At 35.0% G+C, this 72,089-nt stretch overlaps 2 protein-coding genes and 1 long non-coding RNA gene across 3 annotated transcripts; 1 reads left to right on the top strand and 2 right to left on the bottom strand.

Annotated features, from left to right (window-relative positions):
* Positions 1 to 8,798: 8,798 nt before the first annotated feature.
* LOC145800473 (uncharacterized) lies at positions 8,799 to 9,484 on the top strand. The gene is made up of 3 exons (XM_082890154.1): positions 8,799 to 8,896; positions 8,995 to 9,389; positions 9,438 to 9,484. Exons 1-3 carry the CDS (start codon positions 8,799 to 8,801, stop codon positions 9,482 to 9,484), a joined length of 540 nt encoding a protein of 179 aa, XP_082746280.1.
* A 22,105-nt stretch (positions 9,485 to 31,589) lies between these two features.
* LOC114284223 (uncharacterized) lies at positions 31,590 to 33,422 on the bottom strand. The gene is made up of 2 exons (XR_003636820.2): positions 33,153 to 33,422; positions 31,590 to 32,125 (listed from the first exon to the last, which is right to left on the bottom strand). It is a non-coding gene; the product is annotated as an uncharacterized LOC114284223 (long non-coding RNA).
* A 14,184-nt stretch (positions 33,423 to 47,606) lies between these two features.
* LOC145800472 (uncharacterized) lies at positions 47,607 to 51,454 on the bottom strand. The gene is made up of 5 exons (XM_082890153.1): positions 51,307 to 51,454; positions 50,907 to 51,198; positions 50,557 to 50,731; positions 49,615 to 49,801; positions 47,607 to 48,238 (listed from the first exon to the last, which is right to left on the bottom strand). Exons 1-5 carry the CDS (start codon positions 51,452 to 51,454, stop codon positions 47,607 to 47,609), a joined length of 1,434 nt encoding a protein of 477 aa, XP_082746279.1.
* Positions 51,455 to 72,089: the final 20,635 nt, after the last annotated feature.

Raw genomic sequence — 72,089 nt, 5'->3', positions numbered from 1 at the left:
AAAAAAAATAAATTCAAAAATTATCATGTGCCACGTCAATTAAAAACATAAAAAGACCAGTTTAAAACAACAAAAAGCCAAAAGAGACATCACAAAATATCATGTGCCACGGCAATACATTATGATTTTTCACATCATTTTAAATAAATTACATGAAAAAAAACTTTTTCCCAAAAACAACAAACAAAGTAAAAAATAAAAAAAATAAAAATTTAAACATAAATTAGCAGTTGCCACATAATTTAAAAATAAAGAAAACACATGAAAAACCATTTTTGAAAACTAAAAACAAATTAATGTATACAAATAAAAAAAAATGACAAAAACGTAAATTAAAAAAAAAGAACCACAAAAATGCACCTCATCCAAAAAAATAAAAAATAAAACCAGAAATTAGCATTTCCCACATAATTTAAAAATAAATAAAACACATGAAAACCCAATTTTGAAAAATAAAAACAAATTAATGTATACAAATAAAAAAAAATGACAAAAATGTAAATTAAAAAAAAGAACCACAAAAATAGGCCTCATCCAAAAAAATAAAAAATAAAAACAGAAATTAGCATTTGCCACGTAATTTTAAAATAAATAAAACACATGAAAACCCATTTTTGAAAAATAAAAACAAATTAATGTATACAAATAAAAAAAATGACAAAAACATAAATTTAAAAAAAAAAAAAAGAACCACAAAAATACGCCTCATCCAAAAAAATAAAAAAAAATAAAAACAGAAATTAGCATTTGCCATGTAATTTAAAAATAAATAAAACACATGAAAACCCATTTTTGAAAAATAAAAACAAATTAATGTATACCAATAAAAATAAAAATGACAAAAACGTAAAAAAAAAAAAACAAAAACAAAAACCAGTACAATGACGCTGACGTGGAGGAAGGACGGCTAGGAGTTGAAATGTGAAAATTACTTCAAGGGCAGTTCGGTCATTTAACATGAAGACACCTCACCAAAAAGCCAAAAAAACCCTTCCCAAACTAGGCATTTTAGCCCCAGGCTAAAATAGCCAAAAAAGTCAAAAAGCCAACCCACTTCCAAAACTACAGGCTTCGTTTAGGAAGATAGGTTGTGGGCTTTTTTGACTATTTTAGCCATAAAAGACAAAATATGCTATTTTAGCAACAACAAACAAAACATCACATCCAAGCCATAATCATTACACTCTTCTCTCACAAAAAAAGTCAAAAAAGCCAAAAAGTCCTTCCCAAACCAAGCTTTTTAGCCCATGCTAAAATAGTCAAAAAAACCAAAAAACCAATCCACTTCCCAAACCAACCCTAAGTCAGAGTTTTAATTTTATCAATTTAAACCCTAATATTCTAAATTAACCACAATTTCAACCATTTGTCACATTCCGTTTACTTGATTAATAGAAATTTTTTATACACACATGTCATGTTTACATTTGGCTTCTAAACTTGATGGCAAATCTATTTGTTAGCTCAACCATACCAAATCACAATTACAAATTATGAACAAACTTGACCAACCATTTCAATTGTAAAATGTACTCTATTATCTTAGTTCAAACCTTCCTCGTTTTCCTTCATCTTACTAGTGACCCCATCATCTTCTCTTCTCACCGACAGTACCTCACCCCTTTCCTATTTTCTTTAGTGATGCCACCACCATTTCCCTCAGCTCTCTTTTCCTTCCTAACTCTCATTTCACTTTTTCCACTCATTCAATGAGCTCTATATTCCAGAGCATTCAAATGTGGAGCTTAATGCCCCTTCCATACACGACACAATCACAAAATAGAGACTTCTAATGTCACAAACAAACTCCAACGAAGAACATGGACTTCACAGAAGACTCTCCTCTATCTCTATTAAAATCTAGCTGTTTCTAGTAATAAATGCTTAAAAACGTGTAATTATTCTAATAGTTTTAGATGTTATTGCACTTTTATTATATTAATCCCTTTAATTTATGGTTGATTGTGTGTTTAATAAAATGATTCTACTTTGTAAGGAAAACATGACAATTGCAGTGATAATGGGCAAAAAGATAAATAAATGAAAAGATGAGGATGAGCAAATTTTACTCAATATGTGGGCCAACTTAGAATGTTGGAAACAACTACATGAATGAGTTGGAATTGTTAATCAATAACTGAGTGCTTGGCCTAACTGGATTTGGGGTAGTTGTTGTGCGGGGTGAACTATTGTGCAGTCAAATAGACTCATTTCATCGCTCATTTCGATAATCTGAACCGTTCACATTTTAGAATACATCAAGTAGAACATATCTGTAAAAAGTCAAGTTAATCAGATATCGTTTACCCATTCATCCACTCAGATTTGTATCTACAAAAATAAATAACAATTGTGATTTAAAGTATTAAAATGAATACAAATGTAAGTGGATGAAAGGGTAAACGATATCCGATTAACTTGATCTTTTGTAGGTATATTCTATTTGATATATTTTAAAATGTGAACGGTTTAGATTATCGAAATGGATCCCAAAATGGACCAAATTAGTTGCACAACAGTGACTAATGTGCACCCCGCATACCAGCCACCCCAAATCCGGCCAAACCGGCCTTCGTAGAATATTCTTATTATTTTTTAGGGTTTTTTTTTATTATAAGTATATGAACTCTACTGTGAGAGCTATCATTCATTCAGTCATTTTTTTTAATACAGTTTTTTTTTTTTTTTATTGAGTTCTAGTTTTCTTTGTTAAGATTAGGGGTGAAATCACAATAAATTATTTTTAAGTATTTTATGATTCAATCATAGTTTTTATTGTTAAGATTATATTGATTTATTAGTTTAAATATTTTTGGGGAAAGTTTTTGTTGTATAAAATTATTTGTTCTATCGTAGACTCCGAACACAGTAGAAGCTTAGAATTCCCTGTGAATCAAATAATTAAATTTTTACTATGTAATCAATCAATCAAAATAATGAATCCTTTTGAGATATTTTTTATTCAAAATAACTATTTTATTTTCTGATTGAAAACACCTTTTGTGTGATCTTCAGTTGAGTTATACAAATTGAATTAGAAATATTTTACAAATAAAACACTGATAATGAATCCTTAATGTCTTAGTAATTTCATATTATTGTTACTTCGAATTATTTTTAATCAATTATTTTCTCTAATCATCCAAAAAAAATTTCATTCCACTTTATTTTATTTTACTTTTGATCACTTGATTCTTTATTTGAATATTCCAATCCCTATGGATTTAACCTCGGATTCACCAAGACTTTAAAGCCACAAAACAATCCACTAAGAAGACAAATAATTACGGTACAAAACAATTCACTAAGAAAACAAAAAAAAAGGAAATTACACAAGAGTACTCTTAATTACCTAGCAAATTTCCCGAATTGAACCAAACCCAATGTACCTCTTCCACCATCGTCTTCATCTTGGAATTGCTTTGCCCAATAACACCAAAGTCGAATCCACGACGATGAACCACTTTGAAATCCACCAAAGCTTCAAGCCCAAGTTTTCCAGAATCCACAGATAAACACCTCTCTTTTTGTGAATAAACAAACAAAATCAACCCTTTATGTTTATCAATATGTAGTTTATCGATCAATTGATCACCTTCTATACATCAAGGAAACTCATATAAATCAACCTCCAATATAGAATTCTTTGTATTTTACTCCTCTTTGAGAATCTGGACAGGTTCAACCTTAAAAATAATAAATGGTGCACTTTATAGTAAACAGAGTCATGATGACCACTCGAGCAGTGTGAGTAAAGGTGGTGCAAAACATATAGGCCAATAGCTTGAGTGCAACATTTACCATTTGAGCGATAAAACATATTTCCCAAAAGTTTAATTTGCAAGCATAGATACTAGATGATCCACTTCACCGCTTGAGCGTACAAATAATCGCTCAAGCGATCAAACAACTTTTCCTTCAGGGGCGCTGCCCCCTTAACCCTGCCTGGACGCTCTACCTTAGACCTGCCAAGGGCAAACAAAGAATGCTCAAGATACAGAATGTCAGTACAAACTCCTCTACACAACCACAATTCGGGTTAGATTCACATCTAAACCTAAACACTCATATCCTCATTGAAATAAAATAGCGAATAAAATTACAACTAAAAAGAGTTTTGTCAAACGGGATTGCCAATTACAAAAACCTAACAACAATAAATCGAACTGAGGTGCGGTAATCTTGCTCTCTTTAAGGAGATTCAAGTCCTTCTCGTTTGGTAAAAACTACCACTCTCTGATACAGCAAAATATCACATATTAGCCTATCTCTCCCAGCATACAGCAGCTCGACTTTTAGTCGTGTTGACTCTATCTACGCTCCACCACAAAAACACCTTTACAGATTGCCTAATTATTTCTATGTAAAATATATATAGATATAGTCACAATTCTCTATATAAAATATAGATGCACATGCTCTAATTTATATACATCCACAAACAAATGAAGAGTCATCATATTTCATACAATAATGACTCAAGTAACTCATAACCTTTCACATGAACTATAATTGTAACTCACCACAATGCATGCGTAATTAGTTGAGAATAATAAACTCACGCTCAAACACTTTAATTCACCATATTGCATTATTATGTAATTATTAATTGCACTTTATGAAATAATGTATGTATACACATGAATGCATATATATAATTTTAATATTAAAATAACATGAATGCATCTATGCACCAACAATCCCCCGCTAATTTTACTATTAAAAAGTCACAAAAATTATCAGGCAAAGAGGGATATTGTACATCATGAAGATGTGCTCTGCATTGAACCCCCACTAGTAAAATAGTGATCTCTACTCCAGAGTCAGTAATGGTTTCAAAATTGAACTATGACTGCTTAATTGAAATAAAATATCACTGCCCACATATAATAATCTAGGTGTTGACATAAGCTTTGATGGCTAGCATGTTACGACCTTGTGATGATCCTAGCAGCCCCACTTTCACACTTACATAGGTAAAATCTGTCAAATGTGCTCTTGTAATTCTGACAACCCACTCATAAAAGAGCTACAATTGTTATTAAGAGTTAAAAAACTCAACCCTCCAAACATTACAGGATAAATGAACTCACACCATAACGATAGACAAAAATAAATAAATAAATAAATTTATTTAGTGCATTTCTTACAACTACCATATGATTCGTTCTTCCTATTAAACCTGGTCATAGGATCTCTACGTCCTAGGTTGGGTTGGTTATTCTATTTGTGCAGGCTTAGTCTTATCCCCCTCGATGTAATATATCCAGATAGTCTTTTAAAATAGATTTAGAAGACAATCACACACTTTAATACCATCCAAAATAATACTTAAGAGCTCAATCACATAAGTCCAAATTTATCATTATAAAAACAATCACCTCTGCCAAAAATATTTGTGGTGTTCTCACAATTATTCACAAATGTGAAATGGTTTCTCAAAAAATTAATTGCATCAAAAAATTTCTTAACCATTCACCTTCTCAATTGCTACAATTAGCAATAATTAAATATAACATCATTTCATAAAATATAATTAGTGGTAGATAAAAATCACTTGACAAAATATATCAGTACAGTTTCACAATTTTAAAATATATATAGTTCTACAAAAGAAAAACAAACAGTCATTTTTTATTGTTAGATCCAAATAAAAAATTCAAATATGTATTCATTTACATTAACTCGAGGTTGTTGGATCCTTTTTTCTTTTTAGGTTCTCCTTTTTTGTCCTTTATTCTCTGGTCTTAGTGCATAGGGGGTCTGTTTTATGGCAACCCCTTTAATACGTGAAGGTGGTCAGACCGATAGTAGCGGGACGGAGGTTGGGAGTGAGCAATGATGGATCTAAAGGGGGCTAAAGGGGGCGGCTGCACCCCTAGAAATTTGAAAAATATCATATATTATATTAAAAATTTTAAAATAACTTAAAATTATAGGAGTTTGCACCTCCAAATTTTTTGTAGATAATTTCAAAATTATATAGAGTAGCCCCGCCAATTTTTTAAGCTATAGAGTAGCCCCCCAAAGACATAATCCTGGATCCGTCCCTGAGTGAGTATTCTAACAAACGAAAGGGACTCCATCCTAGTCAAGTTTTTGTTCCACCAAAAAGGCATCACATTCATAGTGGTCTCAGTATGGACATGGAGCATGCAACTTGGGATCTTGAACAACATGAACTTGAGCAGTGCTTGATTGGTTATGTTCCAAACGTGCGTCATTTCGTATTGTATGTAATGCAACTACATAAAAATGACATTTGGAGGTTGGAAGGATCTGTTTATGTTTATGGTCGCAGTAAGAATTTCCTTATGTTTTTGTTTGAACATGAGCATGACATGAATCGTATTGCAACGAATGGCCCTTATGCTATAAAATGAGCGTTGTTAGTTGTTGATTACCGGGAATCGGGTATGGTGATTGATCAGTTAATCATGGATTAGATGTCTATTTGGATCAGGTTGTATGGATTGCCATTGGAGTGTTTTACGGAGGAAGCAGGTTTTTGGTTGGGTAAAGCTATTGAGGATGTGATTAAGATATATACAGATCTGCTTATGCCTTGTAATATTCGGTTCCTACATATTCAAGTATGGGTTCCCACTGATCAACCTTTGATTAGTGGGTTCTACTTGAAATTTATGGATGGTGACGCAATGAAAGTGACGGAGCAGCCACGTGACGACAATCATAGTAGAGCTATGGAAGATGGTGTTGAAGTAATGGGTCAAAGAAGCTTAGAAAAGAAGAAAAAATGACCGTTGACAACGCTCTGCAACTCTATGCCCTAAATAATGACATGGATGCTCATCGGAGGAAAAGGATCATCTGATCCGAAGCACCAAAAAGATCAAAAGCTCTACAGATCAAGAAGATACAGACATGGGCTAATCTGTGCCTCTAGACGCCGATAAAGAAGAACTTATTGCCAAACCTCAAAGCCTTCAAGACATAGCGGAGGACAAGGACCTTAATCATGGAGACCCTGCGATTAAGGTGCACTAGGGGACTACTGAGGTTCTTGAAGCCCCGAAATCGTTCAAACAAGCCATCATGCGTTCACGGTTCAATGAGAATGCATATGAGAAAAACTTTGACTACGATGTAGGGTGTTGTCCTCCGATGAAGATAAAGCAAGTTGTACGATCCAAACTGAGAAAGAGGATGAGAAAATGGAGGAGGAGAGAGATGGCATCCCCCAGGTAAAAATCCCACCTAGCTTGTTGAAGAAAGTTAGGGAACCATAGAGAAAATGTTTGATAATAAGATTATTGGGGAAAACTATAGGTTATAAGTTGTTTATGGCCAAAGTCACCAAAATCTGGGGACTACAATGTGACTTCGAAGCCCTAGATATGGGCCATGGCTTCTTTATCGTGAAATTTGACATGATGAAAGATTATACTAAGGTGTTCACAAGTGGACCCTGGGTAGCCATGGATCATTATGTCACTATTCGAAAATGGCAGCAAGATTTCAAATCGGATGGACTGAAGAGGATACCACAGCCATGTGGGTGCGATTCCCTAATCTACCCATCAAATACTATAACAAGAAAGTCTTATTCCACATTGCGAAGGTATTGGGGACGCCTCTAAAGATTGACATCAACACAGCTATGGCAGCAAGAGGACGATATGCTCGGGTCTGCGTTGAAACGGACCTCCGAAAGCCACTAATCTCCCAAGTTACGCTAGGTAAATACATATATAATGTTGAATATGAACATTTGCACTTATTCTGCTTTTCTTGTGGCAGGGTTGGTCATCGGGGAGAAAGATGCAGTGACAGACTCTTGCCGGAGACAATTCCTCAATGACCAGAAACCGCTGGGAACGAAGAACAAAATGAGGCATCTCACAATATTAACCCCAGCCCAACCAAGTTTGGGTTGTGGATGACAGCAAATAAGTCTAATAGGAAAAGAAGAGGCCCAAGCCCAAGAAGAGACAACCCTCAACAGAAGAATAGATTTGAGACATTTCAAGAAGGAGGAGAAGACCATAATAATATCAAAGCCCAAGTAAGAAATGCAACGGGCCAAAGAGGGAAAGCCCAACTGGAGGGAGGTTTTAAATATAGAGCCAGACCATATGAGAGAAAGGAGTATAACAACTCTAAGATTGATAAAGTGAAGAAACTAGAAGAGATTAGACTGGGCAAAAAAAAGGATACTGACATGGAGATTCCAGATCAAGGGCCAGAGTTGGGGGCAAGTGAGACATCAATTCCTCAAAAACTTTCAGAGCAAGAGCCTATTTCCCTGCCAACAGTTGAGGGCAACCAGGCTCCCAGCCAGAGCAACGGCCTGATTCAGCCACTCTATCCCACCCAAGTTGTAGAGAGACCCACTAGACCCAAGGTAAAAGAACCTCCAAACAAACATGGAAGAGGAATGAGCGAACTACCCTACGGAGATGCACACCATGAATGAGAACAGAGTTCTAGTGTGTTTAACACCAGGCAAAGAAGTGTTTCACCTCATCACCTCCGAATGGTGGAACGAAGAAACAAAGTTGAGAATCCAATCGTGGTGATCAGTGGATGCAACCGAGATGTGCCACTACATCTCAATGAATCCTCAAAATTCGATGGAAGTGAACCTTCAATCATACGAGGTTACCTGAAGCTAAATGATCAGGAACCGTTACCCTCTCATACTATACCTTCCATGGATTTGCTAGTTTGGAACTGTAAGGGGGTAGGCAACACGAGATTCAAGAGAAACTTGCGTGAGTTAGTTGAAATCCATAAACTTGAGATTATTGTTCTTCTCCAAAGTCGAACTTACAGCTATGGGCATGTTCTTCAACTGTATGGGGTTCACTACTTCAACTCATGTTGATCCTGTTGGCCGGAGTGGGGTATTTGAATACTTTGGAAACCATCTTTGGTAAACGTTCGCGTTGTTGAGGCCAATTCCCAACAAATCACAGCTACCATCTCTCGTCAAGACTATCAAGATTGGTTACTTACGGCTATTTATGCAAGCCCTATTGCGAGGCAGAGAAATGAGCTCTGGGATCATCTTGAGACACTTGCACAAAATATAAAGGAGCCTTGGCTAGTAGCTGGTGACTTCAATGATTTCACATCTACTAGTGACAAACGAAGTCTCTACAAATCCAACAGTCAGAGCCGAAGTCAGGATCAAAGAAGAAATCAAAAATTTAACGAGAGACTCAATAACTGTAAGCTCATGGATTTGGGTTGCACTGGACCAAGACTGACTTGGAGTAATAATCACAAAGGCTGGGCTAACACTATGGTGAGATTGGATAGAGCAATGTGTAATACTGAGTGGAGACTCACATTTCTCGAAGGATCTGTCCGAAATCTTCCTCGCACGTACTCGGATCATTCTCCCATAATGGTGTTCACTCAAGGTAAGTCTCTTTTCAACCCCTCTTGTAAACCATTTAAATTTTTGGCAGCTTGGATCACTCATAAGGATTTTTCTTCTGTGGTGACCAATAGCTAGGGTAAACAAGCACCCTCTTTGAGTAAGAAACTTGAAACTCTAGCCCGTGATGCTAGTGTTTGGAATAAAGAGGTTTTTGGTAACATCTTCAGAAGGAAGAGATGGTTGTTGGGAAAAATTGAAAGGATTCAAAATTCCCATAATCTCCACAATTTAGAAATTGACTTGGTTGATCAATATAATAAAGTTCTTTATCAAGAAAAGCTTCTTTGGTTCCAAAAATCCAAAGCCAGATGGATTACTCAAGGTGAGAGAAACACTCGATTTTTCACCTTATAACTCTGGCCAAAAGAAAAAGAATGAAGATTGAGATGCTTAAGAATGATAATGGGGTTTGGATTGATAATTCTGATCAACTTAAAGACTTGATTCACAACCATTTTACTAATCTTTTTACCCAGACCCTTACCTGCTATCTGGATCACTGGAACAATTTGGTGGATTGTAAACTGAACATTGAGGATAATACTGAGATTACTAAAGCCATCACTGATGATGAGGTGTGGAGGGCTGTGAAGCACATCAGTGCCTTCAAAGCCCCTGACTGCGATGGTTTCCAGGCTGTGTTTTATCATAAATTCTGGTCAGTTATTGGTAAGTCTGTCTATGACTATGTTAAACACTGTTTTCAAACTAATCACATCCCTAGTGCTATTAATAAAAAGTTAGATGCTTTGATTCCAAAAATTGAAAATCCTGAGCATGTGAAACAGTTCAAACCCATTAGCTTATGTAATGTGTCCTATAAAATCATCTACAAAATTATTGTTAGTAGGATCAGACCCCTCCTAGATAAGGTTGTGCGACCTAATCAAAGTAGCTTCATTCCTGGTCGTAATACCAGTGATAACATTATTCTGTCTCAAGAGTTTTATATACCTTGAACCTTAAAAAGGGTAAGAAAGGGGGTATGATTTTAAAAATAGACTTGGAAAAAGCTTATGATAATATTTCCTGGGATTTTCTTAAGCAAACCTTGGAGGAATTTTACTTGGATAGAAACTTTATTGAGCTTATTATGTGTTGTGTCACCTCTGTGAGCACTACTATCATTTGGGAAGGCGAACCTCTGCAAGAGTTTAAACCTCAAAGAGGTTTGAGGCAAGGAGACCCCATCTCCCCCTATCTGTTTGTTCTTTGTCTTGAAAGACTGTCATATATGGTTAGTTTTAAAGCTGAGAAAAAAAGCTAGAAAGGTATGGACATTTCTAGAGGTGGGCCTAGTCTGACTCATCTTCTTTTTGCTGATGATCTTATGCTTGTTGGGTAGGCTACTACAGCCACATGTGAGACCATTAGAGATGTCATGGATGAATTTTGTAGTATTTCTGGATTGAGAATTAACCCACATAAGTCTAAGCTCTTTATCTTTCCTAATGTTAATGGCAGGAGAGCTAGAGAGCTGAGTACTATATGTGGGATCCCACTCTCTCTAGATCTAGGGAAATATTTGGGAGTGCCTCTGTTGCATGGTAGAATGAACAAAGGGTTATTCACTGATATTCTGACTAAAATGCAAAAAAGACTATCTGGGTGGAAAGCTACTACCTTATCCATGGCTGGTAGAGCTACCCTCATCAAATCTGTTACTTCTACTATCCCTAATTACACTATGCAAACTATGCTCTTACCTATATCTGTATGCAATGACATTGATAAGCTAAACAGATATTTTCTCTAGGGTCATACCTTGGAGAAGACCAAAATCCATCTTTGGAAATGAGATGTGGTGTGCATTATGAAAAAGAAATGGGGTTTAGGGATCAAAAAAGCTAGAGACCAGAATCTAGCCTTGATCTCTAAACTGGGATGGCATCTTGTCAGCAACAGAGGTGGTCTATGGTGTGAGTTTCTGCAAAAGAAATATTTAAAGCAAACTTCATTCCATGACTGGAAAAATGGGGAAAATGCTTCTCATGTTTGGAAAAGCATTTTGAGTACCAGGCCTCTTTTATGGAATACTGTGAAACGGGAAGTGGGTGATAGGCAATCTATCAATGTTTGGAAGGATTGGTGGTGTGGAACTAGTTCCTTTTAGGCTTCTATCTTAGTGACTAATCCTCTTTCCCAGAACACTTTCTCAGATTATGTTAATGTGAGAGAGTTGTTGGGAGAGGATGGTAACTGGGATGAGCCTCTTGTGAATTCCATGTTTACACCTCACTTGTCTACTATTATCTTGCATACTGCTCCTCCAAGAAACCTAAACAGGGATCTCCCTCTGTGGAAGGGGACTCCAGATAGGACTTTTTCTATCTCTACTGCTTATGAGGCTGTTTTGAATACTAATAACAATGAAGAGGACTGGAACTGGTTATGGAAACTCAGAGTATCTCACAAACTTAAAGGTTTCTTGTGGATTGTGAAGCATGGAAAACTTCTTACTAACCACATAAGACTGAAAAGAAATTTTACTCAGGATGCTAAATGCCCCAGCTGTACTAAGACTGAGGACATTCAGCATCTGTTTAGAGACTGTTTTAAGGCCAAAGAAGTTTGGCTTGCTTTGTTCAATAGACAGTGGTAGTTTGATATGAGAAGGAAAAGTTGGATGGAATGGCTAATGAGTAATGTGAAAAATAAAACTCATTTTAATGCAGACCTTTCTTGGTATCTAGTGTTTGTTGTAACTTTGTGGAAGATCTGGAAAAACAGGAATTTGTTTGTGTCTGAAGGAAAAACCACTGGTTACCAAGAGAGTGTCAATTTCATATTAGCTTACTCTAGAGAAATACATCTAGCTTTTCTCAATTTTGTTCCTATTTCTAGACCAGCTTACCAACTTGTCACTTGGAATTACCCACCTGCAGGAAAACTGAAGCTCAACATTGATGGAAGTAGGACAATAGGAGGAGGTAGAGGCTTTGGAGGTCTGATTAGGGATGAAAGAGGAGCATGGGTCTGTGGCTATTACGGCAGACTTCAACCAGGGACCAGCCTAGAAGCAGAGCTCTGGACAGTGTACAAGGGACTAACAGTAATCCTGCATCAAGGGTTAAATGATGTGATTGTTGAGACAAATGCAACCCAAGTTGTCCACCTGATGAAGGAAGACATAGCTGAAAACTGCCCTTTCAAGAGCCTAGTGGAGGATGCCAAAATTTTGCTAAGAGGTTGCAACTGCATGGTATAACATGTTTGGAAAGAAGGTAACCTGTGTGCTGACGCTCTTGCCAAATTTGGAGCAGCCCAACCAGAGGATATGCTGGTGGTGCAAGAACTCCTAACCGAGATCAGAAGTTTACTTGTTACGGATATGTTAGGTTGTTCTATGGAACGGGCTTAGTCCCTTGTCTTATTTTATTTCCAATGTAACCAAAAAAAAAAAAAAAAAAAAAAACAGCTTTAATACAGTTGATGAAGTAGTTAGGGCTCCTAAGAGGGATGAGTGGGGCCAGCGTATGAACATTCCTCTAGTTGAGTGTCGCATTAATAATATTCAAGCCTTTCAAATTGGTAGCCCATTGGACACAATGGACTCTACCCCAACGCAGTTAGATGATACACGTAATCGACCCATTATTCAACCTTCTGTCAAAGGAAAAGAGATTGTAGGTCAACCCAGTCTGTGTGTCTCTTCCTCCTATGTGGTGTTTGAGCCTCCAAGGAAGAAAAGAATATGTGAAGTGAGTTCTGGGCTTGTGCTAGGCTAGTGTATGATATGAAAGTGATGGAAGGTGTACCTGGTGTAATAATCTTTAGTTTCATCCCAATGGTTCCAAGAATTCAAACAAGCTTCACTATTTACTCTTCCTATTCAAAGGTTGGATCACAACCCTATGTTGCTAGATACATGTTGTTGGGCTAACAAAGGTCCGAAATGGAGGTGGTTTGAGTCTGTTCGGTTATTGGATGACACAACGAAGGATATTGTTAAAAAGGTTTGGCAATTGCCAATTCAAGGTTCTAGCCAATTCCTAATGAGTCAACGACATTTGATTGCAATGAAACATTTACGCTGTGTTTGGTTGGGAGATTTGGCGAAAGATTTAGAAAGAGAAATGGAAAAGGTATGTAAAACTATGTGAAATGTATGTATATTTTATGGAAAAGTCTACAATGTGCACGTTCTAAAAGGGCATATGATATGCACTCATTGTGTGGTCTATATTGTTCCACCTCATAAAAAGTAACTTGCTAAACAGGTCATTTAACAGGTTACATTAAAAAATCATAATTTTTTTTAAATATCATAACAATTACTACAATGAATCATAGCAATGCCATAATATACACAACGGTGTCATAACAAAGACACTATCAATCATAACAATATGATAATGACTCATAACAAATATAGTTATTTTCAACAAATTATCATAACATTTGAATCGTAACATTTTTTATTATGATTTATCATAACAAATCATAACTTTTGATAGTACAAATCATAACGTTTACTAATGAATCATAACCATAACACATTGATTGTAACTTTTTTTCCTACAATCATAACGAAATTAACAAAATATCATAACTTTTATCAATGAATCATAACATAACACATTGATTGTAATTTTGTTCCGAAAATCGTAACAATGTTGACAAAACATCATAACTTTTAAAATTTCAAACACAATTGATTGTGTAATCAATTGGTATAGCATATAAGAGTGAATGAAAAACCATAATTGATTGCAAAATCGATTGGATTCAAAGACCACAATTGATTATACAATCGATTAGTAGCCAAGGTTTTGAACAATCACAATTGATTGTGCAATAGATTGTAGGCATCTTTGATATAATAAACATAATTGATTCAATAATCAATTAGTTTTCATAAGCCACACTAAACCAATTAATTCCTAACTTATACATAGTTCCAATCAATTAGTAAAAGCCTAATCATTACCATCAATTTAGTCAGGATTTGAATAGTAATTGATCGGTTGATCGGTTGTCATTTTTATGTAATTATGTTGTTGTGTTGTCATTACCTCGAACATTATCACTAACATAAACGCATGACACTCCAATTACATTTCTCACTCTACGATTCTCTCTCTCTCATTATCTTCAATGTTAAATGTTATTCCTATGACTATCTCATCGACTCTCACTTTTTCTTTCCTTGTCATTATTAGTGAATTAGATAACAATGTTATTGTTACCAACTTCAATTAATCGCACCCTTTGATCCACTGAAACACAACCATCATCATCGACTCAGACCACTATAATAGCATTGTTACCGCTACTAGTGTCATGTTATCGTTATATCCAAATGATGACGTTGGCTATAAATCACTTTGACACATTTATAACTCTAGCACATACCAGTATTAGTCATTGCCTATTATTTCGTAGTCGGTCACTATCTTTTTACTGTTACTCTTTTTTTAAAATAATAAATTCTATTTTCATTCATTGTTTGTCATTGTACCCACCTTAGTCCCTATATTATTTGTCTTTTCTTACTTTTGGTCCAATTTGCTAACTTCTGAGGGTAACTTTAGAATTTTAAAAATTAATTTTCCTACTTTGATCACTTAGAAAACTTTGTTTTCCCACTTCAAAATAGATAGGTCATGGCAAGCGGTAAATGGAAGTGTTCTACGATGGAAGATTGCATGTTGAGGTGGTCTATAGCGGAGGTTTTTGTACAAATGAAGGTGAACTTGACCCATGCCACATTTTCCATCACAAAAGTATAACATTTGTTATAATTTGGACCAAAGTGAAAAGAATATAATAGTTTCGAGACCAAAGTGAGAAAGTATTCATTAGCAAGCGGGGTGAAGGTGTAATTTACTATTTTACAAAATGTAAACCATGCCCTAATCTGTGAAGAAATTGTTGATGTAATTAATATCATATAATAATTAATATTTATTATTAGAAAATATGCTAACATAATTTAATATGAAGATTTAATAATTTTAATAAAGGTAAAAGAGGAAATATTATTTTGCCTTTCATACTATCACTGAAAAATTAATAATATTAATTTTATTAATATTATTAATTTTAATAATATTAAAATATTATTAAAATAATATTAATATTAATATTTTTAGAAAATATGCTAACCTTTGTTATTTTAATAATATTAATTTTACACTTAGTTTATTTGATTTTGGATTAATTTTACCCCCGCTATTAGCTTCTGTTCATAATCCAACGAAAATTGCTAACATGGCAATGAAATTTAAAATTTCATTTTACCCTCCAAACTATCTATAAAATATCAATTAGACCTCCAAACTTCATTTTATTCAAAGAACTAATTGATATTTTGGATGCCACATGAGCAATTTCTATTTGATCATAGACCATAATGGATGGTGGAGCAAAATTGATGCAAAATCAAATAGTGGTTGGATTGTTTTTTGAGTTATAGTTTGAGGGAAAAATGATATTTTCTCAAAGTGAAATTTCAATATTTTTTTTTTTAAAAATATATAGTTTGAAGAAAATAAAAAATAAAAGGATATTCATAAATTTGCGTAATTATTTGACCTCACCAAATTTAAAAAGGTGGATTACCTCGAGCCCCTGTGATTTGGATTTAAGGGCATTGTTTGGGCTTGTGGGGCACTTCACAAATTCTATTTCGAATCCAAACCATTAATTTTGTTGGATATTTTGTGTATTTCATTTACACAACAAGATAGAGCAGTCTAATAATCATAACATATTCAATTTATGGTGTTTGTCAAAACAAAATGAACAAAATTGGTGTTTTTAAAATTTAATCATCAATTTTTGTAATGAAGGCATTCAAGAAAAACTAAAAAATGCAGATACATATTGTTTCCATTCTTCCAGTCATTAAGAAAAATGAAGGCAAAAAGGTAAGATTTGAGGAGATCCATCTCAAAGAAAAAACACAAATGTAATAGGAGACAAAACTAGTAGATTATATTTCTTCCCAGGTAACAAGTACAAAAAACTCTAATGAGTATAATCTCAATAAACAATATATTTTCCTCAACAAGTGTTGTTGCATTTTATATCTGTTACTAACAAAGCCGATTCATTTCTCCAGAATTATGTGCAACAGGTAAATCCTTTTGGAACGCTTCTGACACTTTAACAACATTTTCAGATGATTTGGGTCGTGTTAATGGTCTTCTTAAGAACTTCAGTTGCCACCTTTTAGGTATGATCTGTCCTAACAATTTCATTTGCTCCTTCCTGAACTTCCTATCAGCATACCATTTTCCACCTCGCCAATCCAAACCATACCTACAATTCAGCAAGAAACAAAGGGAGAAGTTGTAACACAAATTACAATGTAGAAAGCATAGTTTTGCAAGTGAAGAATCGACAATTGAATGAAAAAACAACCCCCAATCTTTAAACCAACATACCATGATATAGAAAGCAGATAGTCAAGCCAGGTATGTCGTTTGCATGAAATCTACAAGGATGAAGCCAGGCCAAGCTTAAATAAAAACTGCTAATTAACAACTTTGAGGAACATATCGCTAATAACTAAGTGAGCTAGGTAAAATATAAGGTCTCCTTCCTCTTCATGTTCAAGTTCAAAACCCCAGCTCAAGTAAAATAACAATTTCTATCAGGATACAACATTGGAGGCTTCTATTCACTCATTAAAAAGCATGTTATATGAAACAAAATTTTCAGTCAAATAGGCATTGTCATCTTTTTGTCACTTTCTTCAATAGCTAAGCATACCCCATTGGCGAACACATCTATGACAAAATATCAACAAACAAAAGGAAGAAAACAAAAGAAACTTAGGAAACCGCAACAATATAATTGATTTAGCACTTTGTACATGAAATTAATTCCAATCTTTCTGAATTATTGTCAGTGCAATGGCAATTACACTCCCATCAACCTATCAATACACCAATAAACATACAATGTAGGGGCATATGCTAGAATATATACATCATAATTTGAAACCATTTGATGCAGCATGGTCTCTCAAGGCACTTCCATTTAAGATATCGTGGGTAGAATAAACTTGCTGATGTAATCCTTTCGATATATGAATAAAAAGAAATACAGAGAAGAAATAAGATAATAAAGAGGAGGGAGGGAGGGGAGGGAACAGAAGAAAGAATATGAAAAACACAATGAACCTCAAATCTTCTCCATCCAATACCAAAATCTTGAGCTTAAAACATCCACCTTAAATCTAAAAAATAAGCAAAAAAACCAAAAATAAATGCATCAATTTACCACTCAACATCTCCGGTGAAGGTCACTGGTGGCTACCTAATTCCTCGTTGATGGTTATCGAAGCTCTAGCAGCCTCTATGTCTCTCTTTCGCGCGCGCGCGCACACACACACGCGCACGCATGCATTTGTCTCATGTATTTCCATGAGAATGAAAGAGCTTTCAAGCAATTAGGCCAATAATTTGCCGTTTTAGTTTTATACCCACACTTTCTAGTTTTTCATTTTTGCCACTTAATTTGCTTTTTAGAATTGCAACTAAAACCCCAATCTTGTCAAGGTCATGTCAGATTAAGGGACATGTGTCCCCCATGCCCCAAATGTATCTAGACCAAAACAAAAAGAAAAAGAAAAAGATAGTTAAAAAAAAGAAAGATACAGGGAAAGAGTAGAAGAATAGAGGTCATTAGCAAAATCAATAACTGAACATAAGGGAGAAGAATCACTGAAGCAGCAACAAGAGACATATAAAAGAAGAAAGGGAGAGAGAACTCAGGATCTATCAATCAAATATGAATTTTATTCTTATCAAGGAGGCTAATTCTGTTTAACAGCAATGTAGCCTATTTATAAGCTTAAGGAAAATCTAATTAACTTGTCGAAACCTCTAAAACTCATTCAACTTATTCTACCCAACAACAGAGAGGGTGATTAGCAAAACTCATTTGCAACTAAATAAATAAAGCTAGCTAAAAAAAGAGTCTCAAACCCAGCTTCAAAAAGTTATTTTTTTAAAATATTTTTTTAGCATTTGAGTTGAAAATGTTTTAAAAATTTTAAAATAAAATTGACAAAATTTCACCCGACACCCTAATTTTTACAACTACTTAAGTATGAAATTTTGATATTTAAGCTTAAGCTGCAAATAAGTTTTTCCTAAACAAGTACCTAATAGAAATTAGACTCCATCTTTCAAACCACGAGAAGTCGTAATAAAATAAAAATAAAGTATCTAAAAGACTCATAATATCAATAAAACATTATCTTTGTAAGTCCTAAATCAAGTACACTTCAACAGAAAGCTCAACCTCAAGTTTTCTTTAACATTCATATGACATTAGTACAGTCTAAATCTTCATTGCGAACATGTTAGGGAGATCTATCTATCAAATCTAAATTTTAATTCATATCTGGGAGGCTAATTTCATTTTACTGCAATAGTGCCTATTTATGAGTTTAAATAAAACTCGAATAAACCTATAGAAACCTTCTAGCTTATGAAACTCTTCATAGCCAATACCCAATAGAAAATAGAATCTGTTTTTAATTTTTAATTTTTTTTTTTGATAGCATACTCTGTATTTAAAACCACTAGAAAATCTAAAAAAATAACAATGGAGTATCTAAAAGGCTCTTGATAGCTATAGAAGTATCATCTTCGTAGCAGTCCCATATAGGTATGCTTGATCACCACCCTACACTCTGTAAAGTATTGAAGACTATAAAACTAAGAAGCACGTACACGACATGGGTATAGACCCAGATCGAATACTGCAAAAAAAAAAAAAAAAAAAAAAAAAAAAAAAAAAAAAACACTTGTATATATATTTTCTTTGTTATGTACATAAACACAACATGCACAAACTACCACAAATAATAGTAATTCAACATGAAAAAAAGCATTCAACTAATAATTTAAATGGTTATTATGTTTTGTTTAAGGATGCACGGTGTAATGTACTGTGTAATGTGTTTATTTAAGGATGCACTGCGTTTTTAGTAATTATGTTTTGTTCAATGATGCACTGTATAATGCTTGCTATTTTATTACTAGTTGTATCTTTTTCTTTTTCTTTTTGGTGGGGGAGGGGGGGTTTGATTTTTGTGAAAAAAAAAACGTGATTGAAAAGTTTATTGAATTAGTGACATAACAGCGTGCATCCCTCTCTCTATATATGAATTGGAATTTCATTTTTTGAGTTACAAATGTGAATTGGAATTTCGAGCTTGTTTGAGCTCGAGCTCATTCGAGCTCGTTTATATTGAGTCAAGACGAGCTGAGCTCAAGCTTTTAAATAAGCCAACGAATCGAGTTCAAACATAATTTCAAAAGCTCGAGCTCAAGCTCGAGCTTCGTTCATTTTGACCAAGCCAAGCCTGAACATCTGAAAGCTTAGCTTGACTCGGCACAGCTTAGCTCGACTCCTCTCGTTTGCAACCCTAACTATAACAACAACAAATAGTGACAGTGTCCACACTAAGGGTACTACAAAAACAAAATTAATATAACTTGAGATAGTAACAAAAGATATGTTAACTTGTGATTTAACAGATACTATGGCCCTTGATCGAGTAGAATGCCAAACAAGATTCATGTAGCAAGAACAAATAGTTGGGAGGGACAAGGCTTTATTGAGTTGAGTTGGGTAGAAAAAGGAAAGAAATAAAGCATTTCTACTGTCCAAATATAATATATACTTGTTATGTAAATCATTCTCTATTCAAATTGTTATAAAAATTAAACTTCTTCTATAAAATTACAAAAATCCTAGGTCCTAAGATACAATATAAGATAAAACCACACAATGCAACACAAACAAAGATCAACACTCAATTTAGAACTCCCTCCATCCCACAATGTTAGTTTCTGGGAGTTCAAATTTTTCAAAGGGACATACAATATAAAAAATTCAAATTCAAATTCAAATAAAATGGCATTTGGTATCTCAGATTCCCCTTTTATTCCCTGTCTTAAATATATTCAACCACTTATGAGGGACCATTTTCAAAATTGTAAAATTTTATGCTTTGACTTTCCAGAGAAGACTAACATTTTGGGACATCCCCAAATTGGGAAGAGGACTAACAGTGTGAGACAAAGGGAGTACACAGATTGACACCAAAACCATATTTGTACGAGGTAAGAAGGGCTAGGATTGGACCATTAGTTCCATATCATCCCTTATCCTATGTTTGGTGGCCCTTAAATAAGGTTGAGACTAATTGTCCTCCTGGACAAATAATACTATGTAGACGTCATTATTTAACACAATGGGAAGGGGTAAATTATTGATAACGAAATTATGCCAATCTTTGGTTTGGATAAGGCTCAAAATGACCAGCATACAGTTTATCCTTTTAGTAATTCAACATAGAAGGAACATAATTCAGTACAAAATTCAATTACCCACACATCAGATTTCACACACTCAAGCCAAATTTCAAATGTGTGTATATATATATATATATGGAATCAAAACAAGTACCAAAGCAAACAAACATAAAAAACCTAAACCTAATTTTATAAACCAATCCAGTGAGTTCACAAAGGTGAAAGGGGCAGTTTCGAAGAAGGGGATTTTAGTCTAGGGTTCCATAGAATGGAGATGGAGAAAGGGAGAGAAACAAGTTGCAGAGCCAGAGAGAGAGAGAGAGAGAGAGAGATACCTTGAGGCAAAGTCGAGGGCACGTTGTGTTCGCGGGATAGTCTTCGAGGGCGAAAAAGAGCTTCGGAGTCGTGTCTGAAGAGGGCGGAGAAGAGCTTTGGAGTGGTCTGAAAAAGAAGGGTTTTGGGAAGACAAAGTGAGGAAGGTTTGTGGAACATACAACAATGGGTAAAGAATATTGTAACCGGTTGATGAGGTATTCAATATTTCTAATCAAGTTGTTTAATGGTTGAGATTAATCTGTAAATATCTAATGGTTTAAAATAAATGTGTACATAATATGCACTATTTAATGAGGTGTACATCTTAATAGCTCCCATATTTTATTCACATTTTACCTACCTTTTCCATTTCCCTTTCCAAATCTCTTCTCAAATCCCCCAACCAAACACAGCATTAAAGAATTGGAATTCGCTATATAGGGACAAATTGAGGATATCTGCAACCAACTTCAGAATGTTCAGTCATTTATCCATCAAGATGAGGCGGTTTTATGAGAGCAAGAACTTCGGAAGTAATTGGATGATCTTCCTCGGAAACAGTGGATGCATTTTGGTGACCGTAATAATAAATTTTTTCATCGAATGGCATCATGGAGAAGGACAAGAAATTATATAAGTTTTGTTCAAGGAACGGATGGTGTTGCAATCACTGAGCTGGCAGATATTCAAAAGGTGTTTGTGGAGCACTCCAAACACTTATTTTTAGGTAGAGATTCCACCATTGTTGGCTCTTCCGGATCAGCAAGAATTGCAGGAAGCAGTAGTTACAGAGGGAGGCTCAACAATGTGGACTTTCCTAATTGATAGGTCATGGAGATCAAATGGGTTGATTGCAGGAGCAGCGTGGGTTTGTTTAAATGACAACAATCAGCCGATCAAAAAAAAAATGACAACAATCAACAAGTAGACCAGAAAGCAATGGCAATTCAGCCTTCATTTTCTTAGTATTATTAAAATAGGAAGACCTGTAATTAAACCAGTCCATGAGCTGGCTACAAATGTAAACTGTTACAATTAGTAATGGAATGTGCTTTTCCTCCTTAAAAAAACAAACAAACAAACAAACAAAAAGCATATTAGCTGGAGACATTTTTAGACAGGAACAATAAAGTACTTGCTTTTTTCTAATGAAATCGTTTTTCATTTTTATTATTTTATGTTTTATCGTTTTTTATTTTTCATTTTCATTTTTTATTTTTATGAGCAAGACGCTGAAGCACTAAAAAGAAAATTAATAGAAAGGTTGAGTCATGAAATAACAAGGTATGGTCAAGTCTCTAATCTTGTGTTTGGTTGAACAATTATATATTTTTCATAATTATTTAAGATGTACGCTTTTATTAGAGAATCCTCTTAAACGATTTTCATGATATTTCTTTCATAATACCTAACATTATCTTTCTTTCTCTTTTTTTAAATATGTATGTATACTATTTGCTTATGCCATAAAATTTTTGACTTAAAGAATTTACAAACAAATTGAAGAAAAATAGTCGCATTCGGTTTTTAAAATTAAAAATTCGGAACAACAACTCTAAATCATTATACTGAAATTGATCAAAGGATTTCATACCCATAAAATCTCTAAATTTCGATTAGTATGATTGAAACACCAATTATATTTTATTTATTTTTTGATAAAGAAGTTTCAACACAAGTCACTTTAGACCCATCCTTTTAAAGTAAATACAATTTTTTTTTCTTTTTTTCTTTTCCTTTTTATCGTGCATTATTCAGAAATTAAAATAGTGTTATTCAATTGCTGCTTTTGGTGTTTCTTATTTGTTAATTTTTGGTAGTTCCAATTGTGGGTTTATCATTAGCAAGTTTTCCCCTTTTCTTTATCCTAGATTTATTTTTTTTAAATAAAAAATAAAGATGTATTCTTCAAATTCTCTATAAAAATATATATATATATATATATTTGGAAAACAATAAAATAGAAAAAATAACTCATCAGTGGTGTTTAGGAAAAAGAGTGGTAAAAATTATAATTATTAATAATTAAAATCATAAATTTTTTATTAATATATAATAATTTTTAAAGATTACTATTGGATGGTAATTTTTCCCATAAAAATAAGAACAATTAAGGAATTCTAATAATGGACTTAAAAAACTGTTCATATATTGTGGCGGATATCCTTTTTCATCTATACCTTGAATTTGGTCTTGCCCATAATAGTTTATAGTCTTGACTAAATGGAAGTTTGATCAATAATTATATATAATATATTAATCATTAAGATCTGTGTATGTGAGAAATTCTATTAGAGGTAAGTGTTGTTTAGGGAAGTAACATTTTTAATATGAAGCTAAACTTCCCTCTTGTACATATTTGTGGCTAGACTGTTCGGTTGACCTGATGAGATCCATCACGATAAGAGTTCTATTTTAATAATCTGATCATTTTAAAAGGACAGTACATATTTCATTTTCAATGGACTTGTTAAACTTGTGAATCAAAAGTTTGCATGTATTTACAAAGAAATTGAAATGTCACTCTCTATTCAAACACAAGTACAAGATGCCAAAATGACAATCAAGTTAGATACACTTGCATATAACTTTGTCCCATTCTCTCATATCAAACAACATATACAAAACAAAAGTATTATTAGTATGTCTTTAACATTTTTTTATGTAAATCTTAAATTATTTTTTACTATTATGTTTGATGTATTTCGCTAAGTACAAAATGTTGAGTCTCTTTCATCGATTACGAGAACAAAGCAATTGGTAAATTAATGAAAAGAAATATCCATTTGATAGATTCAAGATATACATTATAATAAGGAAAATTTACCCATAAGTCCTAGTTTTTGAAACGTTGAACCATTTAGTCCTAAAAGTTTTCTTATGCTCCATTTAGTCCCATTTTTACATCAACATGATGTGAATGATGTAAATGATCTGATGTTTCATTCTATAATTTCAAAATTTATTGAAATCTGATGAACATTAGATGTTTTTCATCCTATATTTTCAAACATTATTGAAATTTGATGAACATTAGATGTTTGAAATCTAATGTTTGTAACATGACTCTGATGTTATTAACATTGTATCTGATATTATTAACATTGTAATGGGACCTTTCAGTCTATAAGAAAACTTTTAGGACTAAACAGTGCATAAGTTATTAATTTGGGATTTATTGGTGCATAACTCTTAAGTTATAAAATCTATATATATATATATATATATATTAAAAGTACTAAAATTTTATATTTTCTATTGTCACAACTCTCAATCTATTCTTCTTACATATAGGGGGATGTAGCCAAAATGAAAGAGAAATTCTAGAAGATATGGCAAAAGAAAGACTGTAGTTGCAATATCCAAAATAAAAGTGTCAACATATGGAGATACATTTGAACATTTAAGATAATATTATATATTAAATTATTATTATTATTGACTCGTGATGAAAATATATAAATTATTAATTATATATATTTACAATTTTATATTGTTTAATGTGTACTCACAATTTTCTTTTGGATCAAGTGTAATATCTATACGCAATCTCAACAATTACAATTCAAATAAATGCAACAACACTTGAAGCTGATAGTATTGGAGAATGGTATATTAAAAAATATTGTTTCTATTTCTATATTTACAATTTTATACAATAAGAAAATTAACAAATATTATACAGAGTTGTAATCAAAAAAATAATTGAAAGCAAGCCAGGTACAACATTATGGGCAACAAATAAGCAAAGTCCCGAACAAATGAAGATAAAAAAAATTGATAAAGCATTCATTACTTGACTTTTAGATACATAATTTATCACCCTAATAATAGTTAAAATTTTCAAATGTCATAATTTTTCTTTTACTTCACAAAATTAATATTAATATTAATACACCATGGCTAAAAAATATCCACGTAGAATATACATTATTCCTTCAAAGCAATATTCTTTCGTATAGACAATCTAAACCAACCTTGTTATATTGCTTGCAAAGTATGCAATAAGAAAGTTTATCAAAATGAACAAGGAGCATAATGCAATAAATGTAAGAACTCAAATTCAGAATATCATCTAAGTTATGTGATAGTTTTACATAATAACACAAATCAATATTTTGCATTTATTAAATATCAAAATTAAAACCTCATAATTTACTTACATTTGTAACATCTGTGAGTATATGAGTTCTATTTGGTTTCTATGATGTATTCAGTTTCCTTTTAAGCTTAGGAGTTAGAGTTCTATATAAGTGATGTATTCTTTGTTTTATTGATTCAGACTAATATACAGTTTCATTCAGAAAACTTACATGGTATCAGAGTCGTCCCTAGAACTGTCACCATTGTTCTTTGATTCGTGCTCTCTCGGATTCACTGGTTGTCTTCAACTTAGGTGGGTGAACCATCTGTTCCTAATTCGGAGTCACGATCGCTAGTCGAAGTTGTGTTTGCTAGTCTTCACAGTACTCTCAGTGTGTCGACTTGGTGCTTCTAGTCATCTCCTTTCTCTGGTCTGAAGTCATGAAGGCTCTCTAGTTTTTTGGTCTAAAGTCGTAAATCTCTCGTCTGGGACTGATCATGCTCGCGAGGGTCCTTCTTTGTTCTCTCTCTCTACTTTGAGGTAGCAAGGGCTCACTCGCGCTCTGCTTCGTTCTCTGGTTGTCTTCGACTTCGTTCTCTCACTTACACAACTGCTTCACGAAGAACCTATCTCGTAAAGGTCTGATCTCTCTCTCTCTCGGTGATGTCATTTTCGCAAAGCCTCTCTCTGGCTCAACTTCGCTTTGTGAAATCCATCTTACTCGCATCTCACTCGCTGACTTCTCTCTTTGCTGCTAGTTCTGGGTATTTACACTTGAAGCCCTAATTTGTTTTATTTATACTTCAACCCATACCTTTGTTTTATTACAACGTCGGACACTAAAATTCAAGTCATCAAATGCAAACTCACTGGTGGCAATTATGCCTATTAGGTCAATGTTATGAAGAATTTTCTTCTTGGCCAGAAAAAAATGGTACTATGTTTCTAGTTCTATTCCTCGTCGATCGGACCCGAAGGTGGAAAGATATTTGACTTCCTGTGAATCTGTGATACTTGGGATAATGATAATGCCCAAGTTCAAACCTGGATTCATAATTATGTGGATAACTGTATTGGAATGATGTTTTTCCAAGTATAGTACTGCCAATGAGGTGTGAAATTATTTACTAGGTGTTTATCAGCAGTCCAACTTTGCCAAGCGGTATGAGTTGGAAATAACTATTCAGAGTGCTCGTCAACGGGATCTCACTATTCAAAACTTCTATATTGAGATGACAGGTCTCTGGGATCAGTTGGCTCTTATGAAACCACCTAGTCTCAAGATACTAGATGCTTATATTGAGTTTCGGGAGCAAGGTCGTCTAGTGCAGTTCTTAACAGCTCTCTCTCCTCAATATAAGGCTATCCGCGGTGGCATCCTTCACCGATCTCCTCTTTCCTTTGTGGATGTTATTGTTCATGAGCTCATCTCCAAGAAAACCCATCTTAAGACGATTAATCAGACTCTGTCTCCCTCTATTTTATTGGCTCTTACTAAGCCTCCTTTATTATCGACTCCCCTTCCTCATCTACTTCAGGCCACTACAAAACCCAAGAAAGGACCATTAGGTCTAGATGAGTGTGTTTTCTGCCATAAAAGGGGTCATTGGAAGAACAATTGTCCCAAGAAAGGACGCTAGTCTACTCCAACACAGTTCCGCAGTCCTACTCCAGGTACTTTTTGACCTCTTGCCGTTTATACTACATCTACTCCAGCTCTCGATCCTAACTTGGCTTCCTTGAGTGCTTAGATTACACAACTTCAGCATATCCTGTCCTTTTCCCAGCCACCCTCATCTGCCTCTGCTCTTATCTCTCTTCATTCAAGTTTACTTGGGTTCTCTTCAGGTATCCCCTCTTCTATCTAGCTTTTTTTATTCTGACGCCACTCATCATATGACTCCTCATCTTTCCTTACTTCAAATCTATATTCCCCCACCCATTCTGATTACAATTAATACAGCTAATGGGTCTGGTATGTCTGTTCTGTCTATTAGGTCTGTCTTACTCTCTGTCATGTTTGCTATTACTATTTCTTATATTCTCTATCTCCCTCAGCTATTTGTCAGTTTATTATCTATCAGTCAACTTGATACTTCTAGTTTTGATGTTATCTTTTCCTTTTCTGTCTGTTGTGTGCAAAATCGGGTATCCAAAAATCAGATTGGGATCAATCGTAGAGTTGGAGATCTATATGTGGTAGAAAGCTTGCATCTCCCCTTATCCACCTTTCCAGTTACACTTTCCTCGTTTCAGTTAGATTCTTAGTCGAGTCAGTTTCACTTATGGCATTCTTACCTTGGTCATTTGTCTGTTGTCTGCTTACGATCTTTAGCTCAATCAGGGTTGTTGGGTAATGTTTATTTTAGTCAAATTAATGAATGTTGGAGGTGTAAACTTGCCAAAATGTCAGCTTTACCATTAAATAAAAGTATATCTATTTCTATTTCTATTTCTCCTTTTTCTCTTGTGCGTATTGATGTTTGAGGACCTTCTCCTGTTCTTACTAAAGGGGGTTCTGCATACTATGTGTCTTTTGTTGATGATTGCACCCGCCATACTTGGATTTATTTTATGACTCATAAATCTAACTTCTACCAAATATACCGTAACTTTCAGTCTATGATCACTACACAGTTTAGGTCTACCATTAAATTGTCTAACTTAGGTGGGGAGTATTTTAAAACTGAGTTCTGTGAATATCTGGCCAATTTAAGTACCATTCACCAAACTTCCTGTACTAACATACCTGCCCAAAATGGTTGTGCTGAGTGTAAACACTATCATCTCCTTAAGACAGCTAGATCTCTCCTTCTTTCTACCTCTGTTCCGGCTCCTTTTTGGAGGGAAGCCATTCTTACAACTGCTTTACTTCTCAACCGTATGCCTACCCCCCTACTCTTCGATCGGTCTCCTTATGAGGCTTTATTTTCCTAACTCCCCAATTACTCCCTCCTTCGTATTTTTGGGTTTGCATGTTTTGTCTTTCTTCCCCGGAAAGATAGGACAAAACTTAATGCCCAGTCTATCCTGTGTGTCTTTTTGGGATGCAATCTTAGTCAGAAAGGCTATCGTTATTATGATCCTCTTTCCCGTCGCCTTTATGTCTCTCACCACATTACCTTCCTAGAGCGTCTAGCTTACTTTTAGCTTCCTCCTCTCACTACTCCGATTTCTAAAGAAGATTTGGTTCACATTGATCCATTTCCTTCTGAGGTCTCTCCTGATGAGTACATCTCTACTGTTCCCCATGAACTTGTTCCTTCTTCTCCTCCGACTACACCTTCTGCTGAGTCCCTCTCTACTGTACCCTATAAGTCTATTCCATCCTCTCCACCTCCTCCTCCGCCTACTTATTCTCCTCTTCCGTTGTTAATCTATTCTCGTCACAAGGCTCTCCCTCCACCAGTTGTCTCTGCCCCTGCTATTGATCCTCCTGCTTCTGACAACCCTAATCTGGCTAACCGTAAGTATCCCCTTCACGTCCGTAAGCAGGTAGTCAAACTTGGTTTTATTAAAACCTATTTTTCTCCTTCATATTGTACATTTTTGTCTGCTAATGGGAGATAGAGAAAGACAACTGTATATCACATTATTTGAAGCAGCTGAGAAAATTATTAGATGTCCAACAACTGAATTCATAACATCCAAAGAAAAGACAAGTTTGCCAAACCCATAAATAGTGTCACATCTGTAACATACTAACATAACAAAGGAAAGAAGTTAATTTAAAACTATACTATTATTGTTGTTTTTATATGAAGGTAAGAATAGCAAATTTTACAATGCGCTAAAACTTACTTCTGGACATACATATATATATTTATTACATGGCTAGACAAAATAAATGACAAGGATAGCACATCGAGAAAGATTGTAGCAGAAAAAGTACAAAATGACAAAGATCAATATGAAATGAAAAATAGCAATAAAACAAATTCCCAAAGTTTAACCACAAAGTGGATTAAACTAGAGAATAAATAAATTTTGTAAAAATATTTTATCTTTCAATTTCCTTTACTTATTTTGTTTCAAAATAATAATAATAATGTTAGTTGTATGTTTTATTTCTTCACCTTAAATAACAATATTATTACAATGCTAGTTGGGCATTTTATTTCTTCACCTTTTAATTACCAAGCGGTTTCTAAATACAAACACATAACAAAAATAAAACAACCCGGTGAATTATATATTTAATAGTAATAAGTTTAACCATATGATATGGACTACAATTATTTTATGTGATTGGTTTCAATCTACTTTCAAATTTTAATGCTTAAAACGAAATATCAAAATATGAGATAATATATGAAATGTTTATACTAATTTTTATTCTTTTATCATACATTCAATACCCCCTCCTACGTAGGAATAGATATATTATTGTTTTCAATTGACAAAATAATCCCACATATGAAGGACATGAAAGCTGGTTAGACTACCAATCTAACCACCAATTATCAACCAAACAATAGACGACTCCATAGAATGGACATGGAGTTGTATCCATAGTTTAAATTCCACCACACAAATAAGGCATATGTGAGAATTACCATACATAAATCTATATATTTATGTTATTTATACTAGCCTTTCACATGCGTGATGTGTATAATTTAAATAAATAAATATATATATATATATATATATTGTGTAATAATATTAATTTCATTATCCAGTCATTTTATATAACAAAACACTACCTAAAAATACAAAAATATATCAAAGATGAAATATTGAAAAATTAAAACACTTTTTGGACTTTTAAACATAAACATTAAACATTAAAAATAAAAATTTTAAAAAAAAAAGAAAAAAAAAACCATATTAGTTCAAATGGTAAAACTATTATAAAAGCTAAAAATTAAAATTAAAAATTAAAAAAATAGAAAAATAAATATAAGAAAAATTATTACGTGCAACACGTGCACCTCCACTAGTATTACAAAATACGTAAACATAATCCAAATATCAATTTCAAATCCTTAAAAACTAAGAGCATCTCCAACCGTGAATCAAAAATTTCACCAATTCTGAGTTCAAAAATGGCCATTTCCTGAATTTGATACTTCAGGCTCCAACGGTTCACCTTCACCAAATCTATCCCGGGACAACCGGGTGGTCGACCGGCCGGTTGACCGGTTAGGCCAAAAAAATTTTTTTTTTTTTTTTTTTTTTGCGAATTGTCTGAACTTTTTTTGAACTTTCTGAACTTTTTTCGGGACAACCGGGGTGGTCGACCGGCCGGTCAACCGGCCGGTTGACCGGTTAGGCAAAAAAATTTTTTTTTTTTTTTTTTTAACGGTTTGAACTATTTTTTCTGAACTGTTTGAATCTTTTACTGGTTGACCGGTTGGTCAACCGGCCGGGCAACCGGTTGGTCGACCGGTGTAGCATTTTCAACGGTCAGTAACAGTGATTTGGTAAAATCTGTGTCTTGATCTCAGTTTGATGTCTTGTTTGCTGAATTCTCATTTTGGTATGACTTTGGTGCAACCGTTGGAGCGTGAAAAAGTGGGTTTTTCATCAAAATTTAAATCTGATGCTGGGTTTGGTTCAGCGTTGGAGATGGTCTAAGTTTGGTTGTTTTAGCCAAGTAAATGGACTACTTTTCACTTGGTTAGATTTTCAGCATATTTAACAAAACAACTCAAAGGGATAAGCTCCCCTTCATACCTTTACCTCTTTATTTCTCTTCATATTCCTTTTATAAGTCTTAATTTAGACTTACACCAATGATCAAAATAGTCAATCTCGTAAACTTTATTACAAAGGTCATCTATACAAAAAATCAATTTCATTGAAAAATTATAAACGAAAGAAAAAATTACATTTTATTTTATAAAATGAACATCATATGTGATTGTAAATTTAAACCATAAACTTAATAAAATAAAATATTTTTTATTCCCGTGTTTATAATTTTTCGATGAAACTTATTTTTTTTAATAGATGACCTTTATTACAAAACTTATGAAATACACGGTTCAAATTATCAATACGAGTCCAAATTGAAATATACAATATATATATATATATATATAACGGAGCCTATCCCCGGATCAAGAGCTTGCTTGGTGAGATTTCTTACCCAACCCCCAAAATGATCTGAACTATTTATATCACTATCAGAGATAAAAAAAATTAAAATATATTAATAATCAATACATCATTGGGGGCAGTGGAAGTCCTCCTTCGTGGGATCCCAAACATTTTCTTTTTGGGTACCCAAAAAATTGTTTTTGTTCAGTTTAGTTTGCTTGGGAGAGCAGAATAATAAACCAATCATAATTTAATATATAAAAAACGAGAAAAGGATTACACTACACTTATCCATTGCTGAGAAAATTTGAATAAGTTGAAGTAGGCCGACAATAATCAAATGCAATCACAACTGAGTCATGTCACATATGTAGCACTCGCAGGCCAAAGCAATTTACTAGCCGAATGGGGAAATTGCAAATCATCAGTGGTCAGATCAAAAAAAAAAAAAATGTAAAATCATGAAAAAGCAGATCATTTCAATTATTAAATAGTAAACTTTATCACTGATTTACAATTTATTTAAAAACTTACACTAAATTACAATCCTAGTCCATTACACACCAATGATACAATCCCCGAAGACTATACATTATGACAAGGAAGTTCTGGTAGGCTATGTTTGATTCGCAGACACGATAATGCAGTAGGATAAGATATTCCAGGATGAAATAGTCCTATTCTGCTCATTTATCCACAAATCAAATGTGACCTTATTTCTTACTACAAGTCCATTTTCGTATCAAGGTATATATAACTACTCAACTTGTGCAAACCCTATTTCTGGGGGCCATGAGATTGAACTGCGAATGGGGGTACTGAAGGGCCGTAATACTGGGGAACTCCTGTTGCTTCAGTACGACCCCTGGCCCTACCAAAAAGGCAAGCCGCGATAGCTACGATCAAGAACAACACAATCACCAGCACCGCTATCATCTTAAAAAAGCCCATAATTTACTTACACTGAGGTTGCACAGCCTGTAAGTAGTCCTACATCATAATATGAAAGAGACCAGCAAACTAAAATGTAACTCAAATTCATCAGTTCATCAAAATGAAAAATAAAAAATTATGGAAGAAGAATAAAGCGGTAATTGATGTCATGTTAATAGAACACAATCTTCTTTTCTTTTCTTTTCTTTTCTTTTCCTATGTTGGGGTCATAATAGGTTCTAGATTCAGGCCTAATTGACATGAATGGCTTTAAATATAGTCCTAGCCAATTTGGAGAAACTAAAGTTTGCTTTCACATTGAGATTTCTCACTATTTAAAAGACCTAAGTCAGTGTTACAATGTTACTTCTACTCCACTAAGGTTTCTCACCAAATAAAATCTATATATATTAGGCATACACGTCATGATGATGCTTCGGAATAACTGAATAATTTTTCACTTGGCAAAACAAATAAAAAATCATTAGCCTTTGATGTCAATCTCACTAATAAAATGACCTACTGCCATAAGGGTATCCAACGGGAGGCCTTAGAACTTCATTCTCTTCCATTCCATTTTGGGGAAAAAGAAACCCAACCCACTTTATATTGCCTACCAATCTGTGTTTGGCTCCCAAGAAAATTCATATATAAAACCATGGTTTATGCCAAATACTGGAAAGAGGTTCAACGTAATTGAAACTTTTACTTATTTTTTTCAATCAAAGTGAATATTCAGTTATGTACAATAGTATAATACAATACCACAAACATTCAACAAACTCAACGATTCCAAAAAAAAAAACATGAGTATGTATCTCAATTAATTGGAATTCATATTGAACCCAAAAAAATAAAATTGAACATAATTTGAGTATGAAAATCGGATACTGCCAATATTGATCAGGAAATTGAATTGAATTGAAAACTAAAGTTAAAAAATAAAATGAATAATAAAAATAAAAATTTGAAAGAATACCCTGATTACGGTTAAACAAACCCAAGTCAACGAGGAGAAGATCAAAAGAGAAAAGAAACAGAGCTCAATTAGATGATCGAAACTAAGAAAGAAACATTTGCGTACCTCGTTGTTTGCCCCAAACTCAATTGAAAGAGAGAGAGAGAGAGAGAGAGAGAGAGAGAGAGCCCAAAATTCAACACTAAAAATCTCGCCTCTGCTTCCACAGAATTTGTGTGCCTATCCAGTAGCTACAAGTGGTGTACAACGATATTCGAAAATTCGAAGAAATCTGAATTTATAAAGACACCGTATAAATCGATTCTGTGGACGCATAAAGTTTTCTCCAAGTTACAACATATAATTTATAAATCATAATTAAAAATTAATAATTATAATTAAAATAAAAAAATAACATAATTAAAAATACATAGTACATTCTTTTTAAAAGTGAGTGTATATTAGGGGTGATTTGAGATGATCTAAATAAGTGTACTTTTTGACTTTTTACGAAAAGATGTGTAGAGAGGTGATGTAATGAAAAAAAGATAAAAAGTGTGTACTTATTAGTACACTCCAAACAAGGCCTAAATTTTCCATATATAAAGACAAACTCTTAATATTATTGAGGGAAATAAAATTATTTTTTTGCCTTTACATATTTATACAAAGTCGGGTGTTTTTTAGACCAAATAATTTGAAAATTACAAAAAAAACACGTTCATCCATCAATTGAAGAAGGATTAATCCTTGAAAGGGATAATTATACACTAAAAATGTTTAAGAGTACTAAAATTAGAGTTCTAATAAGAGCTCTACTTATATGATAGTGGGTCCTACTCATAAATGATTTGGTGTATGTGTCTTCTTCTTTTTTTTCTTTTTTTTACTTCATGCCACATCATTAGTGTCATTGTTAGAACTCCAAGTTTAGAGTTATGAATCATTGCTCAAAAAAAAAAATAAAAAAAAAAAAACAAAGAAGACTTAAAGTTTGACCCCCATGACAAATTAAGTCATGAAATTTTAATTTTATCAATTTAAACACTAATATTCTAAATTAACCACGATTTCAACCATTTGTCTCATTTCGTTTGCTTGATTAATCGAATTTTTTTATACAAACGTGTCATGTTTACATTAGGCTTCTAAACTTGATGGCAAATCTATTTGTTACCTCAACCATACCAAATCACAACCACAAATTATAAACAAGCTTGACCAACCATTTCAATTGTAAAATGTACTCCACTATCTTGGGTCAAACACTCGTTTTCCTTTATCTTACTAGTGACTCTATCATCTCCTCTTCCCACCAACAGTACCTCACCCCTTTCCTATTTTCCTCAGTGATGCCACCACCATTTTCCCTCACCTCTCTTATCCCTCCTAACTCTTATTTCACTTTTTCCACTCATTCAATGAGCTCTGTATTCCAGAGCTTTCAAATGTGGAGCTTAATGCCCCTTCCATACACGACACAATCACAAAACAGAGACTTCTAGTGTCACAAACAAACTCCAACGAAGAACATGGACTTCACCAAAGACTCTCCTCTATCTCTATTAAAATCTAGTTGTTTCTAGTAATAAATGCTTAAAAATGTGTAATTATTCTAATATTTTTAGATGTTACTGCACTTTTATTATATTAATCCCTTTGGTTGATTGTGTGTTTAATAAAATGATTCTACTTTGTAGGGAAAACATGACAATTGAAGTGATGATGCGCCAAAAGATGAATAAATGAAAAGAGGAGGAGCAAATTTTACTCATTATATGGGCCAACTTAGAATGTTGGAAACAACTACATAAATGAGTCAGAATTGTTAATCAATAGCCGAGTGCCTAGGCCGAACCGGATTTGGAGTAGCTACTGTGCGGGGTGCATAGCAGTCACTATTGTGCAGCCAAATGGGTTTATTTCAGGGCTCATTTTGATAATCTGAACCGCTCATATTTTAGAATACATCAAGTAGAATATACCTACAAAACATCAAGTTAATCGGATATCGTTTATCCATTCATCCACCCACATTTGTATCTACAAAAATAAATAACAATTGTGATTTAAAGTATTAAAATGAATACAAATGTTAGTGGATCAAAGGGTAAACGATATCTGATTAATTTGATCTTTTGCAGATATGTTCTACTTGATGTATTTTAAAATGTGAACGGTTTGGATTATCAAAATGGGCCCTGAAATGGGCTCAATTTGCTGCACAACAATGGCTGTTTGTCACGACCCAAACTCGCCCCTGTAAGTTTAGCGTCATAACCAACCAATAATCTTTGAATTACCAAAGGTCTCAGAACAAATTAATACGTAATCAAGGGCTGCGGAAGCGGATATATATACAACATACATAGTCCATTGAGCTATGTAGATATACATAGGACAAGAAATTTAAACGTTTATACATAAACCCATATATAACACCGGGTATACATCCATCTTACATAGCCAATAATCATAACTGTAATGCCCCCGAAATAATCCCAGCATAAATGATGCATCAATCACATACATTCATAAGTTTCAACCATTCTCCATTTGCTATATCAAAATCTCCATAGTTTATACAAAGGTTCCACATGCAAATTATACATTCATAGGTAAGAAAACACATGAATCTATAGCATGTGAAACATAAAGTTCCAAAATAAATAGAATGCCCTTACGGACTACAACTTCCAAGGCTTAAGCCCGGTTACACAAAAGTGGTCTCTCAGACCCATACAAAAATAGCACTTGGCTGCAATTTAATCACAACAATAAAAAGAGTATTACTCTTCACAACAATTCCACTCCTTCAATTCGGTGAGATCACCACATCTTTACCTGCACCAAAACCCATAGGGGTGAGCGTAAAGCCTGGTAGAGAAATACCAAACAAAGTATAAACATTTATGTTAGATGACCGAAATTGAATGCAAGTGCAGATGCGATGCTGTAGACACCCCATTTTTGACCGACCTTAAGACTCAGACGTCACCGATTGAGCGCTTGGTGATGTTGCATAATGTGCTCGTTCAGAAGTTTCAGAGTTGCGGCTGTGAGCCCTGCCTCCGGACTTCCGAACCCTCTTCTGTACCTTGTCTCGGTTTGTGAACCAGACTCGATTTTCTCTGTTTCTTTTCCTGAGGGGAGGGAGAGGTCCAGTAGACCATCTCTCAATGTCCGTAGGCTACATTTGGTGGCCGTAGGCCATTTTTCCCATTTCGGAGTCCGGTTTTCGGTTTTCGGTTTTCGGAGCCGTCAGGCCGTGTGCCTCGGTTCGGGACCACTTAACCATCTCCTATTGCTCTAATTTTTGGCATACTTCCTATTTGCTCCCTTTTGAGGGACACTGGGGGCTGAGAAGCCCACTTCGTGGCCGAATGCCACTTTCGGTGCTTAACAGCCCATTTTCGGGACCCCGAACTGCGTGTTTTGGTCCCCGAGCATTCGTTTTGCAACGGTTTTCGTTCATTTTTGGCAGGTACCTATGTTTTATCACCGGGGAGGTCACTGAAGGGTGGGAGGCCAGCAATTGTTGCAGCAACCAGTTATACATCCTCCGACGCCCTCCGACGCCCGTTTTTCGCACTTCCGGGCTAATGTTGAACCCCTTGGACCCATTTTCTTGAACTTTGAACCACATATTTGTGATGTACACACATGAGAGGACCCTAAAATTTCATGGCCGGCCATTAATTCAACTTGACCCTTTTGACCCCCTCCTTCCGGGCTAATGTTGAACCCCTTGGACCCATTTTCTTGAACTTTGAACCACATATTTGTGATGTACACACTTGAGAGGACCCTAAAAGTTCATGGCCGGCCATTAATTCAACTTGACCCTTTTGACCCCCTCCTTCCGGGCCAATGTTGAACCCCTTGGACCCACTTTCTTGAAATTTTAACCACATGGTTGTGTTGTACACACATAGGAGAACACCATCAGTTGGTGGCCGGCCAAAAAATCTCATTGAACCTTTTGACCCCTAGCCGGCCGGCTAGGGGGTGTGGCCGGCCGGCCACCTGCAACAAAAGTACCAGGCCGGCCGTATTCCTTGCACTGTTCCCTTTACAGCTGTGAGGCTTTATCCCCCAGAAAAGATCTCTATCTGGGGGATATTTCGTGGGGGAATATTACTCTCCTTTTCCCCCACCTTTACACCCCCTTGTTGGCCTATATAGCAAGCAAGCCTTGTAGTATTTTGGGGTTAGAAAAACTCTTCTTCAAGCTTCCATACATAACTCCATTTCTATACCTCTCATTTCTTGAAAAATCTCTAAGTCCCTAACCATCATTCCTTCTACACCACCAAGCTCTACCACCACCACCTGATTTCCAGCAACAAGGAAGGTTTCTCAAAGGCCAAAGAAGCTGCAAATTCATCCAAGAAGCAACAAAAGTTTGAGTCTTCAAGGGTGAGTAACCTTTTCTTCATTTTGACCCTCTTTCTTGATTTATTTGTAAGCCCCACTTTCTTTTTGTTTCAAGCTCCGGCCCAAACTTAAAAGGGCCCTCTTTTGAGCTCATCTTCACTTTTCATTAAGGGCTCAACCCTGTTTGAGCCCTCCATGACACACTTGCTTCATTGATCCTCTTGTATGTCATAGTTTTGCATGCTATTTTTGACCCATGAGAAATCTTTTTTCGAGCATGTTGTAAACTGATATTAGGCTTATTTTGAGCCCCTCTTCAACATTGAAGAAGGGCTCAACACCATTTGGGACTTCCATGTTGTACCTACCTTTATACTCCTCTTTTCTTCCCCATTCTTGCATGCAATGGCAGCCTATCATACTTTTGTTTTTGGCCATTTTACAGTTCTGAAAAAGTGCTTATTTTGGTCCATTCTTCATGTTTCATTTAGGTCCTTTCATGGTTTGGAGCCTCCATAGGTCACTTCATGTTATATCCCTCTTTTATTCCCCATTCTTGCATGTTTAGTTATCCTACCATGCTTTTGTTTTTGGCCATTTTACAGTTCTGTAAAAGTGCTTATTTTGGTCCATTCTACATATTTTATTAAGGGTCTTTGGCTATTTGGTGATTATTTTGCATACCTCATGTTATAGCCATTTTTGAGCCTTATTTTGTATCACATTTCTATCATGTTTGTATACTGATTTTGAGGCTACCATAAACTGTAAATATTCATATTTTTGGTCTCTCTTCAATGTTGTAGAAGGAAATTTTTCAGTTTGGGTTTTTCTTGTATCACTTGCTTCATTACCCCTCTTTTGGCCCCTATTCTTGCATGCTATTTTTACCATACCTATGCTTGCTGTTTGGCCATGTTTATAACTGTGAAAGTGCATTTTTTGGGACTTTCTAGCTTCTGCCTTTGCATTGCATGTCCATATTGTGCATGTTTGGCATAGCTATAGGTCATTTCGGTTGCCTAAATTCGCATTTCGGGACAATTCCTTGCATTTCATGTCATTTCGCCTCATTTCGGGACTGTCTTCCCCCATATTTTACATGCTGAAATTCCATTAGAATGATTGCTATCGTTTCCATGTCATTCCATCACATTTCGTCACCGCCTCGGTTTGCGTGCCCGTGTGCACGCATTTCGAGGCACCCCATTTTCATCCGCCGGCATCCTATGTGAGTGTGGCTGAGGCTCACTCATGTTGGTATAAGCACATATCATGTTTCCATGTCATTCCATCACATTTTGCCACCACCTCGGTTTGCGTGCCCGTGTGCACGCATTTCGAGGCTCCCCATTTTCATTCACCGGCATCTTATGTGAGTGTGGCTGAGGCTCACTCATATTGGTATAAGCCCATATCATGTTTCCATGTCATTTCATCGCATTCCGTCATTGCCTCGGTTTGCGTGCCCGCGTGCACGCATTCCGAGGCACCCCATTTTCATTCATCGGCATCCTATGTGAGTGTGGCTGAGGCTCACTCATGTTGGTATAAGCCCATATCATGTTCCCATGTCATTTTATCGCATTCCGTCATTGCCTCGGTTTGCGTGCCCGTGTGCACGCATTTCGAGGCACCCCATTTTCATTCACCGGCATCCTATGTGAGTGTGGCTGAGGCTCACTCATGTTGGTATAAGCCCATATCATGTTCCCATGTCATTTCATCGCATTCTGCCATTGCCTCGGTTTGCGTGCCCGTGTGTACGCATTTCGAGGTACCTCATTTCATCGCATTCTGCCATTGCCTCGGTTTGCGTGCCCGTGTGCACGCATTTCGAGGCACCTCACTTCATCGCATTCCGTTATTGCCTCGGTTTGCATGCCCGTGTGCACGCATTTCGAGGCACCTCATTTTCATTACATATACCATTGCCTCGGTTTGCGTGTCCACACGCACGCATTTCGAGGCACCTCATTTTCATAGCATAATACATACTAGGTTGTATCTTAGATTACATTCTGTCATTTTCTCGATTTACGTGCCCGTGTGCACGCATTTCGAGGCATTTTATTTCCATAGCATTGTATATGTTAGGATTGTATCTTAGTTGCATTTCACGCATATCATGCATATCGCATCGTGTTCGGGATAGGAGTTAGCCCGGACACGGGAAACGAGGTACATTTCGTACTCCGAGTGACGGAATGTGTCTCAATTCTCCAGTCACCGACACTCCGGATTATCCATGATGGAGTTAGGTTTTAGATGTAGTTTCATGTGCATTCATCCTATATTGAGTTGTGCATTTCGACTCCTCGGCCATCATGCCTCGGTATGTGATTGGTGGTACCAGGATCGAGACATGCATATATCTGTGCAAATACATTGCTATGCCCCTTTCCTGCTCTCTGTTGCAGCAAAATCAGGAATCAGCAACTTTTTGGGGCTTGGCACGCATTTCAAGAACAGATGTAAACAGAGGCTAATCGGGGCATTCCGGTGGATTTCCGCGCAAGACGATCCGGACATGCATCATCCGTCAGAAGCAAGGCAGTCCCTGGCTTGCACGCCAGTTTTATTTGCTTTCTTAGTTAATTCATTAATTAATTAGGATTCTGTAATATTTTGGACTGTAATATTCTTTTATTCGGGACTGTAATATTTGGACTGTATATTTATTTAGACCCTCTGCGAGAGGGCACAACTGTAATAAGTGTGCGTGAGTGTGTTGTATGTCTTCCAACCCCACGTCTTTCTCCCTTTTATTTATCCGCTTTTGATGGTTAGATTAGGGCATGTTTCAATTAGCATACAGTATGACAGCATGTTTGCATTCATTCATCTGTATTGCATGCACCGGGCTCGGCGCATCATACTAACTGCATTGTATTTTCAATTTCAAAGTTGGATACATGATAGTTGTAACATTCCATATGCCATCTTAGAATAGCCGAGCCTGCTATAGTTGCATTTTGCATGTGTTGCATTAGGCATTTCTGTATACTTAGGATCATGCATGATTTCTAATGTAGTTTCTATTTTGGCTTGGAGTACTCGGTGAGTTTTATGCTTTAGCATCCTTACATGCGTGTGAGTGACTACCATGATAGCATGCTTACCATGAGGCTATGTGCTTATATGATATAACTGCCTGAATGCCTGTGGGTGAAGGTTGGGTTGTTTGAATTGGAAAAAATCATCAAATGTTTCAAACCTACCTGCGGGTAGCAAACCATTTTCAAAAACAAGCATGAAATGTTTTGTTCCAATTTGGGCGACCCGGTCTATACTTGTATGCTGTGAGCATCACATAGTAAACTAGGCCAATAACCGGAATAAGAACATACAATGTTTTCAAAAATTGATATCATGGTTAGTAGAGGCCGGTCTATGACCGGGCGAGCGGGGGTGCTCACGAAGTGACCTTCCCCAATCGTACCCAAGTTCCCGAGCCGAGGCAACTTTGGTGATGACGGACACGTGGCCTCTTGGCACCGAGTCAGGGTTTCCTAAATTTCCCAAAATAAAATATTTAGGTGGCGACTCTGTATCTGGCAAAGCAGTCCATATTTGGCACTACTTTTTCAAAAAAATCAGTTTCTCAAAACGATTTGCCGGATTTGGACTCTTTGGTTCAGATTAGGAACCGTGACATTAAAGAGTCCGAGCTGTAGTGACCCCAAATGAACAGAACGGGAGCTCACCCTCCCGGGGCGTTCGGGGACGTCTACAGATGCAATACTCTTGTCAAAATATTAGTTATGTCTTTCTTGAGAAACACCATGCATTTCATTTACAATTGCAATCTCATCAATTTCCAAATTTCAACTTTTTAGTCACAAGGGGCAGTAAATACGACACTGGTAATCCCTAGGCTGGTGTTTGCAAGTAAACTCTACGAGTACTACCAAACTGTCATTTTTACCGGTATTAATTGGAAGGCTCGACACCTATCCACACGGTTTTCTGGTCTTTCACCATGGACTCTCAGGCCAACTTATCAAATTCATCTACACCCCCTAACCGAACTTACCACCGTATTTACTCTATACACAATTTCATAGTTCACATTATAGTATAATCCTTCTCAGAATAAACATGATGAGAATGTGCAATGATAATGATAAATCCAATGGAGACATGATGCAATACAAAATAACCCAAAATATCCTTCCATTTCAAAACATTTCTACAACAAAAATCAATTTACTACATTATTCATTACTTCCCCTCAACACTATTTCACAATGGCCAAGCCACCAATTTATAGCAACAACAATCCCTCAATATGACCAATTCATAACAAGTTATTCCCTTCAAGGTCACAAGAGATACTTTTCAAACATCAACCCCCATGTTTCTCGATCTTTCACAAAACCAAGATACACAACCATAATGTTAAAATCACATCTCATTTCTCGTATATCATGTAAATTGCCATTCTTGCAAACATATGATGAAAGTGTACTCTCTTAATATAGAACACCAAGATATCTCTAAGCATGTTCACATCTTTCAAAATTTTCCCAAAATTTCTAGGGTTTTTTTGTCAAAACAAAACAAACATCTCCATCCTTTTTTTTAAAAAAAAAATTCTCTCTCATGACATTCCCTCTCTTATTATGTGAGTTATACTTCTCATGAAAATAGTTAGAAGGAGAGAGAAATCAAACCCACCATTCAAACTCTAGCATTTATGAGACAAGACCAAACCCCCAATACCATTTATGAAACCCTTAAACCAACCAAACCAAACATAAATATATATATATATATATATATATAACTCATGGAAATTTCCCTTCCTCAAGTTTGATGGAGAAATAAAGTAGAAACCCTAAGATTCAATGAGGAGAGAGAGCTTTGATTTCCACCACCACAAGTGAAAATCTTGTTCAAGATCTTCAAGGTTATGAGAGATGATGATGATCTAACCCTATGGAGCAAGAATCAAAGGTTTTTTTGGTGCTTTGCTTAGGGTTTTTAGAGAGAAGGATGAGCGAAAATGTTTTTTAGAGAGAGAGAAGGAGAGGTATTAGAATGAGATACAAACAGCCCAAAAGTGTAAGAAAAAATAGAGTTTTTAGACTGGTCCCGCCCTGCACGTGCAGCACATTCCCCCGCACGTGCGGCAGCCCTCTCCCGCACGTGCGGCACTAACCCCCGCAAGTGCGGTTGGTCCCGTACTTCCCCTCCGCACCTGCAATTTAAGCAGAATGCAACACACTCAGACTCCTCTCTTCCCCCATGTGCGGCTTGGCCTCCCACACGTGCGGCCCAACCCTGCGCGTGCGGCCCTAGCCCAGTAGCCCAGAATTTCCTAATTTGGCTCCCAGGGGCTCCGGACCCAACCGCGTATGTAACACCCTCAAAATAGTACACAAAACCCAACACTCTAGACATGCAATGAGATAAGAGAAATCAACACATTTCCATTCATCAGAGTAATTCTTACAACAAGATTACATGTTAACAACAAAAGTAAATGCCCTAAGGGCTTATAGCTTTCCAAGTCAACACTTGATTACAAAAAAAACATGTACTAACTCTATACAAGGAAAGCCCAAGGCTTGGTACACGTGTTTAATACAAACAAAAGAATCAAAAAGAGTCTTCAACTCTCATCTCCATCCAAGCTATGGCCTTGGAGGTGGCATGCTACCTGTACCTGAAAATGATGTCCCATATAGGGTGAGCCAACGCCCAGTAGAGATATGCTAAACACAGTATGAGCAATAACTAAGACTTTAGCAATTGATAAACGTTTAACTCACACAAATCAATTCACACTCCACTTTTGTTACAAGACCACTGCATTCATGTCTCATTTCATTTTCCATTTCTTATCCAATTCACAATTCAACTATGGCTCAGAACCTAGCCAACAGCCTAGATGAGACAGTAGCTCATGTCAAATATTTCCCATTTCCCATTAGATATGCATATGAGCAATACCAACAAATCAACAGATAAGCATATGAGCTATATCAACAATTCAACAGATAAGCATATGAGCTATATCAACACTTCAATAGATAAGCATATGAGCTATATCAACACTTCAATAGATAAGCATATGAGCTATATCAAATTCTGGTTTAGAGGTCCAGCCCCTTTCTTCCAATAAACCGTTCGGTTTAGAGGTCCAGCCCCTTTCTTCCAATAAACCGTTTGGTTTAGAGGTCTAACCCCTTTCTTCCAATAAACCGTTTGGTTTAGAGGTCCAACCCCTTTCTTCCAATAAACCGTTCACACAAAACAACATATATATATATATACACATTGGTAGTATACATAATCAATCAATACATAAAGTTAATGTATTCATTCAACAGTCACACTCTATGACACGTCCATTCGATTAGTTTTAGTTTGCCTAATCTTCATGCATTGTCTACAACAATCGAAACTACCCTCCACCGGTAGCCCAAGCAATTATTTCTAAACAGATAATAAAAGCTCCATCAGATAAAATTATCAACATTTTCACAAATGAGCGATGAATAAATCCAACTCCACTAGTCCATCTAATAATGAGCCAATTTCGTTATATTCACTTCAATTTCACAAATCCATAACTTTCCCAAATTTAATTATATCAATTAATCAATACACAAATTAGGGCTTTCTCCCCCAACTCTCAATATTAACCATAGGTTCAAATATCAACAACCAACACTCAAATCATCATTTTGAGACCCAAAATACATGTTTAAGAATCAAAATAACAAACCCTTGTTTATATTATTGTGAAACCCTAAGTCCCAAAATCAACCAACTTCAACACTTTATCAAAACTACCAATAATCTATGTCGAAGACCATAATAGTGAGTAGGAATCCCTACCTCAAATTCGGGGCACAAGGGAAGAAGATGACGGAACTCAACGTGCTCCAAAACTTGAAATTTTCGGATCAAAGGAAAGCCCTCGACGATCAACCCAACTTTTGTAAAGACCAAAGGTGAGGAAAACACCCTAACTAGATCAATACTTAGAGAGAAGTTATGGTTTTAGAGAGAGGAGCTCTCAAATGGCTTTTTGGAAAAGTAAGAGAGAGAAACGGGTGTGAAAAAGTGATTCAAAAAGTGATTTCACGGACTGATATAATCGACTCCCCGCTCGAGCGTGGAAACCCCCGCTCGAGCGTCAGACACAGACTCACGCTCGAGCGCGGAAAGAGCCACTCGGGCGTAGATTGCACACTTCCAGAAGTTTTGCAGACTAGGTCCCCGCTCGAGCGTCAAACTCCCCGCTCAAGCGGACGAACAAAATCAAAGGTTCATGCTCGAGCGTCAAAACTCCCGCTCGAGCGCACGAAGACCTGCAGAGGAAGATACTGGGAGATGGGAATCCACGCTCGAGCGTCAAAACGCCAGCTCGAGCGGATAAGCAACGACGAAGGTCCCGCTCGAGCGTCAAAATCCCCGCTCGAGCGTGAAGGCCAAATTCTGGGCATCAACTCTAGGTTTCTAAGTTCAACCAACCTGTTTCAAACCTGCCCAACACAATCCAAGACTCAAATACAAAGAGTAAAGGCCTGCAATGAGAATAGGGCAACAACAAATCTACGGAACCAAGTCCGGATTATAGTTAAACAACAACAGGGAAAACCGGGATCGCTATAACGTATCCTCCAGAATAGGTGAAATCTCTCAATAAACAAGACAAGAAGAAGAACTAAATCTCAAGGAGTATTTTCGGATACCTCAAACTCACTAAAAGCGAGAAGAAAACGGAGTGAGGATGGAAGAAAAGAAAAGAAAACAAGACCCGGTCCTCACAATAACATAAAAGAGTGTGTTCACAAAAACAAATAAAAGTCTTAAGCTTATAACTTGTTTCACAAAACTCGAACACTTGACTTTTTCGAAACCTCCTCGGGAGGCACAAAGACTGGCCGACAAAACAGACCTCGAGGCAATCATCACTGTGCCTGGTCACACGCCTGGTCACCTACATACATAAGTAATAAAGTGAGCGAAAGCCTAGCGAATAATAACAGAGTAAAGGGTTTAATGAACGTTGTCCATAACTGATTCAGAAAACAAAATTCAGTAGTTAATAGAAATGGATTCATAATCATGTTCAGAAAATAGAGTTCATATCAGAAATAGATTCAGAATCATACTCATAATCAGAATTTGCAGTTAGTCATACATGGTACATCTACTTGCACTAGCAAAAATAGTTGACCCATAAAAGAACGACCATTAAGCCATACAGTTGACTCACATGCACAAAGACAGTACAATTGGCTCATGAGACATACAATTGGCCCATAAATGAGACATATACAGAAGGATCCATAACAGTTGACTCATGAGACGTACAGTTAGCCTCTAATTGGGACATAACAGAACAGATAACAGATATCATCTAAAACTAATGATGCCACGAGCACATTTCAGAAACATTGGACAACCATTCATTCATATAGAAAATAGATCAACTTATATCATTTAGAAAATACTTATAATTGAACATAGCTTTACAAAGTTATTACTCACAGATGGCTCCAGAAGCAGACATGCAGAACAGGCAGATCAAAAAGCTTACGGCACGTGACCTACACAACGTAACAAATACACATATTGAAACAAATACTCGGATAATACTTAACTTATTTCATTTCGTTCTTAGTGTGTTTCTAAGTCTCATTCTCATTATTGTGTCTTAATTAGGGCTTAAGAATGCTTAAGATGCAATGAGGATGCCAAAATGTGATTCAAAACACTTAGTCAAATTTGCTGAAAACAGGGTCTTCGCTCGAGCGCAACTTCTTTCGCTCGAGCTAAGGTTCAAAAATAAGGGTGGTCGCTCGAGCGCAACTTCGGTCACTCGAGCAGTCTGTAAACTCTGCAAAAGTACTGGTTGTAAGATTTTTCCGATCGACAGTTGCTCGAACGCAAGACTAAGCAAACAGGGTCCTCGCTCGAGCGCAACTTTTGTCGCTTGAGCGATCTGCAAAATTTTGTATAACTTCTGGGAAAATGAATTTTATGCTCGAGCTTAGACTTCGTCGCCCTAGCATGGGTACAAATCTAAGTGTTGTTGCTCAAGCGTAGGTTCTGTCGTTCAAGCGGAGAAGCAGAATTCTAGAATTTTCAGATTGCTCTTCAAGCTTCAAAACTCGAATTCAAAGCTAATCATGTTTTTTTGGACCAAAAACTTAAGGAAACATGTGTAAACTTGTAAAACATTGTGAATTCAAAATCATTTTGCAAAATCAAAGCCCAAAAGCAAGCCAATTGTCCAAAATCAAGCTTAAAATGTTGAAAACATAACATGCGTATAAATTCCTTGAACTTAAACCTTTCAAATCATGCTCAAACAAGATAAATTGATGGAAAAGATGATGAAGTCTCAAAATTAAGTTAGAAACATGACATGCATGAAAGAATTACTTGAAATCAATTTGAAAAACACAATGTTCATTTCTACTACATTAGTTCATTTCATGCATTACTCTTTTATTTTCTTTTGAATTCACAAATTGAGTGAGTCATTACATAACTCAAGGGTTGGATTTCTTACCTACAAGTCTCAAATCTTTGACCTCTTGAGTGATTTTTCCCAATTTCTCAAATTCTAACTAAGTTCAAGCCAATTCCTTCAAATTCCCTAGCAATCTCCCTAGTTAAGCTTGAATTCCTTCTCATCTCTCTCTCCAACGGCTGTGAGCTTAAAAATGAAGAGATGAAGAAGTCTAGAGTGAGGTAGTGGACTTCAATTATCCCTATATAGTCTAGTTAATTAAGTATGATTAGCTTAAGTCTAATTGAATTTAATCTAATAATTTCTTTCCGAATCGAATTTCAATTAAACCTACCACAAAATTTTAAAAATTCTAAATAACACATAAACCAAGCCAATTTCGTGATCGGATACCGATAAGGCCTTCAATTCGTAGAACAAATCAGAAATACAAACAGATATTCCTACAGCAGACAAATATAAACACAAATAATGCAATACACATGCAATTAATTCATAATTTCTTCTTAATTACCGATTAGGCACTCTTAATCATGGATTATAGGCTAATCACAAATCGGGGTTGTTACAGTCTTTCTCCCTTAAAAAGTTTAGTCCTCCAAACTCAAATTACTTTTCTTTTAGAAGAATATCGGGTCCAAACGAAACAAACCAAGGTATCTCTTCATCATGTCCTCTTCCATTTCCCATGTTGCATATGTTCCTCAATGATTTTTCCAATCCACTTTCACCAATGGAATTTCTTTGTTCCTCAATCTTTTGATTCGGCGATTCACAATTTGATTTGGCTTCTCTTCGTATGTATAGTCATCCTTCAAAAGCACATGTGTTGGCTCAATAACATGGTGCGGATCCCACAAATACTCCCGAAGCATCGAAACATGAAAAACATTGTGCATATTCTCTATAACCAAAGGTAAGGCCACTCGGTATGTTACTGAATTGATTTTCTTTAGGATCATATACGACCCAATGTACTTCGGTGCCAATTTGCCTTTAATCCCAAATTGAGTTTTCCCTATCATAGGAGTTACTTTGATGAATACGTGGTTGCCTACTTCATATTCTCTATCTCTTCTTCGGACGTCCGTATAATTCTTTCGGCGGCTTTGTGCAGTTTTTAATCTCTGTTGAATCAATTTCACATTTTCAGTCGTTTCTTGCACAAGTTTCGGCCCCAGCAAGGGTCTATCACCCACATTGGCCCAATAGATCGAAGAACGACATTTTCTATGATACAAAGCTTCATAAGGAGCCATGTCGATACTTGAATGGTAGCTATTATTGTACACAAATTCAACCAATGGCAAGTAGGTCTCCCAATTTCCTTGGAAATCTAACACACACATTCGTAACAAATCTTCCAAAGTTTGATTGGTTTGTTCAGATTGGCCATCTATTTGTGGGTGGTAAGCACTACTCAGTCACAATTCAATTCCCAAAGCCTGTTGTAAACTCTGCTAGAATCTTGATGTGAACTTAGAGTTTTTGTCAGATACAATGGATGCTGGCACACCATGCAATCTCACAATCTTATTCACATAAATGTTAGCTAACTTATCCGCATTATAAAAAGTTTTTTCAGGTAAGAAATGTGCGGATTTAGTCAAACGATCAACAATTACCCAAATAGAGTTCATACCTCGAGAGAGCGAGGCAGTCCAACAATGAAATCAATTGTAATGTGCTCCTATTTCCATTCCGATATTGGAAGTGGTTGAAGTAATCCAGCAGGTTGTTAATGTTCAGCTTTTACCTGTTGGCAATGCAAACACCTAGCCACGAAATCAGTATTACCTATCTTCATTCTAGGCCACCAGAAATTCTGTTTTAAGTCGTGGTACATCTTTGTATTCCCCGGGTGCATAGCAAATTTCGAGTTGTGAGCTTCGGTCATAATATGTTTTCTTAGTTCAGAATGGTCCGGTACACAAAGTCTGCCCTGAAATTTCAACACATTGTTGTCATACCCAAATCCCGGCCTCGATTTTGATTCACTTTCATCAACAATCTTCTTCAGAAATTCATCTTGTAATTGCTTTTCTTTAACTTCCTCAACTATAGCCGGCTAAGTAGAAATGGTAGCTAGGATTCCACCTCGTTCACGCAAAACTACCTCAATTTCATTTCTTTTCAAATCATATAACAATTCTTTCTGGCTAGTGAGCAAACATAACAAATTTCCAATAGACTTCCAGCTCAGAGTATCTACAACCGTATTGGCTTTCCCTAGGTGATACAAGATTTGCAAGTCATAATCTTTGATCAACTTAAGACATCTTCTCTGTCTCATGGTCAATTCCTTTTGAGTAAAGAAGTATTTGAGGCTTTTATGATCAGTGTACACTTCACAAGTCACTCCATATAGATATTGTCGCCAAATTTTCAAAGCAAACACCACAGCTGCTAATTCAAGATCATGAGTTGGGTAGTTCTTTTCATAAGGTCGGAGTTAGCGAGAAACATAAGCAATTACCTTACCATTCTGCATTAGCACACACCCTAGACCCTTGTATGAAGTATCACTGTAAATCTAAAAACCATCAGCTCCATTGGGCAATGTCAAAATAGGTACAGTTACCAATCTAATATTCAATTCTTGGAAGGCTGATTCCTGCTGCTCAGTCCAATCAGATGATACATTTTTCTACGTCAACTACGTCAATGGCATGGTAAGTTTTGAGAAATCTTTCACAAATCTGTGATAGTAACCTGCAAGCCCCAGAAAGCTTCTGATTTCTGACACATTGGTTGGTCTTGACCAGTCTACAACAACTTCAATTTTCTGTGGATCCACCAATATGCTATCCGTGTCGATCACATGTCCCAGAAATGTCACACAATCAAGCCAAAATTCACATTTAGAGAGTTTTTCATACAATTTCTTTTCTCTCAGAATCTGTAGCAATGTTCTCAAATGATTTTCATGTTCTTCCCTGCTTTTAGAATAAATCAATGGGTGAATTACACTAATGGTCCCTATAGTTTGGGGCTTGTGTCACTTTGGTCCTTGACTTTTCAATTGTAACACATTTGACCCTGAATTTTGAATCTTGTTCCAAATAAGGACAATTGAAAATATCATTAGATTTTTTAAGGGTAAAATCGTCAATTTGATAAAATATAAACTAATTTGACAAAAATAAATGTCAAACAAATATTTTTGAATTTTTAAAAATTATTTCAACCCACTAAAAATAAAACTATGTAAAATTGATAAATCTTTTAACATTTATTTATTTATTTTTACCAAATTAATTTTTATTATGTATTTGGATGATGATCATGTAAAATTAATTTTAAAAAATTAATCATGTAATTTTTATTAATTTTTATCAATTTTATATAATTTTATCATTGGTGGATAAAAATAATTTTTAAAAAATTAAAAATATTTTTTTGACATTTATTTTTGTCAAGTTAGTTTATATTTTATTAAATTGATGATTTTGCCCTTGAAATTAAACAATGGTATCTTCAATTGTCCTTATTTGGAACAAGATTCAAAATTCATGATCAAATGTGTCACAATTGAAAAGTCAGGGACCAAAGTAACACAAGCCCCAAACTATAGGGACTATTTGTATAATTTTCCCTAAATCAATATATCATCAATGAACACACAACAAAATCATCAAGAAATTGTTTGAATACTCTATTCATTAGGTCCATGAAGACAGCTAGTGCATTCGTTACTCCAAATGGCATTCCAAGGAATTTATAATGTCTGTATCTAGTTTGAAAGGCGATTTTCTCTACATTTTCTATCTTAACCTTCAACTGATGGTATCCATACCTAAGATCTATCTTTGAAAACATTCGGGGCTCCCTGAAGTTGGTTAAACATATCATCTATTCAAGGCAGTGGATACTTGTTCTTAACAGTTACTTTGTTCAGTTCCCGATAATCTATACATAGTCTCAAAGACCCATCTTTCTTTTTCACAAATAAAACTGGAGCACCCCAAGGTGAAGTGCTCGGGCGAATAAAATTCTTATCTAACAATTCTTGAAGTTGAGTTTTCAATTCCTTCAATTCAGAAGTTGACATTCTATATGGGGTTTTGGAAATTGGTTGTGTTCCAAGTATTATCTCAATAGTGAATTCAATCTCCCTATCAATTAAGTCCCCAGGAAATTCATGCAGAAACACATCGGGAAATTCACAAACAACAGGAATGGTTTCCACATTAGGACCATCAAAAGTCTCAGTCAAAACACAACACAGATAACCCCTACATCCCTTCCTAAGCAGGTTAGCAGCTTTCATAGCAGATATCAAGTACGGGGGAAGAGCTACTTCATTCCCAGCAAACACAAATTCAGGTAAACCAGGTGGACGAAATACAACAGATTTATTCACACAATCAATAGTTGCACAATACTTCGTCAACCAGTCCATACCCAGTGTACAGTCAAAATGATCAATATCCAATAGCAATAAGTCAACATACAATGTTACACCACCAATCACAACATCACATGTCGGATAAGTATAAGCACATATTATAGCACCCCCAAATGGCGTAGATACAGACAGTAAGTAATTCATGGGTGTGGACGCGCCCCCCACAGTTCGTTACTCGATTTGTGTCACGGTCTTTAATCTTGAACCAAAGAGTCCAAATCCGGCAAATCGTTTTGAGAAAATAGATTTTTTAGAAAAGAAGTGTCAAACATGGACTGCTTTGCCAGATACAGAGTCGCCACCTAAATATTTTTTATGGGGGAATTTAGGAAACCCTGACTCGGTGCCAAAGGCCACGTGTCCGTCATCACCAAAGTTGCCTCGGCTCGGGAGCTTGGGTACGACTGGGGAAGGTCAGTTATGAGCACCCCCTCTCGCCCGATCTGAAGATCGGCCTCTACTAACCGTGATATCCATTTTTGAAAACGTTATGCGTTCTTATTCTGGTTATTAGCCTAGAATTACTATGTTATACGCACAACAAACAAGTATAGACCAAATCGCCTAAATTGGAACAAAACATTTCATGCTTGTTTTGAAAATGGTTTGCTACTCGCAAGTAAGCTAAAAATGCAAGTTTTGCCACCCTCAAGTGGGCTTTAGAATAGATGGTTTTGCCACTATCTAGTGGGCTTAAAACTCACCGTTTTAATACATTATCCCAATTCAGTTAATTCAACCTCCATCCACAGGCATTCAAGCAGTTATATCACATAAGCAGCTAGCCTCGTGGTGATCATGCTATTATGGCAACACTCACACGCATGCGGTATGCTAAAGCATAAATGCTTACCGAGTACTCCAAGCCAGAACAGAATCTAGTTAGTAATCATGTGCATGATCCTAGTTCATGTTGAGATGGCTAATGCAACACATACAAGATGCAACTACAATAGGCTCGGCTATCCTAATGATGGAATGTGAAATGCTGCAACTAACAGGTATTCAACTTGGAATTGAAATACAAGTGCAGTTAGTATGATGTACCGAGCCCGGTGCATGTAGGAAAAATGTATGGATGCACGCATGCATAGCATAAGGTATGCTAATTTAAATATGCCCTAATACTAACCATCAAAAGCAATTTAAATATGCCCTAATACTAACCATCAAAAGCAAGTAAGTAAAAGGGAAAAAGAAGTGGGGGATTGGAAGACATGCACACACGCACCCACACTTATTACAAGTTAGCCCTCACTTAGAGGGACCGAAAGAATAATACAATTTAACTAACTAACAAGCTAATTAAATATTACAGACCACCTAATTAATTAAGAAAATTAATTAATCTAATTTAAGCAATAAACAGCCTTGAGAAGAGGGTCCAATGCGATGCGTGCTCGATTCCGCTCGGAAGTCACTGCCATGCACAAGCTGCCTCTGCTTTGACTGTTCTGCTTCTCTAAAGACTGCACAAGTCCCAGGGTTGCTTCTCTGAGTGCTGTTAAGCACCACCAGCCGTGAGGAATAGTCACCGGCCATGGGAAATGGTCATCGACCATAAATCAATCCATCGGCCACTTATGTATGGCCGATTGGCACTTAATATGGCCGGCCGGCCAAATCTTCCTACAAAAACTGGTTTGACAGCAGCAGAGGACAGAACTTGACATGGCAATGCATTTCAAGCAATGTATGCACCAACCACACTCCTTATCATATTTATGACTCAAAGGAGGATGAGCCTCGATTCTCGGGCCACCAATCACGCATTTCCATACATGATGGCCCAAAGAATCAAGTGTGCATGTTGATATGGAATGCAATGCATATAATCAAGCAAATTGAACTCAACCTCTATCACAAGCAATTCGAAAGGCGAAGCATGCATGCCAATGCAATGCAATCCTAAGCATGTCGACTAGTATGCAACATGGACAATGCTAAGAAGCATACAAGGCATACAATGGTCATGCAAGACATAAGGCATGAGACAATGCAACTAACAAGTATGCAAGGCATAATGTGGGTGTTCGAGCATGCAAGCAAGCATGTGACTTCATTCAATCATGCAACTCCAATCATGCAACAACACACAAATATGCAACAACATACAAAGTGGACATACAACAACATGCAAAGGGGTGGGCTTAAACTAACATGGGTAGCTTGCAAGCTTGCCAAAATCAGTGGCCAATACTATAGAAGTGAGGTCCAACACACACACACGCATGCATACAAATATGGTCCAACACTTAAGCATATGAAGACAACTTGTGAGCACAAAAACATGGACTAATGACATGCAACATAAGCTCTGAAAATCATGTTAAAATGGTGCCAAACCAAGCCAACAAGACAAGCATGAGCATGCAATTAGAGGTCCAAAACTCAAGGCAAGCTAAGGAGGTATTGAACTACCCTTAGCAAAACCAAAAATGGCATGAATTAAATGAGCAAAAACTGAGTTTTAGCATATTAAAACAAAGCCTAAAGACCACTTAGATGGCATCTAAATGACTTAAATTCAAGGGCATGCACAATGACCAAACATGGAGCATAAGGCACAACCTCATAAGGCATCAAAGAGGCATCAAAGGCAAGCATGCAAGCATGTCATGAGGACTGAAATGATGCTATAAGTGGTGTCAAACCACTGAAATAAATCAAACAATGCATGCTCAACACTTCACACATTTAAAGCCTACAAGCTAAACAATGAAAATGGGCTATGCAATGCATGCCATGGTCAACCAAAACAACTAAAGGCAGACCTTAAGCATGGAAAAACAAGTAAAAAAGCTTCACAAAGCAAGGCCTAAAACGTGCTTGAACAAGGGTCAAAGCCTAGATGCATGTTAAGGCTAAATGATGGCATTACAAGACATGTATGCAAAGCATGCAAGGTGTGTCCAAACTAACTCAACACAATGCTATTTCATGGCAAAATAAGCATAAATATCAGTCAAGGCATGGTCAACACACACTTAAACTAGATGCTCCCTCAAAAGGCAAAAATAGCCCTTTTCAAGGACAACAAGGAGAGGCGGTGGCCCTCTCCTTCCTAGGACCTCAAGGCACCATCCTCACCTCTGAAATCTCAGTGGTGAGGAGGCCCAAACACAATGGTCCCAGAGCTCAACCAAAATGGCACAAAACAAAGGCCAAACAAGCCTTAAGAGGAGTCAAACAACCCCAAAGCTTAAAACACCCTTAACAAACTATTTAGAGCAGACAAAAACAAGACTTTTATATGTTATATGCTAAGCTCAAAAACAGATGCAAGATAGGCTAAAAAGCTTTGCAAAAATGGGGTAAAAAGGGACAAAAGTCTTACCCTTGTAGACCCTCTTCACAAACAATGTTCCAGCAGCTCTTTTGGTTCCAAACCAGTCCAAAAGCTTCAAGGAAAGACCTCTGGTACCTCAGCAACTAAGAAAAGGTGTGATGGTGGGTGTTTGTGCACAAAAATGAGACTAAACACACACTAAAAACAAGAGAGAGAGAGAGAGAGAGATACAGAGATAGAGGATATATGTAAACCCTAACCCTAAAGCTCAAGCTCTGAAAATGTTGTCTAAGTTATCTAACCCCTGAACAAGAGAGAAGAGGTTCTCTTTTATAGACAATTAGTCTTGTAAAGCTTCCAAAGGAAGCTAACAAGAGGGTAATCCCTCCAAACATGTGTATGGAGGGGGTGACAGTGTATGCCAGCTGCACAAAAATATCTACAAAAGCAGATGCACAGTAGTCGGCCGGCCAAAAATGCAATTGACCAAAAAAAGATAGCCGGCCGGCCATCTATAGTGCCAGCCGGCCAAGCATTTGGCCGGTGGCAACAAAACACAGCCGGTGGCCTCAAGCCATGGCCGGTGGAGTGTGGGGATGGCCCACAGGCCATTCCCTGCCCCTCCAAGGCAAAGCACAAGTGTTTGGTGCAAAACCAGACACAAAACAGTCGAGCCAAGAGATCCTGAGACAAGGCGCGTAGCCGAGACCTCCAGGAACTCAAGACGAACACAAACATGGATGATCACCGAGTGTTCAAGCGGTGACGTCCAAGTCTTGAGGACGGTCAAAAATGGGGTGTCTACAATGGGTTCTAAAGGTCTAGTTAATTTTCAAGAAAAAAACATACGACACAAAAGAGTGTGTAGAACCGAATCTATCAAGACATATGCATTTTGGGCATAAATAGAAATTATACTTGATACCACAAACTTAGTGTTTTGCACGTCCCCAGGTACTAGTGAGAACACTCTCTCTTGCCTTAACGTTTCATTTCCGGTGTTACCCTTGGCATTAGTTCTTGTACCTCACCTCGTTACAGAAGCAGATCCGGCTGAACTTGCTGCGGGGCAATTGACATTCTCAAACCTAATTGGACAATCTCTTATCATGTAACATGTCTTTCCACAACGAAAACAAGCACCAAATACATGATGGCAAACCCCTCTACGTCTTCTTTTACATTCAGCACAAATAGGTGCAGATCCACTACTTTGACTTGAACTGCTAGTTGATCTCGTATTTTGCTTCTTATTTGTAGCAAAAGAACGGCCCTTTTTGAAACTGAATCCAGATCTTTTACCTCTCCATTCAGTTGTTGGAGCTTTAGTTTGTTTCAATGCAATTAAGTTGGCCTCAGCCATTAAGGCTCTATCAAGCACATCCACATATTTAAGCAATTTTAATACACTGACCCTAGCAAACACTTCCAAAGTCAAGCCTTCTTCAAATTTTTGAGCCTTTTTGTAGTCTAAATCTACCATATAAGGAGCAAATCGGGCTAACTCAGTGAATTTAGCCTCATACTCGGCTACAAACATGTTGCCTTGCTTCAATTGTTCAAATTTAAAAACCTTGCGATCTCTGAAACACTAAGGGAAATATTTTTCATAGAAAATTTCCCTAAATTGGTTCCAGTCATGGTCCCAACATCATTTCTGATCAACATCCACCAACCTCGGGCTTCCTCTTTGAAAGTGTAAACGGCAGTAAAACTTTCTAAGTTTCTGAATACGGAAATACTTCAAATAGTTTCTCCATTTTTAGCATCCATGCCTCGGCTTTCAGTGGTTCAATACCACCTAGAAAGGTTGCCAACTTCATCTTTGTGAATTTCTGAGTCAAACTAACAATGTTGTTGTTTTCCAATTCAACTTGGATCGGAAGGGGCGAAGGAGGCAGAGGTTGTTGTCTTTGTTGTTGCATCATTAATGCTGTGAAAGCCTCGAGCATCTGTTCCATTTGACTCATTCAGCCCTTAAAGGATTGGTTGTACCATCACTTCTTGTACGGTCCATTTTGCTATAGGTAACCAAGACAATAATAAATATAGGAATAATCTTATTCACATGTTCATGTTCAGATTCAGTTTTTCAAATGTACAAAAATTAACACACACACTCACACATGCAGATGTAATGTGCCTAATTCTTTTGTAGGACACCCTATAGCTCATATGGACTCGTGTGTGCGATATAACTCGTGCTCTGATATCACTCTGTTACGACCCAAACCCGCTCCTATAGGTTTAGCGTCGTAACTGGCCAGTAATCTTAAAATTACCAAAGGCCTCAGAACAAATTAATATATAATAAAGGGTTACAGATGCAGATGTATATAAAACATATATAGTCCATTGAGCTGTGTAGACATACATGGGATAGGAAATTTAAATCTTTATGCATAAACCCTTATATAACGCCGAGTATACATCCATCTTACATAGCCAATAAACATAACACAAAAGAGTGTGTTCACAAAAACAAAAACAAAAAAAAAGTCTTAAACTTATAACTTGTTCCACAAAACTCAACCACTTGAATTTTTCGGAACCTCCTCGGGAGGCACAAAGGTTGGCCAACAAAACAGACCTCCAGGTAATGATCACTGTGTCTGGTCACGTGCCTAGTCACCTACATACATAAGCAATAAAGTGAGCGGAAGCCCAATGAATAATAACAAAGTAAGGGTTTAATGAACGTTTTTCATAACAGATTCAGAAAATAGTATTCCGTAGTTAACAAAAATGGATTCATAATCAAGTTTAGAAAACAGAGTTCATATCAAAAATAAATTCAGAATCATACTCATACTCAGAATTTGCAATTAGTTATACATGGTACATCCATTAGCACTAGGAGAAACAGTTGGCCCATAAAAGTACGGCCATTAAGGCATACAGTTGACTCACATACACGGAGACGGTACAGTTGGCTCATGAGACGCACAATTGGCCCATAATTGGGACATAACAGAACAGATAACAGATGTCATCTAAAGCTAATGATGCCATGAGTACATTTCAAAAACATTGAACAGCCATTCATTCATATACAAAATAATATTTTAGAAAATAGATCATCTTATATCATTCAAAAAATACTTATAATTGAACATAGCTTTACAAAGTTATTACTCACAGATGGCTCTAGAAGTAGACAGACAGAGTAGAAAGATCAAATAGCTTATGGCGCATGACCTACACAATGTAATAGTGCAACTCCAGTCACTCAAGCGATCTGCAAACTCTGCAAAAGTACTGGTTGCATGATTTTTCCGCTCGACGGTCGCTCGAGTGCAAGACTAAGAAAACAAGGTCCTTGCTCGAACGCAATTTTTGTTGCTCGAGCAATCTGTAAAATTTTGTAAAATTTCTGGGAGCATGAATTTTATGCTCGAGCTTAGACTCCTTCGCTCGAGCAGAGGTACAAATGTAAGTGTGGTCGCTCAAGCGTAGGTTCTATCACTCAAGCGAAGAGGTAGAATTCTAGAATTTCTAGATTGCTCTTCAAGCTTCAAAACTCGAATTGAAAATTACAAATCATGTTCTTTTGGGCCAAAAGCTTAAGGAAACATGTGTAAACTTGTAAAACAATGTAAATTCAAAATCATTTAGTAAAATCAAAGCCCAAAAGCAAGCCAATTGTGCAAAATTAAGCTTGGAATGTTGAAAACATAATATGCAAGTAAATTCCTTAAACTTAAACCTTTCAAATCATGCTAAAACAAGATAAATTGATGGAAAACATGATGAAGTCTCAAAATTAAGTTAGAAACATGACATGCATGGAAGAATTACTTAAAAAATACAATGAAATGCACATGCATGCTCTAATCTTCTTCTTTCCTATTACATTAGTTCATTTCATACATTACTCTTTCATTTTCTTTTGAATTCACAAATTGAGTGAGTCACTACATAACTCAAGGGTTGGATTTCTAACCTACAAGTCTCAATTCTTTGACCTCTTGAGTGATTCTTCCCAATTTCTCAAATTCTAGCTAAGTTCAAGCCAATTCCTTCAAATTTCCTAGCAATCTCCCTAGTTGATCTTGAATTCCTTCTCCTCTCTCTGTCTCCAATGGTTGTAGGCTCAAAAATGAGGAAATGAAGAAGTCTAGAGTGAGGCAGCGAAGTTCAACTATCCTTATATAGGTTAGTTAATCAAGTATGATTAAAAAAAGAAAAAGGTAATTAAGCTTAAGTCTAATTGAATTTAATCTAATAATTTCGTTCCGAATCAAATTTCAATTAAACCTACCATAAAATCCTAAAAATTCTAAATAACACATAAACCAAGTCAATTTCGTGATTGGATGCTGATAAGGCTTTCAATTCACAGAACAAATCAGAAACGCAAATAGATATTCCTATAGCAGACAGATATAAACACAAATAATGCAATACACATGTAATTAATTCAGAATTTCTTCTTAATTACCAATTAAGCACTCTTAATCATGAATCATAGGCTAATCACAGATCGGGGTTGTTACACTGTTGTGCACCCCTATACTACAGTCACACCAAATCTTGTCGAACCTACCTCCGTAGAATATTCTTATTATTTTTTAGGGGTTTTTTATTATAAATATATGAACTCTACTATGAGAGGTATCATTCATTCAATCGTTTTGTTAATACAATTTTTTTTTTTTTTATTAAGTTCTAGTTTTCTTTGCTAAGATTAGGGGTGAAATCACAATAAATTATTTTTAAGTATTTTATGATTCAATCATAGTTTTTATTTAGTTTAAATATTTTTGGGTAAAGTTTTTGTCGTATAAAATTATTTGTTCTATCGTAGACTCTGAACATGGTAGAAACTTAGAATTTTCTGTGAATCAAATAATTAGATTTTTACTATGTAATCAATCAATCAAAATAATGAATCCTTTTGAGATATTTTTTTATTCAGAATAACTATTTTATTTTCTGATTGAAAACACCTTTGGTGTGATCTTCAGTTGAGTTATACAAATTGAATTAGAAATATTTTACAAATAAAACATTGGTAGTGAACCCTTAATGTCTTAGTACTTTCATGTTATTGTTACTTTGAATTATTTTTAATTAATTATTTTCTCAAATCATTCAAAAAAAATTTCATTCCACTTTATTTTATTTTACTTTTGACCACTTGATTCTTTATTTGAATATTCTAATCCCTGTGGATCCAACCTCGGATTCACCAAGACTTTAAAGCTACAAAACAATCCACTAAGAAGACAAATAATTACAGTACAAAACCCGAATTAAACCAAACCCAATGTACCTCTTCCACCATCGTCTTCACCTTGGAATTTCTTTGCCCAACAACGCCAAAGTCGAATCCACGACGATAAACCACTCCGAAATCCACCAAAGCTTCAGGCCTAAGTTTCTCAAAATCCACAAATGAACACCTCTCTTTTTGTGAATAAACAAAAAAAATCAACCCTTTATGTTTATCAATATGTAGTTTATTGATCAATTGATCACCTTTAATACATCAAGGAAACTCCTATAAATCAACCTCCAATATAGAATTCTTTGTATTTTACTCCTCTTTGAGAACTTGGACAGGTTCAACCTTAAAAATAACAAACGGTGCACTTTATAGTAAACAAAGTCGTGATGACCACTTGAGCCACCACTTTACCGCTCGAGCAGTGTGAGTAAAAGCGGTGCAAAACATATAGGTCAACCGCTCGAGTGCAACATTTACTGTTGAAGCGGTAAAACATATTTTCCAAAAGTTTAATTTGAAGGCATAGATACTGGATGATCTACTTCACCGCTCGAGCGGTCAAACAACTTTGGCTTCAGGAGCACTGCCCCTTGACCCTGCCTAGGCGCTACCCCGGACCTACTAAGGGCAAACAAAGAATGCTCAAGATACAAAATGTCAACACAAATTCCTCTACATAACCACAATTCGGGTTAGATTCACTTCTAAACCTAAACACTCATATCCTCATTGAAATAAAATAGCGAATAAAATTACAACTAAAAAGAGTTTTGTCAAACGAGATTGCCAATTACAAAAACTTAACAACAATAAATCGAACTGTGGTACTGTAATCTTGCTCTTTTTAAGGATTTCAAGTCCTTCTCATATGGTAAAAACTACCAGTCTCTGATGCAGCAAAATATCACATATTAGCCTATCTCCCCCAGCATACAATAGCCCGACTTTTAGTCATGTTGACTCCATCAACCCGTAGATAAGTCCAAAGCTCCACCACAAAAACACCTTTACAGATTGCCTAATAAACACAATATAAAATATATATATATATATATATACACTCACAATTCTCTATATAAAATATGGATGCACATGCTCTAATTTATATAAATCCACAAACAAATGAAGAGTCATCATATTTCATACAATAATGACTCAAGTAACTCATAACCTTTCACATGAACTATAATTGTAACTCACCATAATGCACGGGTAATTAGTTGAGAATAATAAACTCACACTCAAACACCTCAATTCACCATATTGCATTATTATATAATTATTAACTACACTTTATGAAATAATGTATGTATACACATGAATGCATATATATAATTTTAATATTAAAAAAACATGAATGCATTTATACACCAACAATCCCCCACTAATTTTAATTTTAAAACTAGAGACAAAAATTATCAGGCAAAGAGGGATATTATACATCATGAAGATGTGCTCTACATAGAACCCCCATTAGTAAAATAGTGATCTCTACTCCAGAGTTAGTAATGGTTTTAGACTTGAATTATGACTGCTTATCACTACCCACACATAATAATCTAGGTGTTGACATAAGCTTTGATGGCTAGCATGTTACGACCTTGTGCTGATCCTAGCAGCCCCACTTTCACACTCACATAGGTAAAATCTATCAAAGGTGCTCCTGTAATTCTGACAACCGACTCATAAAGAGCTACAGTTGTCATTAAGAGTTAAAAAACTCAACCCTCCAAACATTACAAGAGAAATGAACTCACACCATAATGATAGACAAAAATAAATAAATAAATTTATTTAGTGTATTTCTTACAACCACTATATGATTTGTTCTTCCCATTGAACCTAGTCATGGATCTCTACTTCCTATTGGTTATTGTATTTGTACGGGCTTCGTCTTATCCCCCTCGATGTAATATATCTAGATAGTCTTTTAAAATAGATTTAGAAGCCAGTCACACACTTTAATACCATCCAAAATAGTACTTAAGAGCTCAATCACATGAGTTTGGATTTATCATTATAAAAACAATCACCTCTACCAAAAATATTTGTGGTGTTCTTACAATTTTTCACAAAATGGTTTCTCAAAAATTTAATTTCATCAAAAAATTTCTTAACAATTCACCTTCTCAATTGCTACAATTAGCAATAATTAAATATAACATCATTTCATAAAATATAATTAGCGGTAGATAAAAATGACTTGACAAAATATATCAATACTATTTCACAATTTTAAAATATATATACTTCTACAAAAAAAAAAAAAAAAAAAAAAAAAAAAAAAAAAAACAGTCATTCTTTATTGTTCAATCCAAATAAAAATTCCATACCACTTCAAGATATGCCAAAAATCATAATCTAACTTGATTATAATCCTACAAAATACTCAATTCTCTATAACAAATGTTAGATTAAAAATATAGATTTTGTATAGCAAAAGCTATCACAAAAACTTGAATACCCCAACTAATCCAAAAATCATATGGCCTTTTAAAATTCTGATAGCCCACAAATCATTGAATTTCATATAATATTCATGAACCGAAAAATCGAATATTTTAACTGAATAACCTACAAATTTGAATTTCAAAAGCTATAATTTCGTTATTCGAATAACCCACAAGAAATTCATGACTTAAAATTGATTTCTCACAAGTCTTTATTATATGAATCATTGCTGAAATAATTTTTGTGCATGGGAAAAATAGTTTTAAAAATAAAATTTTAATTTCTTCCACTATTTTCAAATTTAAAAATAGTTTTTCACAGCATCATCTAATTTAAAAATAAAAATTTGTCACCTTCCATCACTTACACATCTCATACCCACAAGTCTATGTGAAGCCAATTTTTCTTTTATTGAGTAAAAACTCAAACTCAAATAAATTCTCTTAAATAGATCTTACAGATTTTTGAAAAAATACATTCATCTAGAAATTTATCAATTTAACTTCACAACACCCAACAAATCTTGGTAACATCAAAAGCCACCAAGTATAAAAGTGTTTTCAAATTTTATGGGAGTATAATATTTTAAACCAATTTTAACATAGTAAATATGCTTAAAAGTATCAATTTCTACATATCACCCTTCCACCAATAAAATGTCTAAAATTATAGTCTTAAAATGACTCCTCGGTAACATTAATATTGAGAACATACGTTTCTGATATTTCCAAATTCAAGCAGTATGCCCATTCTTGCCACAAACAATATAAGGGGGTTATTGGTTCTATAACTCATTTAACTTGGGGTTTCCTATCACAAAATAATTCTCAAATTTTTATGGCTTCAATAGAATAAAAATAATGTTTGAGTAAATCAGATAAGTGTAAAAATAAATTTATATCAAAGTGATGGATACCTCCATGTAAAGGACACAAATTGGCCATTAATCTTCCTCCACCATTTGAAAGCATGTGATCGCAAATTCTCTTATGCTGCATCGGAAAGACTTACTGAAATCTCCATTATTTAATCTCATGTGGCCAATGGTCTATCATCTACTAAGAATCACTTTTTATTTCTCCAATTTTTTTTAGGGCAAATTATAGAAATGGTCCCTATAATTTACCCGTGTTTTCATTTTGGCCCTCGCACTTCTAAATGTATCAATTTTGCCCCTGCAGTTTGGTTTTTAGCTCGAAATAGTCTAATAGTTAACGGTGGTTAGACATTTGGACGGAAATTCGATTCATGCATGCAAGGCACGCACCGGCCAATTTTGACTTTCTTAAGTGTTTTTTAATCAATTCAATTTATTCTCTAATATCATCGCTCAAATTTAACTCATTTAATAGATGTTTGGGGTTTTTTTTTTAGGGTCCCTGGTATTAAGACTTAACAGTATAAAGGACATCTAATATTTTTATAATGTCTAAGGTCCCTCAATTTGATCCAGAAAAATTCTATCCAGAGAAATTTCAAACCAAAGAAATTTGAAATTTCTCTGGTTTGTTCAATTTTTTTGATTTTCTATGTTTTGAAATTTCTCTATGGTTGAATTTTCTATAATTTTCTAACAAATAACTCTGTGATTTGCTGCTTTGCTTGCCTTCACTCTTGGTGTCAAGCAAATTATGGGAATTTCTTTGGCCTTTTTCAGAGAAATTCTCTCCAGAGAAATTCCCGAATTTCTCTAGATGAGAATTTCTCTGGAGAAAATGAGAGATGAAATCGAACAACATCAATATTGCTCTCCTTCTCAACAAGAAGGTTTCAAAATTTGATTTCACAAACATTGGGTTTTATACAAATTAAGCATTCCAGGTTCCAACTCGAAACCAAAGAATTTCTCTGGACCAACCCAGAGAAAATTCAGTTCAAAAACCAAAGAATTTCTCTAGTTTCAACCCAAAGAAAATTCAGTTCAAAAACTAGAGAAATTTCTCTGGTTTCAATCCAGAAAAAATTTAGTTCAGGTGATCATGATTTACCATTTATTTCTGATAATGGATCATCTGAATCAGCTTTGCGGACACAACCAGAACCGACCAAAAATATCACAGCCCACGGTTTTTTGCACTATAATATATAAAGATGATTAGCTTTTACCCATCCCAATAATCAGCAGCTGCAGGATAAAATGATGAAAGCAAAGAAGGGTAGGAGGAAGAAGATGCACATATAGAAAACATGTAGATTAAAAAACATAGCATTATAGTGTAAAAAGACTGTATGACAATGCAAAAACTGACCATAGCTGCCTGAGAGAAAACCCCGAGGGCATGTTCTCCTATACTATCATATAAAGACAGACACCACCTTTTCCTAGCACCAGGAGCATAATACTCTGACACAAATTTCCTCCAATAGGCAATGTTATTGTAGAAAGAATAAAGAAATGTTAAGCAGTACATATTAACACAACTTAAACGTGATAAGAAACTGTATGATGTAAGAGGAGGAAAACTAAGCCAGCCATATCATTCTAAATTAACCAACTCACAGATGGTCGATGCCGCAGATGGTATATATACTGCATCAACCGTCGAGAACAGATACCAGCATCATGGGTGTGGACCGCAGAAACTTGATGATTGGCCTACTGTTGCAAATGATGCCTCAATAGCTGTTGCTGTGCAGGAACCCCAAGAAACTGCAGAATTGACTACAAAACCTGTCGCTGCTGCTGATTTCGTAGTTTTTGTTGCAGCATAAATGCCGGCATCTTTCTTCCCCACACACCATGACCACCAATGCAAACCCAGAAACAAGCACTACCACCGGCGCAAAAAATCGACAGCAACAGAGTATAACCCAGGACCGTCGGAAGCGAACCTGGATCAACGCTGCACAAAAATACATGTCCAAAGCCACGCGACCGCGTCGGTAAACCCACAAGCACCACGGTGAATGGCGAGCCCACCTAGAAACAAACAACCCCACTGGACATGCCACAAACCAGCATAGAAACACAACCCAGAACAAAGAGAAATTCTGAGAACAAACGATCACCATTTCAAAGCAACGTCACCACTGCAAGCTAGGGTTTGGGGTTGATGTAGGAGAGGGAGAGAGAGCAGAGAGCAGAGTGGGAGAAGACAGACCAAACTCAGTTTTTGAAACCCTTTCGTTTCTTTTTAAATTTCTCTGTGATATATGAATTTGGAGTTGAAGGACTTTAGACATCGTAAAATAATATTGTGGATCTCTTCCATTATTAAAAGTGAGAAAGAGACCTTAGACTAATTTTCCCTAGATGTTTTATTTAATTTCATTATTTAATTATTATTATTTTTAAATAAATTTATTTAAAATTTTAATTAAAAAAATAACATAAATTTTTATTGATATTTTATTTATTTGATTTTTAAAAATAAATTTATTTAATTGTGTAAAAAATAAAATAAAATAAATTTTTATTTAATCTACCTAAAAATAATTAAAATATTAAAGATATGTTTAATATTGCTATTACTTAGTAAACAATTGAAAAATGATAAAATAGTCTTTTGCATATCCTTATCCAGTTCGTCCAACCAAACATTAGATTCACTAAAAATAGTCATTTTCAGACATCTAATCTATAAGAAAACAAACGCGGGATACACATCCAATCCAAACCAAATAGTCCGGGGGATTCACAGTCCCAAGACTCCATGTCCAATGGACTAAATTATTAACAAAAAAATAATTTATTATTAAAATAGACATTTATAAATATATTAATAAAAAATATAAACATTTATAAATTATTTTTTTGGTGTTGTTAATTTAAAATTATATATTAATAAAAAATATAAATTATAAATTTAATTTAATTTAAAGTAATAAATTAAAAATTATGACCTTATAAATTATAAATTATAAATTATAAAATTATAAAATTATAATTATAATATACAATTTATAATTTATAATTTATATTTTATATGAGGGACTCCATATCCCTCATATGAGGGACTAAACAATCCTAGGGTGAGATTATTTCCATGAGATTGGTATTTAATGGGAGTAATGTGTGAAATGTCTATTTTACCGTTATGATATTACTTAGTAAACAATTAGAAAATGAGGGATTAGAATCTATCGGACTTGAATCCTGGGACTGCGAATCCCCCGAACTATTTGGTTGGATTGGATGCGTATCCCGTGTTTGTTTTCTCATGGGATTAGATGTCAAAAAATGACTATTTTTAATGAATTTAATATTTGGTTGGCCGAACTAGATAAGGATAAATGTGCAAAAGACTATTTTACCATTTTTCAATTGTTTACTAAGTAATAGCAATATTAAACATATCTTTACTATTTTAATTATTTTTAGCTACATTAAATAAAAAATTATTTTTTTTTACAGAATTAAATAAATTTATTTTTAAAAATTAAATAAATAAAATATCAATAAAAATATATGTCATTTTTTTAATTAAAATTTTAAATAAATTTATTTTAAAAAATAATAATAATTAAATAATGAAATTAAATAAAACATCTATTAAACAAATTGAATTGATCCAAAAACGCTCAAGAAAGTCAAAATTGTTCAAGAAAGCCAAGAAAGTCAAAATTGGCATGTGCGTGCATTGCACGTGTCGAATTTCCATCCAAATGTCTAACCACCGTTAACTATTGGACCATTTCGAGCCAAAAACCAAACTGTAGGGACAAAATTGATACATTTAGAAGTGCACGAACTGAAATGAAAACACGGATAAACTATAGGGACCATTTCTGTAATTTACCCCTTTTTTTTTTTTTTGGCTTCTCATGTTTTTGACTCCATCTTTGAATCTCCTTAAAATTGTTGGAGTATTTATCAAAATAAATAAATCATTATAAAGTCAAAATAAATATAAGCAAAAATCATCACCATGAGAAGGCACTAGATTTACATGGTTTGACAAAATTTACCTACATCCACGGATATTATCCCTCGTCCACTATTTTAATTATGTATTACACATCATATCTCCAAATATATGAATATACAATAAATGAGATTGAGACACAGTAATCTCGCTCTCTTTAAGGAGATTCAAGCCATTCTTGGTCGGTAAAAACTACCACTCCCAGATGCAGCAAAATATTACATATTGCCCTATCTCCCCTAGGATACAATAACTTAACTTTTAGTCGTGTTGACTCCACCAACCCTACACCAGTAGGTGAGTCCAAAGCTCCAGTACAAAAACATCTTTATAGGTTACCTAATATTTCTGTATGAACACAACATAAAATATATATAGATACAATCACAATTTTTCATATAAAATATGGATGTACAAGCTCCAATTTATATACATTTACAAACAAATGAAGAGTTGTCATATTTTATACAATAATGATTCAAGTAACCTATAATGTTTCACTTGAACTATAATTGTAACTTACCATAATGCATGCATAATTAGTTGGGAACAATAAACTCACACTCAAACCCTTCAATTCACCATGTCGTATGATTATGTAACTATTACAATATATATATATATATATATATATATATATATATATATATATATATATATATATATATAATTTTAATATTAAAATAACATAAGTTATGGTTAAAAACTATGTATACACTGTGTGTATATATATGCCGGAGAAGATGACTATTAAATTGACTCCATTAGCTTAGTCAATGAAAAATAAATGGATGATTTTAATTGAAATTAATTTAAAATATCAGGATCTAATTTGATAAAATTAAAACGCTAGGGTTTAATTTGTGATGTGAGTCAAAATCTGGGGTTTTTTTTAGAATTATCCCCTGTTGAAAATAGCATTCCTATGAGGCTATATGTTATTTAATCTAAATTTTAATAATTTTTTGTGATAAGAGTACGTGTTGAAAAGTCACCAAAAGTTGTCAAAAAAGTCACTAGAAAATTGGTCAGAAAAGTTGTCGGCGATTGGCAACTGGTGATTTTAAAATAGACAAATATGTGACATTGAATAGATATGTAAATAGATAAGTGGATGTGTACACGTAAATAGATAGGTGATATGTGTACATATAATTGTACGGATAAATGATATTTGAACATATAAATCATATAGGTAAATTTGAACAAATGAATGTCATTTTGGCCAAAAAAAATTTAAACTTAAGCCTAATTGACTTTCAGAAATTAACATCTGGCCTGAGTGTCATTTAAAAAATAGAAAACAATCAACTAGTATACTTCCGTAAAACAATTGAGCTAATTTCTTTTTAAAAAAATAAATAAAATCAATGCAAATTAAGTATCTTAATAATTCTAGGATATTTTAAGATTCCTAGCAAAATACTAATTTTAAAATACTAAAAAACAATATATATATATATATATATATATAAATTCTTAAAACTATAATTTTAACGGGAAATTTACTTGAAAACCCTCTTTCAGAGGTCTATATACCATGAAGTTTCCCTTATTTTTTTTCTTAAGACCGGTAGGTCCATTCATTTAGAAACATTTTTTTTGTGAAATCCTCTTTAATATATTATTGTGGGGATGCGGGTCACTGCTGTGATCTTCGCATCTGTTCTCCTGTGGTGCTTTGACTCACACCGTTTTAATTTATTTTTTCTTCAGCTTTGTTCTCTTGATGCTATTTTGCAAAGCCGGTGCTATTTAAAGTAATATTTTTTGTTTATTATTCTAGAGTAATCTATTTTTTAAAAAAAACAATTAATATACCTTAAATTTTAGAAAAAATTAGCCTAGGGTCCCTCTCTCACTTTTCGTAATGGAAGAGATCCATAAAATTATTTTTTGATGTCTAAGGTCCCTAAACATGTATCAGAGAAATTTGACTCAGTCAATCGATCTGTATGTGATTGAGATTACCATTACACTATAGCACTCACTCTCAAATCTAATGAATGGGTGATATATATACATATATATATAGAGAGAGAGAGGGAATACAGAGGAGAGAGAGAGAGAGAGAAGCGATGATGGCAACCGGAGCTACTGGAGGAGGCGGCGAATGCAAAGTTGCGGGAGATTTTGTTGTGGATGAAGATCTGGTGCAGATTTGGCGCAACTGAGACGACGGCAGTTCACAGCAACGGCTGAGCTCCGCCGATCTGACTTCGTCCCCTTGCTGCCCTGCCAGTATTCCGTCATTGCAAGAGCGAGGCGGGCAAAGCAATCAAGAGGCTGTAGGTTCTTCTTTTGTTATTACATCAACCAGATTTTCAGGAGCGCCTACAGTAGCAAGGGCAGCATGGATTATTCGAACGTAGAAACATCCTGACCAACTTGTATATTCAGAAACCTACAATTAGGCATATATGATTATCTGTCAATTATCAAATTAATTTCTGGATCCCACGGTACAGGAGGTGTTGTTAAGCATCAATCTCCAGAAGTCTGAAATGCAATAAACCATGGACTCACATCCAGGTTTTTATCTCTGGCAAAGATAAAGGTATCAAGCATAATAAAAAAAGTAGGGTAGGGATAGGAATATTGTTACATGGGAAATTAAATTTCAATATACTAATACAAAGTTTTCTTTTTTTACCAAAAGAAAAAAAAAATGTGATACACTGATACCAAAATGGAATGACAAAGAATTTTCTAACTTGTTGGAAAAACAGTAATTTATATATGTCAGGCTGGAAATGGTGACAAGTCAGTGAAATTTCAGAAAAACAAACACGCAGAAATTTGTTTATTGTTGCTTATTCACTCAATGAAATGATCTTCTCTCTCTGCTTTGAACTGAAATTTCTCTGGATTGGTGAAGAGAAATTTTCTTATTTGAACTGAAATTTCTCTGGGATGGTCCAGAGAAATTCTTGGGTTTAAACTGAATTTTCTCTGTATTGGTCCATAGAAATTCTATGGTTTGAACTGAAATTTCTCTAGGTTGATCCAGAAAAATTCTCTGGTTTGGATTGAACTAGTCCTCAATATTGTCCAGAGAAATTTGGCAACTTTATGGTAATCGGTTTCAAACATAAATTGATTTTACATTTTTATACTCTCTGATTTTAGAGTTTCAGTTTATTGCTCCCTTTGTTGATAATAAAACATGCTGGATGTTGTTGACTTTTCATTTTTACTCGTTTCTTAAGAGCACAACCTTTGTAATTGTAGGTCTGAGTCGCTGGATTTACTGCTGCCCTACTAAAAAAGCATAGCTCATCAACATATCCATCTACCGAGGCTGGAGAAGGAACAAAAAGTGAAGCGAGTCTCTCCAAGACACAACAGAAGGAGCCTTTGCTAATTGAAACGGTGCTTCTGGTAGTATTTGAGAAGCTAATCAATTTTTGCTAATTGTAACGGTGCTTCTAATCAATTATGAAAATACTGAGGAATTTTCTCTCAACCAATTTTCTCTGGACCAATTTTCTCTGGATCAACTTGAGAGACCTTAGACATTATAAAAATATTGAGTGTCCTTTATGCTGTAAAGTCTTAATACCAGGGACCTGAAAAAAAATTCCCCTAAATTTTATATATATATATACAGGGATACATATAAATATATTAAATTAAAGTATCACTGATATTAATATTAATTTAAGTTACACTTTCATAGTATGACATAGTTAAAATTATTTTTCTACATTGTAAACGTGACAACATACTTTAAAATAAATTTTAGAGTAAATTATAAATAAATTTATTAAAATTTACTTAAAATACGAATTGTTCCTTATAATTTTAAAAATTACATTCCATCCCTTCAAATTTATAATCGCATAACAAATGATATTTTTTATTAATAAATCATTAAGTCAACTAACAATTTTTAATGATATCAAAAATACATTTTAATTAATAATTTTGGTAATTTTATTATTCTATAGGAGAGTGGTTAGATTTTTTTAATTTTAAATTTTGTAAAATAAAAAATTCTGACAGAGGGTATTTGTAATCTCCAAAATCAAAAGGGGCAATCTATATTTTAAACAAATATCAAGGGGTGCATTTATAATTTACACAAAATTTTATTTGTATTTATATATAGAAATACACATAAATATTTAATTAATATTACCACATATATACATATAAATAATTTAATTAATAGGGCGAATTGCACTAACAGTTCGTATAGTTTATGACTCGTGTCACTTTGGTCACTGATTTTTCAATTATGACACATTTGACCCTGATTTTTGAATCTTGTTCCAAATAAGGACAATTGAAGATATCATTGCTTAATTTCAAGGGTAAAATTGTCAATTTGATAAAATATAAACTAATTTGACAAAAATAAATGTCAAAAAAATATTTTTAAAATTTTAAAATTATTTCTACCAACAAAAAATAAAATTATGTAAAATTGATAAATCTTTTAGACATTTATTTTTTTTTTTTTTTACCAAATTAATTTTTATTATGTGTTTAGATGATGATCATGTAATGGGTGGCTGTTAGGATTTTAATGTGTAATTGATATATTTAATATATGAATTATTTTTAATTTTGCATTTTTTAATTTAATGGATTGGTTTAATAATGATATCAAAATTGTCATCATATTTGATTTTTGAAAGAATATAAACTAATTTACTGAAAATAAAAACAACCACCTATTACATGATCATCATCCAAACTAGCAATATGACTACAAAAACCCTTTAGCATATTTTTTTGAAATGTGACATGTGGTTTGATTTTCAAAATGGGTATGGTACATTTTGGGTGGATTGAATTTAGAATGTGGTTTGTCTAAATCAACAGCGTGACTACAAAAATCTTTTTAGTATATTTTTTCAAAATGTGACATGTTGAATGTGGAATTTGATTTTTGAAAAGTGGCATAAAGGTTGATTTTCATAGTAGGTATGCTATATT

This window comes from Camellia sinensis, chromosome 10 (genome assembly GCF_055761805.1).
Source record: "Camellia sinensis isolate YWXY chromosome 10, ASM5576180v1, whole genome shotgun sequence".
Lineage (NCBI taxonomy): Eukaryota > Viridiplantae > Streptophyta > Magnoliopsida > Ericales > Theaceae > Camellia > Camellia sinensis.
The sequence above is the reverse complement of the archived record's forward strand: the minus strand, read 5'-3'. Positions and strand labels throughout refer to the sequence as shown.

What these genes read in the sequence shown, in the direction of transcription:
- LOC145800472 (XM_082890153.1), bottom strand. Translation starts at nt 51,454, where the DNA reads ATGAATTACTTACTGTCTGTATCTACGCCATTTGGGGGTGCTATAATA. An exon ending in TCATTTTGACTGTACACTGG is followed by an intron (nt 51,199 to 51,306) that starts GTATGGACTGGT and finishes GGAATGAAGTAG; the next exon opens with CTCTTCCCCCGTACTTGATA. An exon ending in TCATGGACCTAATGAATAGA is followed by an intron (nt 49,802 to 50,556) that starts GTATTCAAACAA and finishes ACATTGCTACAG; the next exon opens with ATTCTGAGAGAAAAGAAATT.
- LOC145800473 (XM_082890154.1), top strand. Translation starts at nt 8,799, where the DNA reads ATGGGCATGTTCTTCAACTGTATGGGGTTCACTACTTCAACTCATGTT. An exon ending in TACTTTGGAAACCATCTTTG is followed by an intron (nt 8,897 to 8,994) that starts GTAAACGTTCGC and finishes TATTTATGCAAG; the next exon opens with CCCTATTGCGAGGCAGAGAA. An exon ending in CATAATGGTGTTCACTCAAG is followed by an intron (nt 9,390 to 9,437) that starts GTAAGTCTCTTT and finishes AATTTTTGGCAG; the next exon opens with CTTGGATCACTCATAAGGAT.